Genomic DNA, 72,089 nt, shown 5'->3' with positions numbered 1-72,089 from the left:
TGCGCTTGCTCCAATGTGAAGAATGGCGACAGCCCCTCCGGTGCAACCACTGTCCTCAGCCAGTTATCAAGATAGGCCACCATATCTCTCTCCCCTCAGTCTCCGGCACGCCTACTATCCGTCGGCTCCTATTTTCCGCATCTTCTGCCCGCCTCTCCAGGGCTTGAATGCCATCTAGGCATCCGCGAGTTTGCTCTCCAACCCTTTCTGAGCGGGCTCCAGGGCCCTTAGCGTGGTCTCATTGTCTCTGACCCTGTCCTTTAGCTTGTCGTGATCCGCCCGGAGCAGGCCCAGCCCCGACGCTACCTGGGCAATGTCGTTGTGCAGCGTCTCTCGCGTGGTCGTTATGGCTTCTAGGATGCGATCCTGTAGCCGCTGCAGGTCCGTGGGCTCAACAGGGTCACCCTCCGCTGTATCCGAGGTCGTCGCTCCCTCCACCTTGACTCTTGGCTTCCCCATTGCGTCCAGAGCGTCTGGGCAGTGCCCGGTGCCCCTCTTGGGCGTTCGCTGTCCCACGGGCTCTTAATCGGTGGTGCGGTCCTGTTGCTCGGCTGCCGCCGCCCCTCCCGCGATCGTTGCTGTGGGCTCTGGGGGGGGATATCAGGAGTCACAATTGGCCCCCTCCGTCCTGGGCCTTCAGGGACTGCCCTCGGCGGAGCGCGCCTCTATGCCCCTAGGAGCCGCCACCAGGTAGTTCGGGGCCCGTCCGGTGCTCCACGGTAGGTCACAGCCGCCACTCGCGGCCTCCTTGTGCCTTGATCGCCTGGCCCCCTAAGCGGCTCCTATCTTCGTCGGTCGCCCGCTGCCCGCGGGGGGGGGGTAGGGGCGTCGGCCCCTCCTGGTTAATGTCCTCTGCCCCCGGCCTGCTGCGCGGTTCCCTCCGCTCACCTCTTGTCTCGCCAGGGAGGGGGGGTCTCAGGGCAGAGTCCGGTGCTCTTGGGTCAAACCGCTTCCCCTTCTTCCTGCCGGCAAAGACGCCTCTGGGCGGCCGCCTCTCCCTGCGTCACGTTGCCTCGCGGCTGGCGGCCGCACTCGATCATAATCATAGAGCCGCGGTGCGGCGGGCGGCCAGGCCAGTGTCAACGCCCTCGGCTTCTCAGAGCGGTCGCCATCTTGGGCGCCTCCGTCCTCCGGCTCCGGCCGCTCCGGTGTTCGGCGGCCGCACTCGGCGAAACAGCCCCCGCAGCGGCTCCAATTACGCTCCGCAAGTCACCGCGATGCGCCCCTCCGGCACCGGGGCTCGCGCTGGCCCTCCGCCGTTTTAAGCACGATGATCGAGGGGAAGAGGCACGGAGCTCTGGGCTCACGCCGCCATCATCCTCGGCGTCCAAGCCACGCCCCCGGCCAAAGACTGTCATGCGCAGAAAAGCATTTCAATATGGATTCTCGAGTGTCCCGTCAGACCCTCAATAACGCGGTACATGAAAAGTAAGCGAAAACAAATTAAAAGACAGAAATAAATGAATACACTGTATACCATGAATAGCTACTCTATACCCCTTACTTTATAATATCTATAGCCTTAGGATTTTAGTGCAGACAGACAATTAACCCGAGAGCATCAGCGCAAGCTTCACTATGTGAGGACACAAACAGCCATTTTAAAAGCTAATGCGCAAGCGCAAAGATTCCCACCAGAACTGCAAGTACGTCACGTCTCGTGAGTGTGACTAACGCATGCGCAGAAAGAAACCCGCCAAGCAGCGGCCATTTTTAGTCACAAACGTTATTGAGTTAGTAAACACATATGCAAGCGTCACCAGGACACCCCAAATGTCAGAATAAAGGGAAATTAGTAAGACAGACAGGTTGAATTACATTGTTACAGGTTATTCGAGGTTCATGAATCCGAGCAAGTCGCGAAATATGCGAATCCTTGCTCCATCAGTAGTGCTGCTGCGGCAACCCCATGCATATTACGAGTTTCAGGTCTGACAGTGGTGTCATTGAGGTCTTTACTCCATGAAAAGGCTGGCTTTCCTGAAATAAAGGGGGCCGTTCAGGGCCCCCTGTTGCCCATGTGCATGGGGATGCATGCAGGGAGGCACAACGTGTTCCCCCCTGTGTGCATGCTCCTGCAGGGCATGGATTTTGCAGTCCATGCCCCAGGAACTGTTTTTGGTGTTTCAATTGCAGTGCCGATTTTCTGAGGCACCGCTGTGAGACTTCGCAAAAAAGCCTGCCAAATGTAAATATATTGCGATTTATATAAGCGCACGTATCACCCGAAGGCATCAAGGCGCTTGCCTTGGGAACCCGTCCTGGTATTCCCCTGTGAGAAACCCCGGCAGGGTGTCCACAAGGTGAAAGCCAGGCATCCCGCCGCGAGGGGCAGTAGTGGAGATTAAGCAAGCTATTGCCCAGAGTCGCAGAGTGTGAACCCGTGAGTCGAGTAGGCACCGGAACGAGAATTATCGAGTCCGTGGAATTTTTGAGCCCAAGACCCGCAGAGGTGGGGAATTGAACCCTGGTCCAGGACCGATCTCAGCTTCAGGGTCTGCCGCCTCTAACCCCTGAGCCACACTTCCCAGACACGAGGAAACTCGTAATTTGGCAGGCGGTGCGCACACAGGTTTGGCGGTGCAGTTGCGGGCTGCTGCTTGGTAGTCTGATCCCACACCACTAAACTCGTAATCAGGCCCTTTGTGTGGAATCGTTTAATGGTGCAACAACTGTACACTTTAAAAGGCCACACCACAGAGAAGACTATTATTGTTTAAAAACACACACACACTAGCTAGTCACCTGGCCCAATGGTCGTGTGATGTCACATCTTCTGATATCACCGTGATCACTTTCGGTACCCCTATGATTTTGGTTAAACGATGTCTCTTCAAGTGCTTCATTTGCATCTCCTCCTTATAAACACATTTCTAAACCAGGCACATTTGCTAGAAATCCGAAATGAAACATGGTTAAGATTACCAGAATCACAAATACTGCTACAGGGAGGCCACGTATGTATAAATGATTGAGGCAGGTGTCTGTCAAGGTATCAAGTGAGTCCTCAAGTCACCAATCTATAACACCATCTAATCTGTCACCTTCTGCTCCTAACAAAGGTAGAGAAGGAACGGCTGTAATTGCTGCTTTATGCGATTTACAGGCATAAAAGAACTCCTACAGAACTTGTGAAAAGCTGCATGACGGGGATTAGAACACCCCGAGGCCCAGTATGATACCAATTTTGTAGTCTCTTTGTTCTGATAACATTTCTCCTAGCATTGAACTCCTACTGTTAACGAAAACTATAGCATTTTATTAGTTTGCCAAAGGAGAAAATGTTACCAGATGTCACACCCAAGACACCATTTAGCAACTAAGAGTTCAAACGCTGTCTTCCACAGTTAGCTTGTGTTTTGTGAAGGGATTCTGTTAAGAAATGCACGTTCAATGTATTGTTTTTGAAAAAGATATTATATGAATACTTTACGACACACATTCAGAGAACTGATTTCAATTAAGGATTTTGAACTGCCAGCTCTCTTTACTATTAAAAATGCAGTACCTATTTTTTTCAAAGTCGAATGCCCAGCCTCGGTGGAATGACAGTGTTTTCAAGAAAACTAAAACCAGACACTTTTAATACCTTTAAGTAGCAAAAACACGCACTTTACCTTGTTAAAGCTGGGTATGATACACTACTATCAGCCTTCTTATAATCACAAATTCAATTTTTATGAATATAATATATTTTTTTATATTACTGTTATTATTGTTATCAATATTATTACTCTTGTGATTACTACTACAGCAATGTAATCATGTCATGTATTTTTGATGCATGAGAAATAATGCACTTTTCTAAAATTTATTTTATCCTATTCATTGATAAAAACTCAACAATGTTTATGTTGCGAATTTCTGTCCTTGTGCCATTGCAATACATTCAAAGTCTGAGCACACCATAAAGTTGATGCTTTCCGATTTCACAGAGTTTTCAGAAGAAGAATCACTTCTACTTCTGAAATAAATACATAAAAATGGTTATTCTGTACAGACTCGTTCTCACAACTAACTTGTATTTCCATGCATCCTGTCAGACCCCAAGGGCATACTCCACTCGTAGGGTCAGGACCTGATGAAGAAAAGTAATTCTCATCAGTAGATGGAGGCAAAAGAGCAGGCAACATCCACATTAGGCTCTCTTTGCACTGGGAAGCCTACGAACATGGTTGAGTCCTGCTTTGGTGGTATTACATTGATGTCCAATTCTTGGGGCAGCAGTACACATGACTCTATGCATGGGAGTTTGTGCTGACAGCTTTTTTTTCAGGCGATCCATGGATGCACACGGGATGCCAGCTCCCTGCCTTTGAGTGGATCATCCAATAACAGATCTTGTATTTCATCCAACTCTTGTGGTTTTACAATTTGTCTGAAAATGTACTCTTCCTACATTGTTTCATATATGGCGTCCTGCTTCTACAAAAATAATTTGTTAGACCCCGCTTAGTTATAAAAACTCATTTATTGATAACAGTACGCTGTACAACTAGGACTGCATGCAAACAAGTTTCCTGGTAACTGTCCGCAGCAGGATTCTAGAATACCCACTGGACAGAACAACCTTCACAAGATAACCATCTCACATACAAAGGCCATGTATAGATGAACAATCTTAAACCTATGTAACCTGTATATATACCATCTATAAACACCATGCATGTATAACATCCCCCCCCCCTTAACAATAAATGCAACTAAAAGAAGCAATAAATGATTGATTGAACCTTGCTGGTGAACAAATGGTCCTGCCATTTATTTTTACTCTAGAAGCTTCAGACTCATCCCCCAAAGAATGTTCCATCGCAGTGACATCAAATGACCATTCCAGAGCTTTCCTGAACTTGACCATCCTTCTCACATTCCATACTTTACCATCCACTGTGACCAGCCTGTTCTTGTTTACTTTCACCACTTTAAGAGCACAATCAAATACCCCTTTCCCACAAATCCAGGTTTGAATATCCTCACCTGATCAACCACTACAAAAGCAGGCTCTCTTGCATTCCATTTCTAATCATATCTCATTGTCATCTTCCCTTGTTCTCCTTCACCCCTTCTGCCACCCTACCGAGATCCACTTTGTTCACTTTGGTCTTGTTCTTCTTTATCCACTATGGACACAACTTCAAAATGGGATCTCTTCCTTTTAACAATCAGAAGGTACTCACTTCAGTAACAGAATGAGACATAATACAATACATCCAAAGTCTCTCTCTCAGCACACTCTTCCAACCTCTACCTAAACTGCATGCTACCACAATACCATTTTTAAAAACAAGGTGGAAGCGCTCAACTTGACCATTCTCCTGTGGTTCATATAATGCTGTGGTGACATTTTTGATGCCATATTTAGTGAAAAATCCCTCAATTTTATGTGATTTGAGTTGCACTTCATTATCAGTCACCAAAATGTCTGGGTAGCCTTAACGGGGAAAAACTTTTCTAAAGAATTTAATTACAGCCTAGAAGTGGATTGTGCAACAAACTTGACTTCTTGCCATTTAAAGTAATAATCAATTATTACCATGGCAAATTTGGCTTCCTGGGGCAAACTGTTAAATGAGCCAGATATATCAAACCCACTTCCTCCAAAGGTGAATTAAGCCATGAGACAGGTTTGAGAGGAGCAGGGAACACTTTGAGCATTTTGTTACAGTTCATACACACAATACACTCTCTCAGCAACCGGTCGACCATTATATCAATGCCAGGCCATCAAAAATGAGTTCCAGTGAATCTTTTCATGGAAGACATCCCATGGTGCCCTTCATGCACCAAGTCCTAAATTCTCCTTTGCATTGTACCTGGAGGAACACACTTCTGCCTTTAAAAATTAGATCCCCTTCTATTAGGACCAGGACTAGGTCTGCGAATCTGGAACCCACTTTTCTCACCTTCGGGTTGGGGTGCAGTCCCAAGAGACAGACTTCCACAGAGCAAGGAAATGTGCGAGCTAGCGTTGTGTTAACATGGTCCAACACTGCCCCCCAGAATCCCCATAGGCATACACACTCCCATGTCATGTGAGCGAACCCTACACCTTGTACTCCACATCTAGGGCAGCCATGAACCTCTCCTCCATACATAATGTTCAGTTTGTGAGGTGTCAAATAAACCTAAAACTGAATAGGCTTTAACGTAGTGTTACTAGTCACCCGTTTTGGACTCCCCAAGACCCGAGTCCATTGTTTATCTAGTAGGCCTCTCCCTATTATCACACTCCACCTCGCATGTGTTCGGTCTAGGGGTGTCCTCACCATCTCTAGTAATGCCCTGTAGCACCATTTCACTAAATGTTTAGCTCACCCTAATGTTTCTAACGCCTGCAGAACCCCATGAATTAGTGGTTCTTGCCGGCCACTCCGCCATAGATCCACAACCATTTGCACCACACAGTGGTGAGTCAGGAATTTTCCATGAGATAGGTTGTTTGAGATAAAAAGTCATCCAAGGGGATTGGTATCTGCTGTTGGAAGCAGCCTCCCACCGTGATGATCCAGCAGACGTCCACTCTGACAACTGAACCCTTGAGAATGGGGCGACCGGGACTTTGTGCAGAAGTCCAACCAGGGTTAAGTCTGATGCATAAAGAGGAACTCCGGCGGTGTGCGAAAAACACCTCCTCCAACTACGGAAAGCCATCTGTAACAGCAGCCCTGGTTATGGGGTAATCACTGATGAGTGCAGGAGCTTGGCCAGCAGCAATCCTTGGTTATCTACTAGGCTCATTGTGCCCAGCAACTCAAGGTTCCTTCTGTCCAGCCATTGGGCTAGCCATTGAAGCAGGGTGGCCAGGTAATACAATTCAACTCCAGGGTGTCTAACCCTCCCTCCTCTGGTGCCCTCTGCAGCACTGCCAATGAGACCCTGTTCCATCCTCCATCCCAGAACAATTCCCAGAGCAGCTTATTTAGGTCCACAAACCTTGAGGGTGAGACCACCTCGGGCAGGTTCACAAAATATTATGAGAGTCTGGGAAGCTTAATCATTTTAGACAATGCTATGCTGGCTATGAAAGGCAACTTCATTGAATGCCAAAATTGGACACATGTCCTGAGTGACCTCATAACCGGGTTCAGGTTGCCATCTCAAGCGTCTTCCAAGGTATTGAACACCTGTATTTTTAAATATTTAAAGGAACAGAGGGAACAGGTACAGTCCCCAAGTAGGCCCCCAGGGCATTGATATTTTCTCTTTAGTGGGAAGATATGGGTTTTCACTTTGTTGAGCTTAAGACCCGCCAAGGCAGAGTACTCATCCAGTTGGGCTACTGTCTGCTCCACCCCTTGACTTCCATCCCCCAAATACAGCAGTAAGTCATCGGCAGAAAGGGAAATGACATGGTCTCTCCCCCAAGGCACATGCTGTTCTGGCATTCCTGCTGTCTACAGAGTTCTGCTAGTGGCTGAATGGCCAGAGCAAATAGAAGCGAGGACAGCGGGCATCCGTGTCTAGTACCCCTATGAATCTCATACAAGTGTGTTGTCACCCCACCCATTCTGATTCGTGCCGTTGGATGTGAATATAGTAACTTCACCCATGTGATCCATCCGCCACCCAAACCCATTCTTTTCATTGTGGCATATAGAAGTCCCACCTCATCGAGTTGAATGCTTTTTCCACGTCAACCGACATTATAAGGGCCTCCGGGTAGAGCCCCCGTTCACGATAATACATGACATGGAAGAGCTTACGAATATTGCCAGAAGGGCACCTGGTTGGTATAAAACCATTTTGGTCCCTGTGTATAAGGCATGCCATATGAGGTAAGAGCAGCATAGCCAAGACTTTGTTCAAAACTTTAAAATCCATGTTCAACATTGAGAGGGGGCGAAACTCTGACAAGCACGCCTCAGGTGATATTGTCTTCATGAGGGGAACAACTAGTGTGTCCCTGGTGGAAGCTTGTAGCACAGCTGTGTCTAACACCTGCGCATAAAGCGCTTCCAGCTTAGGAGCAGAGGTCTGCAAGTGGAATAGAACTCTACCCGCAAGCCGTCTGGCCATGGGGTTTTCCCATTGGCCATCTCTTTAAGGAGCTCACGCACTTCCTGTGCTGTCACCAGTTCCCCACTCAGATCGGGGTCGAGTGTTTTCAGTGGCAGGGGCAATAGGAACTCAACCATGTTATCCCATGATTGTGAGTGCGGAGCTCCATATAGGTTCTCCTACTATGTGCTAAATGCCCCATGTATGCCCTTAGGGAAGTACAGCACTGTTCCCTCTGCAAACGTGATATGGGTAATGGGTGATCCCCTAGATTCTGGGCACACTAACCATGCAAGTAACCTACCCGCTCTGCCCCCTCCTTATGCACTTGCGTCTAGTATTCGCGTAGGTCTTAGCATCTCAGCTGCTCCAGGGCTCTGTTGTACTCCTCCCTCGTATCTTCCAACTGTTTATGTGTCACAGCGTCTTTCGACAGTCTGGTGTCCTGATCCTGCAGGCTGGGCTCTAATGTGGAGAGCTCAGCCATCAGTTCTTTTCTCAACCCCACCGTCTGCCCCAAGCAGTGCCCCATCACTACGTCCTTGAATGCCTCCCACTCTACCATCCTAGAGTCTGTCGGACCCTGATTAAACTGAAAGTAATCAGAGATCGCCGTCCATAAAGAATCCCTGAAGCACACATCTTCAAGAAAGGTAGGATTAAGCCGCCATATGGGAGTCACGGTGGGTTCTGCCAGAAGGCGAAGGCACAGTGGTAGTGGGCTGGGATCAGATAAAGTGCATCCCAGATATTCAGTGTGCATTACAGCAGGGCCAGGCGGGCAGAACAGACAAACATATCTAATCTGGTGTGAAGGCTGTAAAGGTGAGTGTAGTAAGAATAGTCCCATAGTAGTCCATGCTGTACTCTTCAAGTGCCTATGAGTTCCCATTGCTCCATCCACTCCCTGAACCCCTTTGTTATCTTGGAAACCAGCGTGCCCTGACCTGTCCAGGTCAGTGTCTGCAATGCAGTTAATGTCTCCCCCTATAGCGAGGTTGGTTAAACCCAGGGATGAGAGGGGCGTTGACAGTTGCTTTGTCTTGGTTCGGAGCATCAACACTCTTTTACTGTGAGTACTCTACCAAGGAATCTGCCCTGCCCTAGTACATATCTGCCTTCAGGGTCGATAAGAGAGTGTTCCACTTCAAATGGCATGCCGGATCTGATCCATAACAGTGCCCCCCTCAAAAATGCAGAGTAGGAGGTGGCATATAATTGACCTCACTATCTAGGTGACAGCCTGGCCCCCTACTCTTATATGAGGTGGGTCTCTTGCCACATAACTACTTGTGCCCCGTACGGGTAATGTAGCTATATATTTTATGACACTTGGCTGCCGACCCCATCCCTCTCACATTACAGGATAGTAGTTTCACCTCATGATGCAGATGTTTTACATTCGACATAACCGTGTGCTAAGACCCCCCAACCCCCATCTCCCCCTATATTCAACGAGCAACAGGGACCCTTGGATGATCACTAAACACCCTAGAGAAGTCAATCCCCATCCCCAGGGTAGCTATGCAACAGCTGGCTGCCCAAACCTGTGAAATAAAATCAGTAAGAATAGATATCCCCCAGTTTCCTAGAAGGGGCAATCTAGCTGGGAGTTGGCTACGCAGGAAAGTACTTGTATCTCCCTTTTCGGCCTATTACTCAGAAGCAGCAGCGGCCAAGTTCTGGCCTGTGGCCCAGTTCAGGATAATGTCACACCTCCATATTCTGAGGCCAGTGATTGCCGTCCCAACAATAAAGCTGCCCCACCCCCATAGAGGCAGAAGGAAAAAGTCCTGTGTTCCCCACCTTACCAACAGGCAGACCCAAGCCACCCGCACAGATGCTAAATGAGTTCATCCACAGACCTCTGTGTCACCATGGGGAGCACCACCACCCTCTGGACTGAGCCCCTGTGTCCAGTTATGTGGTCTGAGGTCCTTTCAGTGCCCCCCTCCACTCTCTGGGTCGACCTAACCGCACAAATATTATTGTGACGGTTCCAGCCTTCTGCATCTTCAGCATGTCGTTCGAGTATCGACACTCTGGCATTTAAGTCATCAAGCTTGCGGGACAAGGCTGTTAGTTATGGCTGCAGTACTTCTACTCTGAGTCCTACTTCCTTCATTCTATCCACTAGTTTATAGTGTTCTACCTGCAGGAGACCCAGCCCAACAGACACTGCCCCTATGTCCTGTTGCAGAGTGGCTTTTGTATCCTCGATAGCAGCCAGTACTTTATCTAGATGCATGTGTATTGATTTATCAGCCACATCTCACTCATCCGCCCTAGTCCCTGCGGTGGACTGAGAGGGCTCTACCCCCTCCGGTAGTGTGCTTCCTTGTTTCGGTCGCAACTTGCCCATTACGATTTCTACTCCTCTCTTGTCCACAGTGTGGAGGAGGCCTGGCCAATTCTGTCTTCTCAGTGTATTATTCAGGCAACCTTGCAAAGCTGCTCCCTTCTAGCAGTAGTGTACAACGTGTGTGATGTCCCCTTCGTCACATCATCACGGTGTTAATCACAGCACTCGTGGCAGCCTTAACCACTGTGGTGCCTACATATATGTTCCGATGTTGTCGTTCCTGGTTTGTCCCGTAGTAATTGCATCCCGGCAGTCCTCTGATATAGGGCCTGCGGTTCCACTTCTGCAGCACTTTCATTCACCGCCACCTAGTCTGGGACCCCCTTCGCATCTACATGGGCATATGCATGTTATCTCTCCAGCTCCTAAGTGGGACTCTCCCCTGGCTTCTATGGCAGCCCCAGGCTCTGTCTACATCTCAGCCCCCACTACTCAGCAACTGGGATCGCCTCTAGTCCAGGTGGGGTCCAGATAGGCTTCTGGCCTATTAGCGTTGTTTTCCTTTCTCTACCCTGATCTTCGGCTCCCACTTTATGACTAGGCGCCTCTGATGTCCCCGCCCTCCACTGTCTCCTCTGTCAGGCTCTCACGGTGGTGTCGTGTTTTCCTACCTTCACCCCCTGGTCCCACCGGGGTGTATAGGGTCCTCTCTGATCTACCCCCGTCAGGGGTGGGTGTCGGCCCTAGGGTCTTGTCTTTTGGCAGCCATCTCCGATCTCAGCGAGGCCTCCAATGCTACTCAGAGGACGTCAACTGTCTACAGTGCCTCACAGGGTCTCACCTCACTTGGGCTGTTAAGCCAGGTCACCTTGCCCTCTCAATCGCTTCTCAAAGGGAGGTGCCACTCCAGTTCTCCCCCCGATGGTCACATTCTAGAGATTCATGTTAGCAGCAACCCATCTCTCAGGGGCCACTGGTTCCATGTCGCGACCGTGTTCACTGTGTAGGCCATGGCCGTGACAGCCTCTGTGTTTCTTAGCGGGGATCCATCTGATCGCCGCTAGGCTTCTGGGTGTCCCTTCTGTGAGGGTGTCTGCCCCCAGGACAGAGAGTCAGGTGAATGGAGGGAGCACCCTCCGGATCTCCACCTCCCAATCGGGTCTCGCCACTGGATCACCCACCAAGAGGAGGCCCATGCTGGTTTCCAGCACGCCGTTTCATTTTACCTTTGCTCTGGCAATCCGCTTCGTCTTCCACTGGAGCTTTTGCTAGTCCTCCGTCGCAGCATTGAGGCCCCTGGCTGGCGAGTTGACGGGCCACTGGCACCACTCCTGCAGGTGAATACAACAGGATTAGTGGTGGGCCAGAGCAGAACGCTTCTGCATGCACCATCTTCCATGTCTTGACCACGCCCCATTTGTGTCTTCCTTTATGCCAAGTGACAATCATCATATATAAACTGACTAATGGACTGAGTGGTCTGACACAATGAGGTGACCAAGAAGGTGTCACCTCGGAACTAGAGGACTATCTTATACATTAATCTCATGAACATAATGGAGATATGATGGTCGGATGGACTGACATGGTTGAGAGAGACTGTTTTTGGTTCTCCTACATCTTTTGCAGACTCTGCTCGCTCTCTTCCCTTGGAATGACGCATATGGCGTGTGCACCATACTTTAAGTGTCCTGGAAGCAAATACCACACACCACTCATCTTTTCCACTCTTTTGTCCCAACAATCCTCCAATACCATGCAAACTGGCATCTACAGTTACAATGCAAACTTTGATAAGACAAAAGTGTAGGTGCATTTGCAATCTCTTTTTTATTTGTTGGAAAGCAGCCTGTTGTTTCTCAGTCCACACAAATTCAGTTTTGTTCCTTGTTAGCTCCCAGTGAGTTCTAATTTGGTGGCGAACACTTGTATGAATTTTCTGTAATACTCACACAGCTCCGCAAATGACAACAGTGTTTCCTTATTATCAGGAGGAGGGAAATTAATAATCACATCCACCATGGATTTTTTAGGAACCACACCATTAACAGACAAAGGGGCCGATTACGATGTCAGACGAAAAGCCTCTGACCGACAGTCAGATTCTCCCAGACTGTGTGGGAACCCTTCCGACCGTCTTGGTCGGTTTACAATTCGAGCGAGTGATTACGTTGTTCGCAGTTGGAAAATATACCGTGTGGTCATTCCGAATCATTCCAAATGGCTCTCAGAGCATTCATGTTTTTCGGAACCGCATCATACAGCACTATGGACAGCGTTTCGCAATTACGATGTCGATTTCCAACAGCTTTTCCGAATCGGCCTGTCCGACATGAAAAGGTTGTTGGAAAGTGACTTTAGGGGCCCCTACCAGGGCCCCCTACATCCTGAGGCCTCTGGTTGGTGGGCGAGGGTGTACCTAAGGGACCCCTTGTAAAACCCTGCACTGTGTGGCAGGCACCATGGGGTGCCCGCACAGGGTACAGGATTTTCCCACACACCCCTTTTCCCCATAGGAGCCTGTGTTACAGCCGGTTGTAGAGCTGAAAACGGGCTCCCATAGGCAACAATGGGACTCCAACCAAACAGTGTTCGGTCGCATCATAACCGGTCAGGCGGTACCGCTGACCTTGAGTCAGTCGGTCCCGATTCTGATACAGTGTCGGGTGGAAAGTATCCGCACAACATCGTAATGAGTCCCAAAATGTGCCCTAGATAGTTGACTTGATCACAGAAGAACCTCCACTTTCCTCCTTTAAGTGTAAAACCATGATACTAAAAGCATTTGTACTCTTTCAATGTGTTCTTTCTCATTTTTTGAAAATATCTGAATTTCATCCTGAAAACATTTTATAAATGTGTCAAATCTTTAAACATATGAACCCTTTCTATCTAAAATACAGACGATGCAAGGCCAAATGGCATCCAAATGAACTGGAAAAAACCCTGTGGAGTATGGAATGTGGTGAAATGTCTTGATTACACATTGATTGATAGTTAGCTCAATCTGGTGGTATGCTGAATGGATGTCCAATGTGGAAAACACTTTGGCCCCTTCCAGCATACACACCTCTTCGTTGATATTTGATAGAAGATGACAATCCACCACCAAATTTGCTTTTAGAGCTCTAATGTCCACACATAGTTTCCGAGCAAACCACAGCACCGAGACCGCCCTCATCGCAGCCACGGACGACATCAGACAAAGCCAACCTCCAGGAAGGAATGAAAGACGTCGCAGAATGGATGAAGCTCAGCCGTCTGAAACTGAACTCAGACAAGACGGAAGTCCTCATCCTCGGACCATCTCCCTCCGCCTGGGACGACTCCTGGTGGCCCCCTGCCCTAGGCGCCGCACCGAAGCCAACAGACCACGCACGCAACCTGGGCTTCATCCTGGACTCCTCCCTCACGATGATCAAGCAAGTCAACGCCGTCTCATCATCCTGCTTCAACACCCTGTGCATGCTCCGAAAGATCTTCCGATGGATCCCCACCGAAACCAGGAAGACGGTCACCCAGGCCCTCGTCATCAGCCATCTGGACTACGGGAACACCCTCTACCCTTCTCTAACATTCACTGGCACACGTCGAAGCTTCTGTTTTACAGGAGCAGCATTCACCTTCACTTTTGATTCTGTGACTAAAACCTTCCAAATTTGCTAATGTCTCAATGAATACTCTAGTGAACGGTTGGACCACACCAACCTTATCTTTGCCATCTGAAATTATCAACAACAGATCTTTACTTCTTGGGTTGAGAACAATACCCAGTTTCCATTGGTCTTTCTAACCCAACAAATTGATACCTTTAGTGGCCACATATAACATTATTTGAGCCACCCTGCCTTTAAATTCAGTTTCCACTTCCTCATACCACACAATATATATTCTTGAACCATAAAACCTTTCAGCAATATTGTCCGACTCCTTAAGGGAGTCCAAACACACTCTGTCTCCCAAACATTGTGCAGAATACTCTTTTGTAATTATAGCACAAGGTGCACCAGAGTCCGCCATTAATTCCAGTTTCACATTCAACATGTGGACAAAACACTTGGGTGGTCTCATTGCTCCTTCCATTTCCAAACCACCACCCAGGCTCTTCATAGATAGCACCATGCTCTTTTTACCATCATCCTCTCCAATGTGGCCTCACGCATCACTAACATACAATATTTTTCCATTGGCATTAGGAGTATTGCATATTATTTTGAATTCCCTGCATGCTCTCCCAAAATTTCCCACATGTCCACACTTGCTACACTCCTTATGTAGAGCGTGGCACTGCGATGATAACAAAATATCATTCGTGTTTCCACACCTAAAACAATGGAAATTCTTGCCAAATCTCTTAGAGGTCTGGCTATCTCCACAGGAACAACCAGCTCTCACAGTCTGACTAACCTCATGTAAACATTTGGATGGAGAATCGAACTTCATATTGCAAGCCAATGTTCAAACAATAAAATTCCTAAGAGTTCTAGAAAATAAATATGTGGATTGGCTAAAATTCCAACCTAGTTCTAAAACTTTCCACAGACCGTAAATAAACTGTGCTAGCAACTAATCGTAGTAATTATAATGCTGGAAAACAATGACTTATAATATAATTAAGGCTTCCGGTTTTCCGTTTTTACTGATTTTTACAGATAAATACAATCAGAAAACAAAGTGTTTCCTGTCTGTATTTATTTTTAAAAGTGGAAAAATACTGAAAATGTTGCCTCTTGTGAGAAACTCTTCATGCTGCCTTTTATGAATTCTAGGCAACAGCTGAGCAGGCAGACAGCATGGCGGGTTAAAATACAGGATGAGATTTCCTTAAATACAGGCATATGTTAACATATATTTGTAGTATGATGCTAATATGTACCTGTGAGTGTAGTCTTTTGTTATACATGGCTGCTTAGTTTGTTAAAACGTGACAGGCATCCATGTTTGAGTGCATGTCGAAGAGTTATTTGAACGTAGAAATATACCATTTTACTGCTACATTTATTCTCGAAACACAAAATAAATATGGATAAATTCCAATAAGATGGCCCAAAAATAAAAATCCATAAATACAGACGTAAATGTTAAAAAACATAAATACCATAAAACAGGGAGCCCTAAATATAATTCTGAAAAACGCTGTCTTTAAGCATTTGAAAGTATAGATAAACACTTTTTTCACAGAGTTCCAGCTCCATAAATCCATCTGATACAGCACCCGACGCAGAGTTTAATATTTCAAACCAGAATCGACTGCACCCTCCAAACTGCGTTTACATCAGGGCCACAAAGGGTTACATTTCTCACCTATGTAAATAATTATGGACCACCTCCCTGCTGCTTACCATGCTCAAAGAAGACAGTGCAGGATAGTGAATAGTCCTCCCTTCATTAACCCCTTGCCTGCTGGGCTAATTCCCCCGTTGTGCTGGGGGGAGGGGGGCGTGCGCAGCGCCCCGGTGCTCGTGACACGCTCAGCACGTCATGAGCCAAGGTGGCCGTGTGCTCATGACGAGCTGAGCTCGTCATGACCACGCCCGTTCCAATGGAACGCCCAGCACAGCAGGGGAATTATCCCGTTGTGGGTGCAGCGCAACGGTCATGACGAGCTCAGCTCGTCATGAGCACACGGCCACCGTGGCTTATGACGAGCTGAGCTCGTCATGAGCATGGGAGGGGTTAAGGCTGTTCCTGCAGTAAGGCTTGTACAATAAGCTGCAGTTGGGAGGAGATGAGTTGGATAAGACGTGCTGTAAAAGACGCGTTCAGCTTCAGATGTCTATCAATATGGTGGCATTATGGTGGCAGCTATGGCAACACACAAGGATGTAAAGACGCTGAGGGACACAATGTTAAAGCAGGTGTAAATGCTTCCATTGTCACTCAGTTGGTATGGCAACCATCTCCAAGGCAAAAGAGTTCCAATCAGTGCTTCCACGCTGAAAATGTTGAACATTTTTCAAATTCAAGAAAACCCAAATCCAAAGTCGGAAATCCATGGGAAAACCTCTCCATGAATTTCCTGAAATAAAATCCTTAGTAATTGCATGCACTCGATACGGTCGAAAATCTTTCTTGGCTTCACTGAAGGTAGCATCATTCCTGCGCTACCTGCGTAGCAGATACACCTTCATAACTTATCGCCATTTGTTAGATCCACGCTTCGTTAAGATAAAAACTTATTTATTGATAACACCACAGTACAACCACGATTTAATGCAAACAAGCCCCCTGGTAACTGTGCCCAGCAGGACTCTAGAATACCCACTGGACAGCAGAACCTTCACAGCACTTGAAGATACATATCTCACATGCAAAGGCCATGTATAGGTGAAGCATCTTAAATTTATATATATGTCCATAAACACCATGTATATATAACACATTTTATTCCTGATCATAACCCAGTAACCAAATAGGTTATAAATGCCATTGACGCACACAGCAATTGAAACTTTTCTGGATTGTTCCACTCACTGTCCTATTAATTATGTAATATTACACAGTGTCAATCACTGATTAATCACAATTGTTTCATTGCCATTATTTAATATACACACTGTAATATATTTTGTATCCGTTCACTGTGTGACTGCATGAGCACTGAGTACCTTTTGAAGCAGTAAATGTTGTATACCTGCGAAGATTGTTCGATTTGTTCTTCTTTAATTCATAATCAATCAGTTATTGTAGTTAACAATGATATCTCCACACATAAACCCTCTGCTCTATATGTGTCTTCAATTGATAGCAACATCAGGTCTCTGTATGTAGTTTTGGATGTGATTTATGCAGAAAGAGCATAGGCATTGAAAGCTCTTTCTATAATCCATGGGAACTTTACATGATCAATTTAGTTGTGAATGCTGGTGTATAGCACTGTAAAATGACTGGAACATGGAAATAGTAGGATGAATTATTATTTAAATGAGTTTTGGTGATGATCTGTGTGATAGGCACATACATCAACATTAAGAAATGTCAGTGTATTAGTTGCTTGGCTTTGGAGTCCAGTGGAGATTTTTTGCTAACCCGTATACTTTTGTAGAATCTAGATCAGAGGTAGGCAAAGAGGCAATACTTTGCTTCTACGAACTTAAGGTTTATTTTGTAAACCTTTCAAACATCTTGATCTTCATTAAGTTTGTGAAATTAAAAAAACAAAAAGGTGAAAAATCTGCAAATATTGGGAAAAAATTCTGCTTTTAGCAGGATTGTGGGAAAATGTTCCCTATGTTTTGTACTCGAACTGCACAAAGTGCAAACGTTCTGAAATTGGAAGCAAAGGTGGAAAGCACTAATGTTTTCCGTGAGGGAAGATTCTGTTGCATTGACCATGGTGCAGCGGAATCATTAACTTTTCTTTAACTGTTTTTTTAAATTATTTTATTTATTGCATGTCATTATTTATAGTTTTATAGAATCATTCTCCATCCAACCACAGCACCTCCTCAAGAGGATTATTTTTGTCCCTTTTATTTCGTGATTTTGATGATGAATGTCTGACTCTATACCTGCAAACTCTAAAAGGTAAACACCCAGAACTGAAAAGCCGTTCATCTCCTTTTCTGATTTTTATCCCTATAGATTATATTTGGATGATAATTTATAGCATAATTTAGGCTATACGTCTGCTTTGTTGAATGCCCTTCAATTAATACAACTCATCAGAGATTCCAGTTTTTCACTGCATATATTTTGTTGGAAGTTACTTGCTTTGTCCCAAACAAAGCTCACAAATCAATAACCGGTACAGTTTAACTTTGAAGCCATGGTGGTGTATTGCTCAGAGGTACTGAAATTAACTTGAATAGGACCCTCATTGTAACCTTGCACTGCAGTTTAAGCAAGTTGTTAATCTATTCAGCCATTTGGGAAACAGCTACACCATGAGCAACACTTTGTCAGTGCAGTACATTTGCAGAATGCATGCTTATGAACTTTTTAGATTTTTAATTTTTCCAAAGGGCTAATGAAATACACGGAAATAGCAATATAGTGCTTTAAAGGTACCTCAAGGTAAACAAAAAATCTTGCAAATAAATATACCAAGAGATTATTTGGCTAAAAGGTACCCTGAAACAGCAAACACAAATACCTTCAAATGTCAGAACATCTCTTCTCTCTACAGTTAAATAGATCGAATACTTCTCTCCCGTATGGTCAGTCTAGAAGTTACAAACATTTGTGAGGAGTGCTCCTGTGTCACCATTTGCAATATCTCTATAGATAATCTCTCTCTCTCTTTCTCTGTCTCTATATCTCTTTATCTTCCCCCTTCCTCGTACGTCTTTGTTTCTTTGCCTTTAATCCTCCCCCTCTCTTGCTCTCAAAAGCAGAGCAACAAGGCATGAGAGTTAACAGAGGTTTGCATTTGATGGTGGTGAAACATTTTGTGTGCAGAAAACAACAAAGATATTGAAATGAAAGAAGAAAAAAACAGATATTGAAATCAAAAGGGAAAAAAGTGATAAAACAGTAAGCAGTGGCAATGTGTTTCCCCAAAACAAGAAAAGACACATAGGTGATCACCATACACAAAAACAGTGGCAACGTTGTTTTTGGCAATAAACTGCCCTGTTATGTTGGGAAGCTTTCCAATGTTTTCAATTGATAACGTGATGGACTGGCACTGAACTAAACTAGTCAGTACAATCATGTGCAGCTATTTATTGAGGAAGAACTAGGTCCTCATGGTTTTGGTTTCTGAGACCACAACTTTATTGACTTGGCTCTCCCAGGACGTGAGATGATTGACATTACTCTGCATGGAAGGGAGCAGCAAGATGATACAAGTTTCAGCTGCAAGAATTGACACTGCAGCCCCATCAAGCTGTCCTTTTTGAAAGGTTTTTTTTTTAAAGAAGACCACTTGTAAAGAATCTCAGTGGTGTGACCAAAACATTGTCTAGGAATTTAGTGGAGGTGATCAATAGTCTTTTAAGGATGGATTACCGGTGGACACTGAATGGGAATATCTTTAAATTCTTCTTGTTTTGCCAAGGACCAGAAGCAACTGTAGTGGCAATAAACCTGGAGTGCTAGGCTCCTTTTTTGCTAAGTTTTAGAAGTCGTTAGGCAGCTACATTCAGTGCTATATGCATGTGATGCAAAAACTGGCTGTAAAAAGATATAGGCTTTTACCATGACCAAGTCTTGGGAATATTTTTGTTGTATTGCATTCTACATGCTTTGTGCTTTTGCTGGAATATCACAGTATCACATTCAGAATAAAGCTATTGATAAGGGGATAACTAAAATCAGTGCCATCTTATCTATGTTTTGCCCCGGGTATGGTATCATTTGGGGCCCCCTGTTGGAACTACTTTGAATTGTTTACTCATTTTCAGTTAATCCAATACCATTTGACAGACAATATTAAATTATAAATTAAACATTCAGAAGCAGGGCAAGCAAAAACTGCCCAAACATCAAGCTGCCCATTGACCACCAGAAAAAGGGTACCAAACGAAATCTAGATCAATGATTGATAAAGTCATTTTAAATCTGGATGTAGATTTTTATGTCTTGCAATAGCAGTTTTTTATATAGAATGTAGTGTCTAACCAGTTTGATCCTCCTACTGTAAGAAAGACACAGCCACAATGACTTGGTGGATGTTTAATGCATTAGTGACAAAGAAAACATATGTAGACAGTGCCTGAAATTTTAGATGTAATTGTTGGATATTTCTAATCACAAATCAACCATCCTTGACATCTGGCATTCTGTCTACAGTAGTGAAAATCATAGCAAAGCTTCCAGGTGTTTCACCTTTCCTTCTATGTAACATTAAAAGGATCAGTTCTGCTTAACACTGTAATAAAGAAAAAAAGGCAGCAGAGTAATGGGGTCCGTTTTAGTCATCAGGGATTGAAAGTCAGATACATGGGTAAAGATAAAGAAAAGGCAATGAGAATAAAGTAAGATAGCCAGAAAGATACAAAGTGGTAGAAAGAGGAAACAGTAAATAGAGATAGAAGTATTGATCAGCAGGTAAGGTTGTAGAGTGGAGTAGAGTAGTGTAGAGTAGTAGACAAAGATTAGAGACTGCGAGAAAGAAATGTAGAGAGGGAGATGGATGGAGTAAACTGGTGGGTGTGGTATAGGTAAAGTAAACTCTAAAGTGAGTTAGAGAAAAGTGGAAGGAGGGGGAGGTACACAGATAGAGAACTCAGGTAGTGAGAGAAGCATATGGAAATGCAAGCTAAACCTACTGGAGGAAGGAAGCAGGGCAAAATGGAAAAAGGTGTAAAATTACAGATGAGACATAGAGAAAGGGAAGGCAGAAAATAGATGAGGTGTAAAGAGAAAAATGGTGGGGGTACAGAAAGTTTAGTAAGTTTGATGTAGAGGTGCAGAGAGAGGGTGAGGTAGTTTGGAGGCTGTGAGGCAAAGTGAAGAGTAGAGACTGAGAGGTGACGTAGAGCCATGTTTAAAAAGAGAGCGAGAGAGGCGAGGGTGAGGTTGAGTGGCAATTGAGAAGAAATGCAGAGAGAATAAGACATAGAAGCTTATGATAAATCAATAGACAATGTATCAAAAGAGAGGTAGTGAGGAAGGAGTAATAGTGAGAGATGAGATAAAGGGGACAGAGATAGAAAGATAGAGAGAGAGGAGCTGAACAGATGAGGGCTTAGGTAGTGAAAGAAATGTTAGCTAGAGAGAGAAATATGGTAGATGTGAGAAAGAGAGAGATGAGGTAGTGAAAAGGCTGAGATAGGTAGAGAGAATTGAGGTATTGAGAGAGAGGAAGGGTGCAATAGATGTGGTAAAGAGAGGTCAGTTTTAGAGAGGTGAAGTAGATAGAGAAGAGGTACAGGAAGGTGAGATGAAAACAGAGGAAAGAATCACAGAGAGATGTGAGCTGTGGCAGAAAGTTGGCAAGAGGTACAAATGTGGACGTAGGCACAGAGAATGAGAGAGATGAGATGTCACCCGAGTGAGAGGTAGGTCTTTCTTTTTATTTTTTGTAGGATGTGGGTATTTTAATTTTAATGTTCAACTTAAGTTTTAGGGACATGTTGTAAGAGTTGTACAGGTGCTTTGGGTTGTTAGTGCATGCATTTTGAGGTACTTCTTAAATTGTATTTAGGGCTCAGGCACCGATTTATTTTGTGGAGAGTGGGTTTTTATTTTTTCAATAGAAATATTTGTCTTTGGGTTTGGAATTGTATATTTATATTTGGTGGTGTAAGTATGGGTTAAAATTGTATATATTTTTTAAACAATACTTACAGTTGATATAATTAAATAAAATGTAAAAAGTAAAAATATTTTAATTTGTTAATAATTAATTTAACAAATATTTAGATTAATTGTAAAAGTATTTAAAATAGTATATACATGTTTGACATTTTAAAATATTTGTAAAATATGTATTTTATTTAATTGTAACTTTCAGTTTTTTTCTAAGATTTCCTAAATATATTACTCATTTTCTCACCGTTTAACATTGAATTCAGTGAGACTTTTTTCTTGCAATTTCCTTATTTGTCTTTGACTTGTCTGCCTTTTCCTTTTAATCATCTGTTTTAAATTTGAAGTGAAAGGTATTTGTCCAGCAACATGCATAATAACGTTTTAGGCTACCTCGCCTAGCACTGAATGAGATGGCTTATTGGAAGCTCTGAGTATTACCTTCATTTGTTCATCTGTTTTTCGGACTGCATTCTTAGTTGCATAGGCACAGTGGTTATGCTCTGAAATCCTTTTCTACAAGGTCCCCCAAAGAAACCACTCTCCCTTTGCAGAGGCCAGAGAAATAGTTGACACACTTCCAATGAGGTTTTTGTTCAATGCAACTTTCTTTACAATAAAGGTACCCCATATGCTCCAGAAATCTATTTCCCCTATTGAACAAAATGTATGTTGTTAAGGTCATGGATTCCATTTCTGGTTCTTTATGTGGAATACAAAGAAAACAAAATGTGTTGCTTAATATTTCTATTCATGTTATTATTTTGGGGATTTTTTTTACCATGCACTGTTTACAATAATTATAAATAAAAAATAATGCTCCTCATATTAAGGTGCATTAGGGTTTATTACCATTTCAGTTTATTGGGAATAAGTTATTAATGTTTTTCAAAATGTATACAAAATTAAAAAACAAAATCGTATTAGACCGTTATATGTTCAATGTATAATGTATGGAAAGTGCTGTTGCTTCATATTGAGGTATATTACAATTGTACACAATGTAAAGCACCATGAAGTAACTGACATTCCTACCTCAGAGTAGGAGGGTTAAAGTTGTGCAGGTTAGGCATGCTGAGCTGTCAAAATGAAACATAATCCGTCTCGATGCACATTGTTTCCAGTTGACTCTGGGCCCTCTGGAAGGTAAGGACCCTCTCCTCTAAAATGTAGTAAAATTTGGAAGAGAATAACAATATTAGTAGCCCAGGTTAATGTGATCTGGAAAGCATTGTGTCATGATTAGTCCTTTCACACGGTCAAATCCAGGTTGATGTCGAAGATGATCTGTATAAAAATATTTTCTCATGTGGGTCCATGAGAGATGTTCTCATATTTTTTATAACTCTCCTGAATGTAGCAAGCAAGTAGGACTAGAAAGAACAATGAAGGATTAGAAATTAACAAAATGAGGGCATTTTGTCCACTTGGCAGACATAACATAAACACGCCCAGGAACGAAGGTCACATAATCAAGATGCCAGTTAAAAAATCTGAAAGAGAAAATTATGAACAGCAATTCTAAAATAACCCGAGGTAGTCCCATTGAAAAGTGAATTTAGAAAGTTGGACATGTACTTTTAAGTCTTACATGTTCTGGTAGTGAAAAACACTGAAATTAGTTTTTCACTACTGCCAGACCTACCTCTCCCAAAGGATAACATTCGGTTACCTTATTGCATTTAAGAAGTGACATTTTCAACTGGGACCAAGTACGAATGTCGAGTTTGATGAACAAAGAATTGTAATTTAAAACCATCTTTAATGGTACTTTCTAATTTCAAGTCTCAAAATTTAAAGCAGAGTGGGCTTAAGAACGGTGATGGAATAAACCCAGATCTGTTGACTGGGTGTGAGTGTTTGATTGGTTCAGATGCTCCGTCCATCACCACCCCCTTTTGTACCGCTTTGTTCGCCATAAGTTGGCAGGGTATGCTCAGACGTGAGTCCCTTGCTCACTTTGCCACTGGCTTCAAGCAAGCCTGGCTGAAGACGGCTGGAATGCCAGAAACCGGACCTAGGAAGCTTGTTTCCGGTCCAGGGAAGGCATGGCTTGGCAGATCGGGCTGGACTGTTCCCATGAGGCACAGTGTCAGACTGATTTGCATATGGCCATGTCTGAACTGGGGTGGCAGAGTGGGCTAAAGAACGGTGATGGATTAAACCCAGATCTGTTGACTGGGTGTTAGTGTTTGATTGGTTCAGATGCTCCGTCCATCACCACCCCCTTTTGTACCGCTTTGTTCGCCATAAGTTGGCAGGGTATGCTCAGACGTGAGTCCCTTGCTCACTTTGCCACTGGCTTCAAGCAAGCCGGGCTGAAGACGGCTGTAATGCCAGAAACCAGTCCTAGGAAGCTTGTTTCCGGTTCAGGGAAGGCATGGCTTGGCAGATCGGGCTGGACTGTTCCCATGAGGCACAGTGTCAGACTGATTTGCATATGGCCATGTCTGAACTGGGGTGGCAGAGTGGGCTAAAGAACGGTGATGGATTAAACCCAGATCTGTTGACTGGGTGTGAGTGTTTGATTGGTTCAGATGCTCCGTCCATCACCACCCCCTTTTGTACCGCTTTGTTCGCCATAAGTTGGCAGGGTATGCTTAGACGTGAGTCCCTTGCTCATTTTGCCACTGGATTCAAGCAAGCCTGGCTGAAGACGGCTGGAATGCCAGAAACCGGTCCTAGGAATCTTGTTTCAGGTCCAGGGAAGGCATGGCTTGGCAGTTCGGGCTGGATTGTTCCCATGAGGCCCTGGGTCAGACTGATTAGCATATGGCCATGTCTGAACTGGGGTGGCAGAGTGGGCTAAAGAACGGTGAAGATTAAACCCAGATCTGTTGACTGGGTGTGAGTGTTTGATTGGTTCAGATGCTCCGTTCATCACCACCCCCTTTTCTACCTCCTTTATTTTATTTATTTATTTATTTATTTTTTACATTTTTTAAGCGCACTGTTACCCGGAGGTGTCCTGGCGCTGGGTGATCACTCATGTGCATGTGCTGCGGAGTTAGTGAGTAAAGAGCCACGTCTTGAGGGCTCTCCTGAATGCCAGCAGGTCGGAAAACTGTCTGAGGCTCTGCGGCAGTGCGTTCCAGGCCTTAGCCGCACCCAAGGAAAAATATAAAGATATTATAAAGATGGCATTTTCTTGTCCTAACCATTTGGTGCCTGCAGCCTGTGTCCTGGTTCACATGACTAGGGGTACCTGGCAGATGGTCTTTGTGTATTGTTCCCAGATAGTTACATGAAGGGGTAGTAGGTATTTGCAGGGTGAGCCATCTCTGACTTGATAGGAGCGAGGAGCTCTCCTGTGCCGCATGCTTCCAATGTGGCAGCAGCCCGGGGGAATACATATATGAAAAACACAAAGGAAAACATAAAAAAAACATAAAATAGCTGACACTGCGTCCGCCGCCTTGCGCACCTCCCAATCCTCGACTGGTGCACATTGCGCAGGTTCCTAGATGCCAATCTCGGTGCTACTCACATGTTGGGAACACTTTTACACAGCGTGAGTGAAGTGCTGGGATTGGTCTGAGCAGCCTGTTGTGGTGATCAGATAGGACCTGGGAGCCCGAGTCTGTTCTCCATATGGCTGTGCACTGGCATTTCTATGGTACATGGACCTGTGGAAACTACAGAAGGACTGCTGTGCTGCGCTGCTGCAAGAAGGACTGGTACTCTGCTGCTGTGCAACTGTGCTACCCTGCTACTCTGGTGACCGGCGACCTGCTGCCCTGCAACCTGCTACCCTGTGCATTGTGGTTGTCTAATTTTGCATCCTGTGAAACCTCAGCTTCTTTGGGAGCCAGGTGTTGATGATGGTGTAGCAGTCAAGGTATGCCATATCCTTGGCTCTCCTCAACTCCATTCAGAGTAATTTTCTGAGTCAAAAAATAGCAGGTTAATATCTTCAATCAATGCATTGATTTAGGAAGCTATTGAAAGCATAGTCTCAAATATGGCACCCATGTTCCTTACTTTCAGCAAAGCAAAATGATTAAGGTTATACATAGACTTGGAGGCTAGACGACAGGTAATGAGTTGGATTCTACAGCACCTATCACCATGATATCAGTCTTGGTTCTGTTCTAATAAGCACAGCTCTCTTTTCTTTTATGAAACATTGAGACCTTGCATTTAAAAAAATTCAGCCGAACACTTGGTCTTTTTTCGAGGTGACAGAGTGTTGGTAGTGTTCATTTCATTCAGTCTTAGTGTTGCAGGCATATGTAGATACTGAACAGAAGGCAAAAACTTGTGACCAAGGGGGAATGCCACACATTTCTAACTGTGAGTAAGATGGTCTAACTGATCGGACCCAAACTGGGTGACTCCCATTCAAGAGGATGGATTGAATCCACTACAGGGTGCACTCAGACACACCAGTGCATTTTTGCTAAGTATGGGCGTATTTTGCATATTCGCAATTCGCAAATTTGTGTATTTGCGAATTCGCAATCTGCCAAATTCGTGAACTTTCGCGAATTTGCAGAATTTTTTTTGTGTTCGCAAGGGTTTCTGACAGTTTGCGAGGGTTTTTTACCAGTTTGCAAACGTGAACTTATTTGTCGGGTCGCAACGGTCGCGACCATGTTGTTTCTACGTCTGGTTCATCACAGCACCCTCTGTTTCACCACTGCCACCCTCTGTTTCACCACTGGCACCCTCTGGTTCACCCATGCCACCTCTGGTTCATCAACGCCACCCTCTGGTTCATCACTGTAGATTATGGGGGGAAAAGCACACCTGCCCTGCCTCAACTGACATGAATTAATTTGGGGCTGATTAATGTGTCACTGAATTTGAGCTGGCACCTGCTTCCTTAGCTGTAAGTGCTTCTTGATTAATGATGAGCTTGAACTTTTGCACCAGCTAAGTGCTTTCAGTTTTGCAAAATTCGTTAGCACACCTGCCCTGCCTCAACTGACATGAATGAATTAGGGGCTGATTAATGTGTCACTGAATTTGAACTTCCAGTCTGGCACCTTCTTCCTTATCTGTAATTGCTTTCTGTTGCAGTGTAATTTTTTTAACAGGACCTTTGTGGCATACTTGTAGCTATTCTCTGAGCCTGCTGTGAGGGTCAGAGCAGGGTCATAGAATAGTTGCAAGTAGGCAACTGAACTCTGGAGGGGCCCCTCAGGAAGCACTACAGGGAATGGTTACTAATGATGAGCTTGAACATTTGCACCTGCTGAGTGCTTTCAGTTTTGCAAAAATCATTTTTCTGCAATTTCGCGCCATTCGCGGGCCGCAAATTTGCACGAGATCGAATTCGGAAGACGTGAATTAGTGCGAATATGCGATTTGTTTTTTGCGGCGTGTTAGTTCCCGTGGTTTTTTGCGTTTTCGCGAGCCGCTTGTAGCGCAACGAAGCGAAGTTACCCTAGCGGTCGTACATGGGCGCGGCCATCTTGTTTGCATGACGTATTTCCGTTTCCGGGCGCTATGTGTAATCTCTCAAAGTGTGCGGCTCGCTAGTACAAGTTCGCGTGTGATCGTGGGGGAAATCTCGCGCGACCTTACCCACGCGGTCGTGAACGGGCGCGGCCATCTTGTTTTTCATTCATTGCAATGGTTCTGGGCATCCTTTCTGTATCCTCTCTCAATATCTGCCATCCTTTGCTTGTTTGAAGTTTTTTTCTATCTATTTTACTTATTATCTATCCCTCTATTTTTCTAGCTCTATATTTTTGTGTTTTCTGCTACTTTTGGTTAATTTTAAACTACTTTTTTAAACTCTTTTCTTTTCTTCTTCCCTATTCTATTTCTTATTTATTATTTACCTTCCTTTCTGCCCAGACCATGGTAAAGGGAGCCGGGAAGCAGCCCGAGAAGGGGAAGGGTCCCGCACCCCGTGCCCGGCTCCCGTGCGGGCGTTTGAGGGGGAAGCTACTGATGCCACGGGAGATCTTTAGCGCGGAGGTGGCCGCACTGGTGTACTATGTACAGCGCCGCCTCCCCAGGACCATTGCGGCAGGCGGCAGGGTCACAAGCGGCTACGGGCTCCGGGAGCGCCGGAAGCGGTGGGAGAAGGTGTGCCGGGCCATGTATGAACACTCTCGGGTCCGGCGCACCTACAACCAGGCCACCCACCGTTGGACGGATCTCCTGGACCGGGAACGCGACCTGCTCGACCTGCTCGGCGTCGAGATCCCCGGGCTTGGTGAGTAGTAGTAGCTATTTCATCACTACTCTGTTTTCTCCTGCTCTTTGTGTTATTATATTGCACATTTTTGTTTTTTTACCAAGAGCAATAATGCTGCCGATTACATTGTAGGTAAATTATATTTCAAAATCTTCTGTGCATTTCAGGTGCACTGCTCTCCTTCTCAGTAGCGTTGCTACTATGCCTATTTGTTTTCGATTTTGTGTTCATTTCATTTGCCTGAGAAATTATGTACGAGTGTAGTTTACAGAACTGCATAATGCTAGACACTAAGGGGCAGATTTGCAATTACCGGCTCATCCCTGCAAAGTAGCAGGGATGCGCCAGTAATTGTGCGCCACGCCACCACCACCCATGGTGCGCCGTATTTACAATGCGGCGCACAATGGGCCCAAAACGTCACCGAAGCGTTACGCATCTGTGCCGTAAAGGCAGCGCATTGCTGGAGTTGCGTCGCAACGATGGCGCAGCTCCAGCAATGCTCTGGGGTGCCCTATCTCCCCAATGCTGCGTCAAGCCGTACGTCTGCTTCAAGCAGGCGCAGGGTTTGAGTGACGCATCATTGTCCTAAAAGTGACTGATTGAAATCTTGTAGATTTCCCTCAGCCACTTTTAGGATGCGTTCCTGCGCCGGAACGCCCCCTGATGGCGCAGGGCTTTACACCGTGATGCTTCTCCCATATGAGTCACGTTGTTAATATACGCCGCACCATGGCGCCTCTTTTGTTCTGCCGCTGCGTCACAAAAGGCACGCAACAACGGAGCAAAAGAGCCGCAAGGGGCTTGTAAATCAGCCCCTACAGACTCAAGTCCAGTCCTTCCTTTGTACATCTGGCAATAAGAAGAAATAGTGGTGGTGGATTGATAGTTTGAGTATTTTAATGACTGGTTAATGTAGTAGGAAACTTTTTAGTGTGGTCACTGATCTGCAATCACGATGGAGTTTGTCTGTCACTTCGCGTGCTGCGGACTGCTGCCTGCCAGTCCTAGGCGAACCTTTTTAGTAGTTTGTTTAGTGAGTTACATAACTTTCCAAGTCAACGGTCCTCAAATCAAGCAATACTAATATCGTAGTAGACCACATGAGATAGGTCAATATATCCCGTGGAATAGTTGTCTATTTGCTATTTCGCCAAAATATTTTGGTATTGTTCTTTTGAAATGTTTGATTTGGTTGACAACAATCATCCATGTTTTCGGGTCTTTCTTTCTTTCATGTTGTACATCAGCTCCCCCCAGGGGCAAGAGGACAGAGGAGGTGGTATCGGCTGCTGCTGCTGTAAAAGGCCAGGATCGGTCAGGCAAGGGCTCCTTTGCTGGCCCCGGTAAGTTTTCATTTTAATATAGAGTACCTATTTTTTCCTAGCATTCCTCATTCGATTTTTTCTAAATCGTCTTTGATCTTCTTGTAGACTGTATCTAAATTCTTATCCTGCCTCTACTATGACTCCCTGTGGTATTACTAGATTATTCTTATTAGTCTGTCTGTGTAGCTAACTAAGATGCTCAGTTGGCAAAAGGTGTTAAACGACACTCCCATTCTAGTCAGCAATAGCTCTATGCACTGAGTGCAGTCCTCTGGGATTGTCCATAATGTCTTTTCAAGTCTTCTAAATGTTTATGCTTTGACAATTCCCAACAAGAAAATGTGAATGACCCCCAAGAAAGAATAAGATACTACTTTACTTTTGGTCTGGATAGGAGGACAATCCATACTACTACTGTTGCAGGGACAAATCTTCACAGACAGAACTATGGACACTAAATAGTGCATTGTTTATCAATTATAATAGGCGCAGGTAGACTTTCCACATACCTCAGTGATAACAGACTTTGAAGAACCCCCAATCTCCTTACTGACTAGATAGTGTGGCAGAGTCATTTAGCTCCCGAATTCATTGATGATTGATCCCCAATGATGATTATCCAACGCAGGGCAAGAGCACGGAGTCAGAGTCCCGAAGTGTCAGAGGCACGGACTCATGCTCACAAATTATAAGATTGGTTTCTGTATTCATATTTCTTCATTCCTAGACAAAATACTAGTGAGTGGTGTATGTCTATGACATCTAACATTCTTAAATGTACTTTGTAGGTGGAACATCTGGTGCCGGGGCCAGCGCAGAGGTGGAGGACGACACTTCTGGTGAGGAGGCGGTGCAAGTGCCGGAGGAAACTGCTGTGAGGGTTGCCACGGTAGTGGTGGGCAGTGGTAAGCTCTTATATTCCTTACTTATTGAGATTGCAGACTGCAGAGTGTGCTCTCTGCACGGGTGTAGTATATATGTTGTACAGTTAAGTTACTATACTGTTAAGAAGACTTTCAAATTTAGAACAAAGTTTTATCAACCAGGTAGTAGCCTCCTCTAAATTTACTTCAACTCTGCGGTGAATTTTTTTTCGAGAATCCAAATCAGAGATGAACTTGATGGATGGGATAAACGAAAAGCGAAAGAAGGGTGTAAGTAAGTGTGGAAGGACGAGCAAGTTAAAAGTAATGATGACTGACAAAGAAGAATGATACGTGTTTGATTGGTGCCCGAGGTGGCTGGGAAGGAATATGATGCATGGATGGGTGAAGGATGAAGCAAGGATGGGTGGAAGGAGAACAGCCTTGGTGGGTGAAACAGAAACTGTATGTGTGCGCAATATATCCTTTGGTTGAAATTCAAATGCAAGTCAAGCACGGATGTATGGCTTGCGGTTTCCCAAATAAAATGAAAAGGTTGTTTTCCCGTGAGAAAACGTAAGGTTTGTCCAGATGAGAGACATGAAGAAGAATGATTGACATATAGTTTGAATGGATGGATGCCTGGATCATGGTAGTATCTGACTCTTAGATAGCATATGTGTATCTAGAGAGAGTAGACGGTCACTGGATGAACTTAGTGTTACTTTGAAGAGCATGTAACACCGCACCCGCACGTCCGTTCCAGTGTAAGAAAGGCAAGGAAAAGAAGTTTTAATTTTGTCCGAATACTACCATGAATAGTAGCAGTAGTTTGTATTGCAAGCACAGCATATATCCGGCTTTACGATGGCCACTCACTACCTCTGTTAATAAGTTTAGTAGAACTTGGTCATTCATGTGTGGATGTTTCACTGTTCACTCAATAAAAAGCAAAGCACCTAAAGTCATCCCATATGTAAGCAAATACATACCATGTGCAGTGATAGATAATCAGACTATTTCTCTTCTTCATTTTCCCTTTCTAGTATTCATTGGCACTGCAGGGTGAAAGTTAAATTAATTAAGCAGTAGCCCTTGTAACAGAGTATTCTCAGTGCCACCCGTAATAGAAAAGTAAGAGCATCACCACCTGCATGTACTGGACCGGTACAGTAACGCAAGTCTGTCTCACTCATCATGGCGGGCGCCTGTTTTTCTCGGGTGCAAGTTGACTGCGCTGGCATTATGCCGGCTTGCAGAAGTTAACATACCAATTTTGCTAAACAAGAGAGAAGAAGAAGAATAAGACTGGTGTACTGTCATAGTCGACTCTAATGGAGTGAGTCCATAGTGCTCGTAGAATTGATTCCTTAAACTCCCACTAATGTTAGAGCAAGGATGAAGAAGTGGGAGGTTAGATAGGTACTGGCCACAATAGTTATGTACTGCGCTTGCAAGTTGCTAGTTCTACTGTGACACAACTTTCTGCTGAATCATTTTGTGTTAATCTTAAAGAGCATTGGTTACAGACTATGTCTTTCTTTCTTCATATAGATGCTCCTTCCAAACCAACACGTAAGGAGCTGGCTAAAAGGGCCCGGCAACGGAGGCTGGAGCCGACTGTCGCTGAATATCGGTGGCTGGTGGCCCAGGAGGAGGGGGGATACGCAGTCGACCACAACATTGACCGGGACAGCTGCATCCTCCTCTGCGCTCCCTGGGTCAGCCAGTCAGCGCAACAGGTCTCCCGCGGTACGGAGCCGGGGTACCGCAGCCACCCGCCACCGCCGAGCAGCAAAAAAATCAGCTGCTCCCCACAGCAGTACCAAAAAAAGGTTGCACCGCCTTTCACTCAGGGTGTCCTACCTCTAGCAGAAGCTGTTGAACACCAAAACCCTGCTCGAGACCCTCCGCAAGGAGCATGCCGACCTGGCCCGAAAAGTGAACAGCAGCCAGCAGTAGGAGGAGACAGTCCCTTGCCCTTTTTTTAAAGACTTCTGGGGGGTGGGAATTGGGAGTTGGGTTTTTGGGACTTTTCACGGACATTCGTTGGGGTTCGGGAGGGGGGGTGGGTTGGGTCTTGCGGGAGAATATTTATGTTAGGGATATAAATATACTTTAAACTTTATCTTAGCATACGTGTTTTTTACTGCTTTTGAGGCTGGTGGGTGGAGGTTTAACAGTAAGTTTGTTTTCCTGAAACTTAAGTGGCATCTTGATTCAAGTTGTGTAAGTAATTGCCCAAATGTTTTCAAAACTAAGTGCCTCTCACAGATTAAGTGAATTCAATAGTCCTAGGACTTTACTAGTACTACCGTCAGTCTCTCGTCTCTCCTAATACTCCATTATACTACCTCCCCCCAAACGCTTATCTTACCTGTAATTTGTGTTTGGAAATAGGGCTAGGCACAGGGCTGGCTGCACGGGAAATGGCGATTAAGGTTGGCAATCCTGGGCGGATGAAATGTCATCATTGCGGTGGTACTAGTGGTGTTACACAGTGGCAGTTGCAGCATCTGAAAAAAAAGAAAATGAAACCTTGTTTGTCCTTACCGTAGCATTAGAACGGTACGATAGAGAATATAGCAGGTGACAGTACACTAGAACAGTGCCACAATGTAGCCTAACAAATGGTAAAGTATTGAAAGTATAACTACTACTTGCGTTGAATTTCTTTGACATTGGCTACTACTACAAGAAATAGTACTGAAGGTGAAGGACACAGCAGCGTAATCATTTGCCACGTCTAGAAGGAGGATGTTCTTGATGATCAATCAAGTTGATGGCGCACATGAAAATCTGCTTTCATTTGCCAATAGTCATGGGTCTGTGTCAAGATGAGTAAGAATATATCCTCGGATTCCTTCACCAGCCTGTTGCTATGACCTTATCCTCCCCAGCAAGTGTGTGGGATTATTGCTGTCATTTAGTCACACATCAATCAAAACCACACAGCCCGGGGGAAGAGGGTTAGGGTTTGGAAAATGGATGGGAATGGGGTTTTTGGGAAAGTTTTGTTGAGAGAAGAAAAAAAAAGCACAGCATGGACAAACAATAATTGAAGATAAACAAATCTTTGGGTACAAAGCTATCCATAAATCTTTTAAGTGACATAAAGGAAGTGCATGCACTACTGCATGCATGGTTACTGAAAAGTAAGTAGTACTTTCGACAACCGTGAATGAAAGAATGCGACAGTACAGGGCTGCAGTAATTATGCGTTTTCACTTGCCTATCTCTGCACTCAGAGAAACACTTCGTACATTAAATTAGGTTGGAAAAATAGCAGAAGTAAAATCTATACAATGGCTGTAGGGATGAATTTAGAAGCAGAGATCAAAAAAATGCAGAGTCACACTCATAGAAGTTCACAGCAATAACATTACTTAAAAGATAATTAGAAAAGAACGGATACTGTATCTGTATGTTGTTGTAGTTGTCCTGTTGAATTTGGGAAGTTGCATGCATCCAACTATTCCTTTTTTATTAGCGGGACTCCTCCATTCCATCTGACGCTCCGTCCATCAATGTTGGTGACCAGAAGACACCCTGTCCACTGCCTGCCTGGCGGATGCTGAATTGCGGCTCGCTAATGTGAAGCCTGACTTCATCCTTTTTTTCCCATTGCACAGGCTGAAACCCGGCCTGTAATTATTGATGGAAAAACAGGAAGTGATATTAGAACACCACTGACAAATAAATATAAGGTATGTACGCTGTGTAGTGCAAAAAGTCACACTTTAAGTTTCCTAATAGACAGTACAATATTTTTGAAAGTGCGCACTCTGTCTGAGTCTCCTTTTGAAGGATAAATAAGTATGGGCGAATTAATTTAGCGGATTTTTCCCCTCAAGCTAGGTGTACTGTAAACTGTGTTTTAGAACAAAATTAGACCTTCCCAGCAGTGCTCCCAGACCCTTACTAAACCCAATCGCAAAAATGTAGAAGACCCCCAATCAGATCACAAAAAACGTGCGATACTGCTACCTGTCAGAGGCCTAGTAGAAAATGGTGACAAAACGTACTTTGAAAGTAAAGTAGGCCCAAATCCCCCCTTACCCACCATGGACTGTATTCAAACCACTTGCAAGCAAGCAAAAGTATCCATACCCAACATTGCTCCAAGACTCGCAAACCCCCCCACAAACACCAGGAACCCCCACAAACAGCCCCCCGAAAACGGTAGAGTGAGCGAAATCTCAGAAAATGCAAAAACTTTTTCCCCAGGGATTGTCTCCAAAACACTTTCTTTCGGGTATTAGACCTTCCCAGCAATGGCCCCAGAACTGTCAACCCGGGCGAAAACAAGTTTAACACCCCCAACAAGCCAAAAGGCAAAACCTGGGAAAAGCCATACTTAGAAAACTTAGGGCCTACCTGGAATTCAGTCCAAATGCGCTCTGCAGCTAGGCCCCAACTCCCCTTTTCCACCATGGATTTCCTGTAAAACAAATGCAATCAATATTAGAATGTGCCAGCAGTGCTCACAGACCCCAAAACCCACCCCCAACAACCTAAAAGCCCCACAAACAGCACCCCAAAGACAGGCAAGTGATCAAAAGCGCAAAAAGTTTTTCTGCTCCGATTTTCTCCAAACCACTTTTAGCCGGTATTACACCTTTCAAGCAAGGCCCCCAGACCCGTGAACCCGGGCAAAAACAAGTTTCACCCCCCGAAAAAGCCGAAAAGCAAAACCGGGAAAAGCCACACTTCGGAAACTTTGGGCCTACCTGGAATGCAGTCCAAATGAGCTCTGCAGCTAGGCCCTAACTCCCCTTTTCCACCACGGATTTTCTGAAAAACGAATGAAATCAACATTAGACTGTGGCAGCAGTGCTCCCAGACCCCAAACCCACCCCCAAAAACCTGGAAGCCCCCCAAACAGCACCCCAAAGACAGGCAAGTGATCAAAAGCGCAAAAAGTTTTTCTGCTCCAATTTTCTCCAAACCACTTTTATCCGGTATTAGACCTTCACAGCAATGCCCCAGACCCGTCAACTCACCCGCAAAGAAGTAGAACACCCCCACAAGTGCAGAGTCTTTCTTCATTGAGCGTAATCCAGCCATCTGCTTTGAGGGAAATAGGAGTCTGGAGGAGGAGGATAGAGGAGCATGTTCTTGTGAACTTGTGAACCTGAGGAATGCAGACTGCGGCACCTTCAAATCAATAAGCAAATAAGTGAAGACAGTTCTGCTGATGGGCTTGTTTTTGTGATTAGGTGATTAAAGTTTTTTTTTATATAGATTTTGCAAAACAAAGAAAGACAGACACACAGGAATAAAAGTGAATAAGGACGAAAAAGAAAATTAGTGATTCATTGACTCATTTTCAGGGCTCGATGTCAGGGAAGAAGAGCTCATCCTCAAACTCTGCTAATTCAGACAGGAGTAGGTCAGTTAACAGAGAAGAACTTCCCTCATCTAAGTTGGTGTCCTCCTCGTCTTCTTCTTGCATGCATTCTCGTATTTTGTAATCTGGTGGTATGAAGTGCTGATTCATCTTGATCATTGTTTACCTCTCCACATTTTTGGGCGAGAGGTGGGTCCTTTTGGAAGTTACAATGCCACCAGCAGCACTGAAAACACGTTCAGAAGACACGCTTGCGAGTGGGCAAGACAAGTAATTTATAGCCAGGTTGGTGATCTCTGGCCACACATTTCTTTTCCCATGCCAATACGCCAATGGGTCATGATGAACATAGACCTCTGTTGAGTCATTCAGATAGGCCTGCACCATCGACTCAAGGTTCTCCAGGGTTCCTCCACTTTGCTTACTTTTTTCTGGGACCTTTTGAGAAGCAAACCCAAGCTGAGTTAGCCAATCCTCTTCTTCACACAATATTACTGTTGTGTCTGGTGCAGATGATACGGTTGCCGGTGTCGTTAACGGCTGAGAGGGAAAATCACTCACTTCTGCCACAGATGCAGAAGTGGATTTTTTTGACTCCGGATGGCCTGCTGATGCTGATGTACTGCCTTTTCCTTCAATTTCCTGACGTTCTTTTTCAAACCGAGTGGCTGACACAGCTAGCCAATGTTTGTACTTTGTAACATCTGCGTCATCAAAAGGAAAGAATACTCTGCCTGCCACTGCCTTTTTGTACCGTGGATCCAGAATAGTAGCAGAAATGTAATGCTGTTCTGTGTGGATCTTTTCAAGACGTTCATCGCGAAGTAGGTGCTGTAATAACTTCTCCGCCAACTCAAATGCTTCTTGCTTTCCATCTTTTTGAAACGTAGAAGACACCGCCTTCAGTTGGTGCTCTAGCATGCGCAACAATGGGATAGCTTTTCCCAAATTACAGTCCTCCCTGCTGACTGCACGCGTGAAGACCTCAAAAGGACGAAGTATGTCTGTCAGGCTTTTAACTAGCTCCCATTGCTCCACCTGTATCCTCATGTCTATCATAGGTGTACCCAGTTTAAAGAAATACTGATCAACTACCGCATACTGCTCATACAGACGCTCAAGCATGTAGAAGGTTGAGTTCCAACGTGTTACCACCTCCTGGATGAGTGCTTTCACTGGCACTTTACGTTCATGTTGCAGGCACCTCAGCTGCTTCCGGGCCTTAAAAGAATGGTTGAAATGTGTGCACATTCTTCGGCAGGTGGTCAGTAACTCGGAGACTGGACTTTCTTCACTCAAGAATTTTTTAACAACCAGGTTTATACAGTGCGCCAAACACGGCACTCTGAAATAGTTACCCTTATCCATGGCCTTAACTACATTGGCGCCATTATCCGTAGAAACATAACCAATCATGCGTTTTCTTGGGGATAGCCATTGAAAGACCTTTGTGTTAAACTCATGCAAAATGTTGTCTCCTGTATGATTTTTCTCCATGGCAAACATGGCTAGTGTTGCATGTTTCCGAGCAGCTTTATAAACTTTGTCTGTGTCAACACCTGCGTTTAGCTTTGCTTTAACCCCTGAAAAAGAGACCCAGTGTGCAGTGATGCACATGTAATCAAGGGCTTGGCAACTGGTCCACATGTCTGTTGTCAGATGTATAGTGTGAACAGCACTCTTCTGCAAAGCTGCCCCAATCACCTCCAGCACATCTTCATGTAGTGCTGGAACCACAACTCTGGCAAAATAGAACCGGCTAGGAACCTTCCATTTAGGGCAGAGCGTTGCCACCATTTCAAGAAAACCCACCCCTTCCACAAAAGAAAAAGGGAGAAGGTCCAGCGCTAGCATTTTAGCCAGCTTAGTGTTATACAGACGCGCCGTTGGGTGGTTGCGTTCAAATGGCGCATCTGAAAACAAGATGCTTCTAATGGTGGGCTGGACCATTTTATGGGATGATGATGACTTCTTCGACCCAGTTACACTCAGTGATGATGAACTTTTTCGCATTGGTGTCTCACTCTCTCCCACACTCTTAGTGTGGCTCGTATATCTTGCAGGGGTTGTGCTGCTGACAGGGGTACTGGGTGTAACTGAAGGAATGTTTGACGCTTCTTCCTCCTCGTCATCATCAGATGAAACATCAATGGATACACTTTGTTGACTTGCAATTCGGGCTGCCTTGATCTCCCTTAGGTGCGCATGCCATTTGACAGTGTGCTGTCTCTCAAGATGACCTCTCTGGCCTCCGGTACCATAGTTGGTACCAAGCTTACCACGACTAACTCGAACCTTACAAATGGTACAAATGGCCATGTTTTCCCTTGTTGGGCTAACACTAAAGAAGTCCCAAACTGCGGACTTCAAATGTCTGTGGGGGGCGGAGGAGACGATACTGGGAATGCTAATGCCAGATGAAGTGGAGGATGTGTGTTGCCGAAATTTACTACGTTGTGCACTTACAGCAGTACTAATTGAGGAAATGGAGGTCGAGGTGGATGGAGGTCTCTTCTGGCGAGAAAATATGGAAGCTGTAGGTGGTGGTGTACTAGTTAACTGCATTGGTGGTGGTCCCATTGACACATCGCCAACATCACGCTCAGCAGCATTTCGGGATAGGGTTAAAATGTCTGTTTGCTGCATGCCCGATGAGGCTGGAGTGACGTCTATGATGACTGCGCCATCGTTGTGAGAGTCTTCATCAGCAGGATTATACGCTACTTCTTGTTCAGTGTCATCATCACACTCCATAACTATGAGACTTTCGGGGACCTTCCTTTTACGCTTAGCTACCTTTGTCAGATCATGGTGTGCCTCACTCTCAGACAGCACTGGTGGTTCCCAATTTTCATCCATATCATCAGAAGGAAGGGGGCTTGAAGAAGATGTAGACACCATCCTTGATCTTTTCCTTGCTGGGGATCTGGAAGACAATGAATCATCAGGAGGAGTGGCTTCCTCAGATGATACCTCGGCTCGAATGTCGATTTCCTGATGTGCCCCTACTTCGGGAGGAACAACTATTGTGGGCACTTGTGCCGCTCCATGCACCTATGCTTGCGCCTCTCCTTGCGCCGCCTCTCCTTCCACATGTACTTGGGCTTGTACTTGCACATGTGGTTGTTGTTGCGGCTGTGGTTGTTGAACACTCTTCAGATGAGTTGCAATAACCTGTGTTGATTGAGGGATGCTGCTACTTTCTTGCGATGAGCCAACATCACTGGTCGATGGTGATTGAACAACTATACTGGCTGCCTCTGCAGCACTCAAGGGCTTGGACCTAAGTTGGCGTGGTGGTGGTGGCACTGAGCCCAATGGAGCGGAGGTGCTGCTCCCAGCTTGGTCCCCAGCAGACCCCGCTGCTGCTGCAGGTGTACTTTTTTTTCCCAAAAAATGTGGCGGTCGTCACACCAGTCTCCTTGGTAAGTGGCGCCACTTGCTTCTTCTGCTCCTTACTGGCAACTTTCTTGCTAGAGGAGCTACGGGCAACTTTTTTTGGGGCCATCTTCTTCAGATGTCAGAACAGCAGGCCGCAGTTGCACAAGTTGCAGAGTTGTCTGTGGCCACACGTGACGTTGTGCTGCACACACCGCAGCAGGACTTCTTCCTGGCACTGATGAGGAACGATAAGGCTGATGATTCGTCTTTCTGCACCTAAAAGCAAACGAAGCCAGAGGAACATCAGTTAAATAAATGTTGCATATGTAGCGCTTCAATTAATAGTTTGCAAGTAAGCATTTTTATTATACCCACCCCCCAAAATGGAAAGACCAATAAAATGCACCACTGACAGAGTACCACTGGGCATAATGGATGAAAGCATGGCAGACTGGGTGCAGGCCTATGGCACAACAAAGCACACTGCCTGGCTTCAAAATGGCCCCTAGACCCCCACCCACATGGCCAAGCCCTGCCTGGACCAGGCCTCAAAATGGCCCCCACCGACATGGACAGGCCCCCACCCCACCCCAAAAAGTCGAAAAACACAAAAAACACCACAATCCAATGCCATCCATGCCCTCCAAGATGTTTACATTAAAGAGACCCCACAGAAAGACTCAGTCCATGCACCACTGAGTACCCCTGGGCAAAAGGCCCCAACAACAGCCAAAAAATCAAAAAACACACAAAAATCACCACAATCCAATGCTATCCATGCCCTCCATGATGTTTACATTAAAGAGACCCCACAGAAAGACTCAGTCCATGCACCACTGAGTACCCCTGGGCAAAAGGCCCCAACAACAGCCAAAAAATCGAAAAACACACAAAAATCACCACAATCCAATGCCATTCATGCCCTCAATCATGTTGAAATTCAAGACACCCCACAGAAAGACTCGGTCCATGCACCACTGAGTACCCCTGGGCATAAGGGATGAAAGCATGGCAGACTGGGTGCAGGCCTATGGTACAACAAAGCACACTGCCTGGCTTCAAAATGGCCCCTAGACCCCCACCCACATGGGCAGGCCATGCCTGGACCAGGCCTCAAAATGGCCCCCACCCACATGGACAGGCCCCCACCCCACCCCAAAAAGTCAAAAAACACACAAAAATCACCACAATCCAATGCCATCCATGCCCTCCATGATGTTGATGTTTTCATTAAAGAGACCCTACAGAAAGACTCAGTCCATGCACCACTGAGTACCCCTGGGCAAAAGGCCCCAACAACAGCCAAAAAATCGAAAAACACACAAAAATCACCACAATCCAATGCCATCCATGCCCTCCATGATGTTTACATTAAAGAGACCCCACAGAAAGACTCAGTCCATGCACCACTGAGTACCCCTGGGCAAAAGGCCCCAACAACAGCCAACAAATCGAAAAACACACAAAAATCACCACATTCCAATGCCATCCATGCCATTTACATTAAAGAGACCCCACAGAAAGACTCAGTCCATGCACCACTGAGTACCCCTGGGCAAAAGGCCACAACAACAGCCAAAAAATCGAAAAACACACAAAAATAACCACAATCCAATGCCATCCATGCCCTCAATCATGTTGAAATTCAAGACACCCCACAGAAAGACTCGGTCCATGCACCACTGAGTACCCCTGGGCATAAAGGATGAAAGCATGGCAGACTGGGTGCAGGCCTATGGCACAACAAAGCACACTGCCTGGCTTCAAAATGGCCCCTAGACCCCCACCCACATGGCCAGGCCATGCCTGGACCAGGCCTCAAAATGGCCCCCACCCACATGGACAGGCCCCCACCCCACCCCAAAAAGTCAAAAAACACACAAAAATCACCACAATCCAATGACATCCATGCCCTCCATGATGTTTACATTCAAGAGACCCCACAGAAAGACCCGGTCCATGCACCACTGAGTACCCCTGGGCAAAAGGCCCCAACAACAGCCAAAAAATCGAAAAACACACAAAAATCACCACAATCCAATGCCCTCCATGTCCTCCATGATGTTTACATTAAAGAGGCCCCACAGAAAGACTCAGTCCATGCACCACTGAGTACCCCTGGGCAAAAGGCCCCAACAACAGCCAAAAAATCGAAAAACACACAACAATCACCACAATCCAATGCCATCCATGCCCTCAATCATGTTGAAATTCAAGACACCCCACAGAAAGACTCGGTCCATGCACCACTGAGTACCCCTGGGCATAATGGATGAAAGCATGGCAGACTGGGTGCAGGCCTATGGCACAACAAAGCACACTGCCTGGCTTCAAAATGGCCCCTAGACCCCCACCCACATGGCCAGGCCCTGCCTGGACCAGGCCTCAAAATGGCCCCCACCCACATGGACAGGCCCCCACACCACCCCAAAAAGTCGAAAAACACACAAAAATCACCACAATCCAAAGCCATCCATGCTCTCCATGATGTTTACATTAAAGAGACCCCGCAGAAAGACTCAGTCCATGCACCACTGAGTACCCCTGGGCAAAAGGCCCCAACAACAGCCAAAAAATCGAAAAACACACAAAAATCACCACATTCCAATGCCATCCATGCCCTCCATGATGTTTACATTAAAGAGACCCAACAGAAAGACTCAGTCCATGCACCACTGAGTACCCCTGGGCAAAAGGCCCCAACAACAGCCGACAAATCAAAAAACACACACAAATCACCACAATCCAATGCCATCCATGCCCTCCATGATGTTTACATTAAAGAGACCCCACAGAAAGACTCAGTCCATGCACCACTGAGTACCCCTGGGCAAAAGGCCCCAACAACAGCCAAAAAATCGAAAAACACACAAAAATCACCACAATCCAATGCCATCCATGCCCTAAATTATGTTGAAATTCAACAAAACAGTTGTATCATGCACCCATAACTAACCCTGGTCCTACTGGATACTGTGGCTACCCACAATATATTTTATTTAATGTTCTGAAAAAGTTCCAAAATTGTAGTTGCAGCAACTTTAATGCCCCAAACAAACTTACTTGTGAAATTTCTAATCCAAAAACGCTCCAAAGAAAGTCAAAAAGGCCTCAAATCCAAATATGCAGCAGCATCCACAAAAAGTAATCCTTCCAGGTCAAGATCCAAATCAAAGTGACCAGGACATGAACAAAGCACTGGGAGGAGCCTGCTGGACAGGAACAGGAAGTTGGAGACTGTGGGGCACTTCCTTCCTCCCACCCCCTCAAAATGGACTCCTTGCAAAAAAAAGTGCAGGCAAATGTCAACCTGAGGAGTTATTCTGATAAAAATCATCATTTTCAGAAGGTTTATGCTGCCTGCTGGTGGATTTCCTGTGCAGAATTGCAAATTTTGCAATTTCGCGAGCGCGAGATTGTTGCTGCCCGCTGCATCTACGTGTTCGCAGTTGTTTACTCCAGCGATGCGTGATCACGGGCCTTTATGACGTACTCGCGTTGACAAACTCTCGCTGTGCAAGGTGGCGGGCCGCGATGACGTAATCGCGGTCGACAAACTCCCGCGGGATCACGCAGCAAGATCCTAAATGGCGCAGCACATGCAAACATGGAGAAAAACAACTCTTCAAACGCTGAATGACGGTAAGTGAACGCCGTGCGCCGCAATATTGTATTTGTCAAGCGCGACCAAGCAAAAAAATCCGCTCTGTGTGAATTTGCGAATTTTCGGCAAATTCGCGAGAGTTCGCGGATTGCGAATTTGCCGAAAATCCCCGAATTCCGCAAGCGGAACGGATTTTACGCCCATGCTTAATTTTTTCAAACTTCCCAGTAGTATGCCGTGGTCCACTACGATATACATATCTGAATATTGATGAGAACTGTGCTGTTGTGGGCAATAATGGGCACTCCTGACACTTTGGTAGTTCTGGCAGTATAATGGTAACTCTTACCATATTGTGGGCATCATGATGGTGGTAAATGAACACATTCAAGCTCAGAGGATTTAGTGATGGTAAATGTATGCAATATGTATGCTATTGTTCATAAATTTAGCCAAATCTCTTTCAAATGTAAGGACAGATATGTCTTTGACAATGCAGGTTTTGAAAAGCGTGTTGGACAAAGCAAACCCTACTTCATTTGCAAATGCCTGTGTATATATTGGAAATATGACTTCCTTAATCCATGATGGAGGAATTAAGGCAGACTGCTAGATATATTTAAACATGCTGGTCGAAATGGGAACCCAGAGGTCAGAAGGATAGAAGAGGATTTCCATTTGGACGAGACCTGGTTTGGGTGCCTTCCTCTACGTCTGCTTCCTAAGGCATTTCTAGACTTTATTTGTGCGCAAAGCATCACTGGGCTAAAGCAAAGTACAGGCTGCTCTGTCTAGCAACAGACAGTCTACTCTTGATATGACCCCAGTATATAAATTATGAAAATGTGAATATCAAGCTTCAGGAGAGAAACTGTGGCAGCATGGGGGAGGGCGAGGGGGTGAAGGATGCAAACCTCTGATGCCCCTGCCAATCAAGCGCTAGAACGCTGGCATGTTCTTCTTGGATAGGATAATGGACTTTATGTAAATCCATTTATTCTTAATCGAACTTCTTTTGACATGCTTAGTTTATTTTTTCTTCATCATAATCTAGACCTAGTTTTACAATAGCTGGTTGTTCATATGATGGCATTCACCATTATACAGCCCTCTTTATTTGGAAGGACCACTATGAAAGCTAGGTCTAGGAAGAAAGAAATGGCTAAGGTATACAACATAAGCACCATCATAAATAACACAAAATGCTTTGAGGTTGAAGAATATTCGTCATTAATTCTTGTGTATAGAGTAATTCCTAAGTAAGGACCCATTTCATACTTGGTATGTTATTAGTTGCCATCAAATTACTACAGTGATAAAAGTCCGACCCAGAGTAAGAATTATTAGACCATTCCACAGCAACATGGAAAACATTGCCTATTAATGGGTAATGATAGCTTTCAACCCTTTATAACACTGTAAAATCAAGAAGACATTCCCAATCGCCTATTCTAGCAAGCATAATTATCTGGTGAAAGTGGACACGTCCTCATATGCTTTACTCAAAACATCTAGAACTGACAAATGACCCAATTGATTTTTGGAATTATGGTTGAGCCTATGTCCAAGATCTTGAGGAACACACTGGTGTATTGCAGGTGTGAAATATTTTGTATTTCTGACCTTGGATCAATGACAAAGCAATTACTTGAACGTCTAAAATATTTCTTTCCACATTTATGAATGACCTAAAACACTTTTAGTTACCAATCACACATACCACTTGAGGCTGTTCCCTTAGTCCCCTTTAGGTTCTCGGTAAAGGCCATTAAATTACCCTGTTTATGGTCAGGCTAGATGCTCCAGGCTTCCTGGAAACATAATAAATCGTGGCCAGCAATAAATGATTCCAGTCCGAAACTCCCACTTCAGCCTCCATGTCAGCAATGATCCAACTCAATTTTTTATGGACTTTAGATATTTGTGGAGCATTACAATCATTGTGAGATAATAATGTTTTCACTCTATGGACCAGACTTATCAAGGACGACACAAAACTTAAGTGAGATTTTTCAGGTCACACAAGGCCACCTTTCATGGCCCTGCATGGCTTGAAAAATCTGAAGTAACACAAGGCAGCGCAACACGCTGCCTTGCGTTAATCTGCTCCAGGAAGGCGTTCCAGGGGTGGAGCATGGGAGTTACCACGTATCCACCCATGGATTTTGGCGCATTTCCAGATTTACCATTAGTGGTAGACCTGGGAATGCGTCAAAATGCTACGCCTCCTCAAGTGAGGAGTAACATAGACAAATATCTTTATTTCTCCTCAGCTTTCCCTCTCTTCGTGTGCTGCATTCTGTAGTACACATAGACAGAGGATAGTGTCTCTCAGGTTTGTTTTTGTACTGGAAAATGTCCCTTGCTGCACAAAAACAATCATGCATAGAATGCAGGTACAATTGTACCATGACACAAGGGTGCCTGCGTTAATGCTAGGCAGCTAAGAGTGCGCCAGCACTAGGAACGGACAGGAATACGCCGTATAATGTTAAATACAGCACATTCCTGCACTATGCCTTTCAGCAAGCGCAGCACAGCAAAGTGGCTTGCTGCATTGTGCTGCGTGGATAATTATAAATATGGGCCATTGACTCCAGTCCACAATCTTGGGACTTGACTGCCTCAACAGCAGAAGGATTACAACCTGTTTCATGTGAAGTAATAAGAGCGGAATACATTGACCCCACGTGCAGTTGATGTCAAGCATAAAACAAGCATTAGAAATGCAATCGGGCTCGGATTTATTTGAGTTTGAGCTAATGGCATTGTAAATGGCAATGTCTTTTCGCCATGTGTTATGGAGTGTGTGCATATGGTGTGTAGTGGAATTATGTGGGTTGGATTGTAATTTTACCAATGGTGGCATGCTGTGCTTTAGATGAATATGTTTAAAAGTAAAGTGTACCATACTGCGATTGCTACAATAGTTAATTGTGGATGCGTTAACAATTGATGCGTGCACTGATGGCTGGTGGTGTGTGACTCAGTGTCACTCACTGTCACTCACTGTCACTCTACACTCACTGTCACTCTGCACTCACTGTCACTCTGCACTCACTGTCACTCAGCACTCACTGTCACTCTGCACTCACTGTCACTCTGCACTCACTGCATTAGGGCTCGGGTTTGTTTGAGTTTCATATAATGGTATTGTAAATGGTAATGTGTTTTAGCCATGTTTTTTGGAGTGTACTGACAGCTGTTGATGATTGTGCCAATTGAAAGAGTGGCTGGTGCACTGTCAGCTGTTGTTGTGTGTGTGTGTTTAGTGAAAGTTGCACTGACATTGTTTGTTGTGTGCGTGGGTGTTTAGCGGCACTGATGCATGGTCGTGTTTGTTTTGGGTGAAAGCGTACATTGATGGTTGTTGGTGTTTGTGCCTGGTGAAAGCATTCATTGACGGCTGGGGGTGTGTTGTTGTGTGTGTTGTTTTCTGTGTAGTTTTCTGCACTCTTAATCTGCACTCTCAAACTGCACTCTCAAACTGCACTCTCAATCTGCACTCTCAATCTGCACTCTCAATCTGCACTCTCAATCTGCAATCTCAATCTGCACTCTCAATCTGCACTCTCAATCTGCACTCTCAATCTGCACTCTCAATCTGCACTCTCAATCTGCACTCTGAAACTGCACTCTGAAACTGCACTCTGAAACTGCACTCTGAATCTGCACTCTGAATCTGCACTCTGATTCTGCACTCTGAATCTGCACTCTGAATTTGCACTCTGAATTTGCACTCTGAATCTGCACTCTGAATCTGCACTCTGAATCTGCACTCTGAATCTGCACTCTGCACTCTCAATCTGCACTCTCAATCTGCGCTCTCAAACTGCACTCTCAAACTGCACTCTCAATCTGCACTCTCAATCTGCACTCTGAATCTACACTCTGAATCTGCACTCTGAAACTGCACTCTGAATCTGCACTCTGAATCTGCACTCTGAATCTGCACTCTGAATCTTCACTCTGAATCTGCACTCTGAATCTGCACTCTGAATTTGCACTCTCAATCTGCACTCTCAATCTGCCCTCTCAATCTGCACTCTGCACTCTCAAACAGCACTCTGCACTCTCAATCTGCACTCTGCACTCTCAATCTGCACTCTCAATCTGCACTCTTAATCTGCACTCTCAATCTGCACTCTGCACTCTCAATCTGCACTCTGAATCAGCACTCTGCACTATCAATCTGCACTCTGATTCTGCACTCTGCATCTGCACTCTCAATCTGCACTCTGCACTCTCAATCTGCAATCTGCACTCTCAAACTGCACTCTGCACTCTGCACTCTCAATCTGCACTCTGCACTCTCAATATGCACTCTGCACTCTCAATCTGCACTCTGCACTCTCAATCTGCACTCTCAATCTGCTCTCTGCACTCTCAAACTGCACTCTCAATCTGCACTCTCAAACTGCACTCTCAAACTGCTCAATCTGCACTCTCAAACTGCACTCTCAATCTGCACTCTCAAAATGCACTCTCAAACTGCACTCTCAAAGTGCACTCTCAAACTGCACTCTCAATCTGCACTCTCAATCTGCACTCTGCACTCTCAATCTGCACTCTCAATCTGCACTCTGCACTCTCAATCTGCACTCTGCACTCTCAATCTGCACTCTGCACTCTGCACTCTCAATCTGCACTCTGCACTCTCAATCTGCACTCTGCACTCTCAATCTGCACTCTCAATCTGCACTCTCAAACTGCACTCTCAATCTGCACTCTCAAACTGCATTCTCAAACTGCACTCTCAAGCTGCTCAATCTGCACTCTCAAACTGCACTCTCAATCTGCACTCTGCACTCTCAAACTGCACTCTGCACTCTCATTCTGCACTCTCAAACTGCACTCTCAAACTGCACTCTCAATCTGCACTCTCAAACTGCACTCTCAAACTGCACTCTCAAACTGCACTCTCAATCTGCACTCTCAAACTGCTCAATCTGCACTCTCAAACTGCACTCTCAAACTGCACTATCAAACTGCACTATCAATCTGCACTCTGAATCTGCACTCTGAATCTTGAAAACGTGGTTACGCGAGGGTGGTGCTTCTTTTCTGTTTGTCCCGAGAGTCCCTGCCTATATCTGTGCCTCGGGGTCCCTTTTTCTCTGGCATTGTTTGTTGAATCTTGTTCAGTAATGTGGCACACGGACCCAAACTAGCATACCAGTGCAAACGGGGAACTAACCCCTCGCTGGTAATCTGGGGCCCAGTCCTGCACTTGTAGGCGTTTTATCTGTTACAAAATATGTATTTGCAATAGTGCTAACATTTAACGCAGTGCTGTTGGGTCGTCTTTAAGCTCTGGTGTCGCCAGAAATCACTCTAACATTCCCTGTCCCAAATCCTTGACGGTCTATTATAATAGCGCGGTTATTCACGTCTGTCAATCTATAACGCTAAACTCTGATCCCCACCGTAGCAAAGGCAGCAAAATCATACGTGTGCGCCCCCTGCCCCCACCCACCCCTGCATAAGCTGCACTCCGCTCCGAGACATAACAGCAAATAATTGTTGTGTTCTGCTTACATATTTGGAAAAGGCCTTTCTGACAATAAGGTTCTCCAGTTAAGAGGGGTGAAAAGTCACATCTGCTATCATTAAATGTTGTGCTTCAAAAAGCATGTACACAAATGCGGGCCTACCAAAGGAATGCCGACGCGGTAACCAACACTGCGCAGCTGTTAGAACGAGGGCTTCATTATTCCGCCTAATGAGTAACGCTATCCCCCTGAAAATGGCTCCCAAAAATCCGTTTGTTATGCCCCTCGTGAAGCGCATCGAAGCCCGCCGGCTCTTCCCAGGCTCCCTCCATGTGAGCCCAGCCCTCGCCTGCCTTCAGTGCGCGATTCTTTACTGCAAACAGTATTTACCTGCTGTGCCACTTAACTTTCAAGGAGCGGTTACAAGGAAAATACTCATCAATTCCCTCTTCGTGGGGCTGTAATTTCAGCATTGCCCCTTCCCTCGGCTCCAGTGCAAATATATTAGTCACACCAGCCCGCTCGACGGTGGGCGCACAGGGACATTCCATGCCTGCGGGTGCTAAAACATTCAGCACTTCAAAGTCTAAAGTTGGGGGCGATTTATTGGAACAGTGATGGTAACACATTTACCTGCTTACACTCCCTGGACAGTAAGATTTATTCTGCTTTAATTATATGGGAAACATTAAGACCAACGCTCGTGGCGGTGTGTTCTATGGACTACAGCGCCTCGTTTTTTGCCTCTTAAGCCTGACGTGAACGTAGTCACTGCCCAGCAAAACTAGAAACAGGGGGGAACAAGGCTTTATTAAAGTCTCAGGGTACTTTGCCAGGAGGCGGAGGGCTGCAAACAGCCTTATGCAGTGACTGGCCTTGAAGCTACAGGAAACTTCTCGCTTTTTCACTTTTTTTTTTAAAGGTTTTACACTTTGCTTTGATGCGGACGCTTTCTTACACTGTGGCATGGAGTCATCCTGCTCAGCTCTCGGCCTCGCGCGCGCGCCACTGCAGGCATATGTTTTCAATTATCTCCGCCGTGATGGCGAGATAATTGAAGATATATATGGCCTTCTGCTCTTAAGACCATGCCTTTCACGTCTGCCCTACACGGAAAGAAAACACAGGAAAAGCACGAACGCTGCCATTCACAGCAGACTGGTGAACGCGCCCACAACATCTGCATTACATTATCGCGGCACCCTGACAGCTCCCAATTGAAATTAATGGACTGCCATGCGCGTAACCGCACAGAAAATGCCAACAATGGCGGCCGAAAATTACATATAGCCTATCGCGTCAAGGCTACTAAAAAGACAGCACAGCGAAGACGAATCACTATGCAGATGCCATAAAAAAAACTCGCGCACTAAGGAATGTTTCTGGCCCGAGCCCTAAAGAAACTTTTTTTTTTCTTTAACAATAGGAGCTCGGAGCTCCGCCCCACTTCGTGGTGACTTAGGCCGAGCCCTAAAAAGGAGATGCTGTGAGATATAGAGCACACATGATTTTGAAGAATTCGAGGTTCCATGGGTTGGATTGAGCCAAGAAGGGCTAACTGGAAACAATACCTTAGGGGAGGCAATGGTGTGTGTTGCCCGGAAGCCAGGTTCTTATGCGTACACCTGTTTACGTTGCTCGGTGGGATAATATTGGAATGATCTATTGTCTTATCTTTGTCCAATAATAAAACTAATTGTACTGTCTGCTGTCTTCTAATCTCTTTTGTGGTCATTGTGGGTGCAAACATCTGCAGCTCTATTGCAACATTAATTATTTTCAAATTAACCAGGTTGCTTTTGCAGTTAGAAGAAAAGTCATTCCAGTTGCTTATCCTGGTCAGAATTTGAGATTTCAGATTCGAAAGGAACCCCCTGATTGATTTAAGCCAGTGTAGAAATGTATTACAGGGCATATTGAATTTCCACATGCAAATTAATATGAATTACTAGAGACCGGCACTGGAGTACTTAAAGCACAACCAAATTGTTCAATAATCAACTGCTACTTGAATCGTAAATGTATTCAGTGCAGTTGAGTGGATTCCGCCTAGATAGATCAAATTACTGTTACAAGGATCCTGTGGTGTATGTTCAGTGGCACCCCAACACAAAAAGCAGCATTATTAATTCAGATTGCCCACAGATTGACGTTATTTGCAGTCCATTCACAGAAAAATAAGGTTGCTGAGTAGTGTTTCATTCTCACGTAAACCGGACTTTTCCACGGATGTTGTGAATAAGAAAGTAGGATGAAACGAAGCAAAACTAAGTACCAATATGGTAATTGAAATTAAATAAACACGAATTTTGAACTTAGTACAGATTGCATATCACTGTGGAAAGCAAGCAAAGTAGCGTCAGCAGATTAGCAAACCTAACGTCATGGGGTTACACAGGAAACGTTGAGCCAAGGAGGAACCAGAAACAGGTTGAACAAGCATTGGCAAAGCTAATAGGTCTGGTGTTGACTGACAGCCTTTTTGGCAATGTCCATACCTGCTTATGTTTAGTTGTGACTTTTTGTAAAACTTTGTTGTCGGGGACCTGCTGGACCCTCAATAATATAAAGACTATATTGGCAAACATTTTTAGTAGGGACTGGCATTGAAAGGAAACACTTTGGGGCCCATTAGGATGTCGGGCGGATCGCCACCGCCATGCGGGCCCTCCATGATGTTTACATTCAAGAGACCCCACAGAAAGACCCGGTCCATGCACCACTGAGTACCCCTGGGCAAAAGGCCCCAACAACAGCCAAAAAATCGAAAAACACACACAAATCACCACAATCCAATGCCCTCCATGCCCTCCATGATGTTTACATTAAAGAGGCCCCACAGAAAGACTCAGTCCATGCACCACTGAGTACCCCTGGGCAAAAGGCCCCAACAACAGCCAAAAAATCGAAAAACACACAACAATCACCACAATCCAATGCCATCCATGCCCTCAATCATGTTGAAATTCAAGACACCCCACAGAAAGGCTCGGTCCATGCACCACTGAGTACCCCTGGGCATAATGGATGAAAGCATGGCAGACTGGGTGCAGGCCTATGGCACAACAAAGCACACTGCCTGGCTTCAAAAGGGCCCCTAGACCCCCACCCACATGGCCAGGCCCTGCCTGGACCAGGCCTCAAAATGGCCCCCACCCACATGGACAGGCCCCCACACCACCCCAAAAAGTCGAAAAACACACAAAAATCACCACAATCCAAAGCCATCCATGCTCTCCATGATGTTTACATTAAAGAGACCCCGCAGAAAGACTCAGTCCATGCACCACTGAGTACCCCTGGCAAAAGGCCCCAACAACAGCCAAAAAATCGAAAAACACACAAAAATCACCACATTCCAATGCCATCCATGCCCTCCATGATGTTTACATTAAAGAGACCCAACAGAAAGACTCAGTCCATGCACCACTGAGTACCCCTGGGCAAAAGGCCCCAACAACAGCCAACAAATCAAAAAACACACACAAATCACCACAATCCAATGCCATCCATGCCCTCCATGATGTTTACATTAAAGAGACCCCACAGAAAGACTCAGTCCATGCACCACTGAGTACCCCTGGGCAAAAGGCCCCAACAACAGCCCAAAAATCGAAAAACACACAAAAATCACCACAATCCAATGCCATCCATGCCCTAAATTATGTTGAAATTCAACAAAACAGTTGTATCATGCACCCATAACTAACCCTGGTCCTACTGGATACTGTGGCTACCCACAATATATTTTATTTAATGTTCTGAAAAAGTTCCAAAATTGTAGTTGCAGCAACTTTAATGCCCCAAACAAACTTACTTGTGAAATTTCTAATCCAAAAGCGCTCCAAAGAAAGTCAAAAAGGCCTCAAATCCAAATATGCAGCAGCATCCACAAAAAGTAATCCTTCCAGGTCAAGATCCAAATCAAAGTGACCAGGACATGAACAAAGCACTGGGAGGAGCCTGCTGGACAGGAACAGGAAGTTGGAGACTGTGGGGCACTTCCTTCCTCCCACCCCCTCAAAATGGACTCCTTGCAAAAAAAAGTGCAGGCAAATGTCAACCTGAGGATTTATTCTGATAAAAATCATCATTTTCAGAAGGTTTATGCTGCCTGCTGGTGGATTTCTTGTGCAGAATTGCAAATTTTGCAATTTCGCGAGCGCGAGATTGTTGCTGCCCGCCGCATCTACGTGTTCGCAGTTGTTTACTCCAGCGATGCGTGATCACGGGCCTTTATGACGTACTCGCGTTGACAAACTCTCGCTGTGCAAGGTGGCGGGCCGCGATGACGTAATCGCGGTCGACAAACTCCCGCGGGATCACGCAGCAAGATCCTAAATGGCGCAGCACATGCAAACATGGAGAAAAACAACTCTTCAAACGCTGAATGACGGTAAGTGAACGCCGTGCGCCGCAATATTGTATTTGTCAAGCGCGACCAAGCAAAAAAATCCGCTCTGTGTGAATTTGCGAATTTTCGGCAAATTCGCGAGAGTTCGCGGATTGCGAATTTGCCGAAAATCCGCGAATTCCGCAAGCGGAACGGATTTTACGCCCATGCTTAATTTTTTCAAACTTCCCAGTAGTATGCCGTGGTCCACTACGATATACATATCTGAATATTGATGAGAACTGTGCTGTTGTGGGCAATAATGGGCACTCCTGACACTTTGGTAGTTCTGGCAGTATCATGGTAACTCTTACCATATTGTGGGCATCATGATGGTGGTAAATGAACACATTCAAGCTCAGAGGATTTAGTGATGGTAAATGTATGCAATATGTATGCTATTGTTCGTAAATTTAGCCAAATCTCTTTCAAATGTAAGGACAGATATGTCTTTGACAATGCAGGTTTTGAAAAGCGTGTTGGACAAAGCAAACCCTACTTCATTTGCAAATGCCTGTGTATATATTGGAAATATGACTTCCTTAATCCATGATGGAGGAATTAAGGCAGACTGCTAGATATATTTAAACATGCTGGTCGAAATGGGAACCCAGAGGTCAGAAGGATAGAAGAGGATTTCCATTTGGACGAGACCTGGTTTGGGTGCCTTCCTCTACGTCTGCTTCCTAAGGCATTTCTAGACTTTATTTGTGCGCAAAGCATCACTGGGCTAAAGCAAAGTACAGGCTGCTCTGTCTAGCAACAGACAGTCTACTCTTGATATGACCTCAGTATATAAATTATGAAAATGTTAATATCAAGCTTCAGGAGAGAAACTGTGGCAGCATGGGGGAGGGCGAGGGGGTGAAGGATGCAAACCTCTGATGCCCCTGCCAATCAAGCGCTAGAACGCTGGCATGTTCTTCTTGGATAGGATAATGGACTTTATGTAAATCCATTTATTCTTAATCGAACTTCTTTTGACATGCTTAGTTTATTTTTTCTTCATCATAATCTAGACCTAGTTTTACAATAGCTGGTTGTTCATATGATGGCATTCACCATTATACAGCCCTCTTTATTTGGAAGGACCACTATGAAAGCTAGGTCCAGGAAGAAAGAAATGGCTAAGATATACAACATAAGCACCATCATAAATAACACAAAAATGCTTTGAGGTTGAAGAATATTCGTCATTAATTCTTGTGTATAGAGTAATTCCTAAGTAAGGACCCATTTCATACTTGGTATGTTATTAGTTGCCATCAAATTACTACAGTGATAAAAGTCCGACCCAGAGAAAGAATTATTAGACCATTCCACAGCAACATGGAAAACATTGCCTATTAATGGGTAATGATAGCTTTCAACCCTTTATAACACTGTAAAATCAAGAAGACATTCCCAATCGCCTATTCTAGCAAGCATAATTATCTGGTGAAAGTGGACACGTCCTCATATGCTTTACTCAAAACATCTAGAACTGACAAATGACCCAATTGATTTTTGGAATTATGGTTGAGCCTATTGTCCAAGATCTTGAGGAACACACTGGTGTATTGCAGGTGTGAAATATTTTGTATTTCTGACCTTGGATCAATGACAAAGCAATTACTTGAACGTCTAAAATATTTCTTTCCACATTTATGAATGACCTAAAACACTTTTAGTTATCCAATCACACATACCACTTGAGGCTGTTCCCTTAGTCCCCTTTAGGTTCTCGGTAAAGGCCATTAAATTACCCTGTTTGTGCTCAGGCTAGATGCTCCAGGCTTCCTGGAAACATAATAAATCGTGGCCAGCAATAAATGATTCCAGTCCGAAACTCCCACTTCAGCCTCCATGTCAGCAATGATCCAACTCAATTTTTTATGGACTTTAGATATTTGTGGAGCATTACAATCATTGTGAGATAATAATGTTTTCACTCTATGGACCAGACTTATCAAGGACGACACAAAACTTAAGTGAGATTTTTCAGGTCACACAAGGCCACCTTTCATGGCCCTGCTTGGCTTGAAAAATCTGAAGTAACACAAGGCAGCGCAACACGCTGCCTTGCGTTAATCTGCTCCAGGAAGGCGTTCCAGGGGTGGAGCATGGGAGTTACCACGTATCCACCCATGGATTTTGGCGCATTTCCAGATTTACCATTAGTGGTAGACCTGGGAATGCGTCAAAATGCTACGCCTCCTCAAGTGAGGAGTAACATAGACAAATATCTTTATTTCTCCTCAGCTTTCCCTCTCTTCGTGTGCTGCATTCTGTAGTACACATAGAAAGAGGATAGTGTCTCTCAGGTTTGTTTTTGTACTGGAAAATGTCCCTTGCTGCACAAAAACAATCATGCATAGAATACAGGTACAATTGTACCATGACACAAGGGTGCCTGCGTTAATGCTAGGCAGCTAAGAGTGCGCCAGCACTAGGAACGGACAGGAATACGCCGTATAATGTTAAATACAGCACATTCCTGCACTATGCCTTTCAGCAAGCGCAGCGCAGCAAGGTGGCTTGCTGCATTGTGCTGCGTGGATAATTATAAATATGGGCCATTGACTCCAGTCCACAATCTTGGGACTTGACTGCCTCAACAGCAGAAGGATTACAACCTGTTTCATGTGAAGTAATAAGAGCGGAATACATTGACCCCACGTGCAGTTGATGTCAAGCATAAAACAAGCATTAGAAATGCAATCGGGCTCGGATTTATTTGAGTTTGAGCTAATGGCATTGTAAATGGCAATGTCTTTTCGCCATGTGTTATGGAGTGTGTGCATATGGTGTGTAGTGGAATTATGTGGGTTGGATTGTAATTTTACCAATGGTGGCATGCTGTGCTTTAGATGAATATGTTTAAAAGTAAAGTGTACCATACTGCGATTGCTACAATAGTTAATTGTGGATGCGTTAACAATTGATGCGTGCACTGATGGCTGGTGGTGTGTGACTCAGTGTCACTCACTGTCACTCACTGTCACTCTGCACTCACTGTCACTCTGCACTCACTGTCACTCTGCACTCACTGTCACTCAGGACTCACTGTCACTCTGCACTCACTGTCACTCTGCACTCACTGCATTAGGGCTCGGGTTTGTTTGAGTTTCATATAATGGTATTGTAAATGGTAATGTGTTTTAGCCATGTTTTTTGGAGTGTACTGACAGCTGTTGATGATTGTGCCAATTGAAAGAGTGGCTGGTGCACTGTCAGCTGTTGTTGTGTGTTTAGTGAAAGTTGCACTGACATTGTTTGTTGTGTGCGTGGGTGTTTAGCGGCACTGATGCATGGTCGTGTTTGTTTTGGGTGAAAGCGTACATTGATGGTTGTTGGTGTTTGTGCCTGGTGAAAGCATTCCTTGACGGCTGGGGGTGTGTTGTTGTGTGTGTTGTTTTCTGTGTAGTTTTCTGCACTCTTAATCTGCACTCTCAAACTGCACTCTCAAACTGCACTCTCAATCTGCACTCTCAATCTGCACTCTCAATCTGCACTCTCAATCTGCACTCTCAATCTGCAATCTCAATCTGCACTCTCAATCTGCACTCTCAATCTGCACTCTCAATCTGCACTCTGAAACTGCACTCTGAAACTGCACTCTGAAACTGCACTCTGAATCTGCACTCTGAATCTGCACTCTGAATCTGCACTCTGATTCTGCACTCTGAATCTGCACTCTGAATTTGCACTCTGAATCTGCACTCTGAATCTGCACTCTGAATCTGCACTCTGCACTCTCAATCTGCACTCTCAATCTGCACTCTCAATCTGCACTCTCAATCTGCACTCTCAAACTGCACTCTCAAACTGCACTCTCAATCTGCACTCTCAATCTGCACTCTGAATCTACACTCTGAATCTGCACTCTGAAACTGCACTCTGAATCTGCACTCTGAATCTGCACTCTGAATCTGCACTCTGAATCTGCACTCTGAATCTGCACTCTGAATCTGCACTCTGAATTTGCACTCTCAATCTGGACTCTCAATCTGCACTCTCAATCTGCACTCTGCACTCTCAAACTGCACTCTGCACTCTCAATCTGCACTCTGCACTCTCAATCTGCACTCTCAATCTGCACTCTTAATCTGCACTCTCAATCTGCACTCTGCACTCTCAATCTGCACTCTGAATCAGCACTCTGCACTCTCAATCTGCACTCTGATTCTGCACTCTGCATCTGCACTCTCAATCTGCACTCTGCACTCTCAATCTGCAATCTGCACTCTCAAACTGCACTCTGCACTCTCAATCTGCACTCTGCACTCTCAATATGCACTCTGCACTCTCAATCTGCACTCTGCACTCTCAATCTGCACTCTCAATCTGCACTCTGCACTCTCAAACTGCACTCTCAATCTGCACTCTCAAACTGCACTCTCAAACTGCTCAATCTGCACTCTCAAACTGCACTCTCAAACTGCACTCTCAATCTGCACTCTCAAAATGCACTCTCAAACTGCACTCTCAAACTGCACTCTCAAACTGCACTCTCAATCTGCACTCTCAATCTGCACTCTGCACTCTCAATCTGCACTCTGCACTCTCAATCTGCACTCTGCACTCTGCACTCTCAATCTGCACTCTGCACTCTGCACTCTCAATCTGCACTCTGCACTCTCAATCTGCACTCTGCACTCTCAATCTGCACTCTCAATCTGCACTCTCAAACTGCACTCTCAATCTGCACTCTCAAACTGCACTCTCAAACTGCACTCTCAAACTGCTCAATCTGCACTCTCAAACTGCACTCTCAAACTGCACTCTCAATCTGCACTCTGCACTCTCAATCTGCACTCTGCACTCTCAATCTGCACTCTGCACTCTCAATCTGCACTCTGCACTCTCAAACTGCACTCTGCACTCTCATTCTGCACTCTCAAACTGCACTCTCAAACTGCACTCTCAATCTGCACTCTCAAACTGCACTCTCAAACTGCACTCTCAAACTGCACTCTCAATCTGCACTCTCAATCTGCACTCTCAAACTGCTCAATCTGCACTCTCAAACTGCACTCTCAAACTGCACTCTCAAACTGCACTATCAAACTGCCCTATCAAACTGCACTCTGAATCTGCACTCTGAATCTTGAAAACGTGGTTACGCGAGGGTGGTGCTTCTTTTCTGTTTGTCCCGAGAGTCCCTGCCTATATCTGTGCCTCGGGGTCCCTTTTTCTCTGGCATTGTTTGTTGAATCTTGTTCAGTAATGTGGCACACGGACCCAAACTAGCATACCAGTGCAAACGGGGAACTAACCCCTCGCTGGTAATCTGGGGCCCATTCCTGCACTTGTAGGCGTTTTATCTGTTACAAAATATGTATTTGCAATAGTGCTAACATTTAACGCAGTGCTGTTGGGTCGTCTTTAAGCTCTGGTGTCGCCAGAAATCACTCTAACATTCCCTGTCCCAAATCCTTGACGGTCTATTATAATAGCGCGGTTATTCACGTCTGTCAATCTATAACGCTAAACTCTGATCCCCACCGTAGCAAAGGCAGCAAAATCATACGTGTGCGCCCCCTGCCCCCACCCACCCCTGCATAAGCTGCACTCCGCTCCGAGACATAACAGCAAATAATTGTTGTGTTCTGCTTACATATTTGGAAAAGGCGTTTCTGACAATAAGGTTCTCCAGTTAAGAGGGGTGAAAAGTCACATCTGCTATCATTAAATGTTGTGCTTCAAAAAGCATGTACACTAATGCGGGCCTACCAAAGGAATGCCGACGCGGTAACCAACACTGCGCAGCTGTTAGAACGAGGGCTTCATTATTCCGCCTAATGAGTAACGCTATCCCCCTGAAAATGGCTCCCAAAAATCCGTTTGTTATGCCCCTCGTGAAGCGCATCGAAGCCCGCCGGCTCTTCCCAGGCTCCCTCCATGTGAGCCCAGCCCTCGCCTGCCTTCAGTGCGCGATTCTTTACTGCAAACAGTATTTACCTGCTGTGCCACTTAACTTTCAAGGAGCGGTTACAAGGAAAATACTCATCAATTCCCTCTTCGTGGGGCTGTAATTTCAGCATTGCCCCTTCCCTCGGCTCCAGTGCAAATATATTAGTCACACCAGCCCGCTCGACGGTGGGCGCACAGGGACATTCCATGCCTGCGGGTGCTAAAACATTCAGCACTTCAAAGTCTAAAGTTGGGGGCGATTTATTGGAACAGTGATGGTAACACATTTACCTGCTTACACTCCCTGGACAGTAAGATTTATTCTGCTTTAATTATATGGGAAACATTAAGACCAACGCTCGTGGCGGTGTGTTCTATGGACTACAGCGCCTCGTTTTTTGCCTCTTAAGCCTGACGTGAACGTAGTCACTGCCCAGCAAAACTAGAAACAGGGGGGAACAAGGCTTTATTGAAGTCTCAGGGTACTTTGCCAGGAGGCGGAGGGCTGCAAACAGCCTTATGCAGTGACTGGCCTTGAAGCTACAGGAAACTTCTCGCTTTTTCACTTTTTTTATTAAAGGTTTTACACTTTGCTTTGATGCGGACGCTTTCTTACACTGTGGCATGGAGTCATCCTGCTCAGCTCTCGGCCTCGCGCGCGCGCCACTGCAGGCATATGTTTTCAATTATCTCCGCCGTGATGGCGAGATAATTGAAGATATATGGCCTTCTGCTCTTAAGACCATGCCTTTCACGTCTGCCCTACACGGAAAGAAAACACAGGAAAAGCACGAACGCTGCCATTCACAGCAGACTGGTGAACGCGCCCACAACATCTGCATTACATTATCGCGGCACCCTGACAGCTCCCAATTGAAATTAATGGACTGCCGTGCGCGTAACCGCACAGAAAATGCCAACAATGGCGGCCGAAAATGACATATAGCCTATCGCGTCAAGGCTACTAAAAAGACAGCACAGCGAAGACGAATCACTATGCAGATGCCATAAAAAAAACTCGCGCACTAAGGAATGTTTCTGGCCCGAGCCCTAAAGAAACTTTTTTTTTCTTTAACAATAGGAGCTCGGAGCTCCGCCCCACTTCGTGGTGACTTAGGCCGAGCCCTAAAAAGGAGATGCTGTGAGATATAGAGCACACATGATTTTGAAGAATTCGAGGTTCCATGGGTTGGATTGAGCCAAGAAGGGCTAACTGGAAACAATACCTTAGGGGAGGCAATGGTGTGTGTTGCCCGGAAGCCAGGTTCTTATGCGTACACCTGTTTACGTTGCTCGGTGGGATAATATTGGAATGATCTATTGTCTTATCTTTGTCCAATAATAAAACTAATTGTACTGTATGCTGTCTTCTAATCTCTTTTGTGGTCATTGTGGGTGCAAACATCTGCAGCTCTATTGCAACATTAATTATTTTCAAATTAACCAGGTTGCTTTTGCAGTTAGAAGAAAAGTCATTCCAGTTGCTTATCCTGGTCAGAATTTGAGATTTCAGATTCGAAAGGAACCCCCTGATTGATTTAAGCCAGTGTAGAAATGTATTACAGGGCATATTGAATTTCCACATGCAAATTAATATGAATTACTAGAGACCGGCACTGGAGTACTTAAAGCACAACCAAATTGTTCAATAATCAACTGCTACTTGAATCGTAAATGTATTCAGTGCAGTTGAGTGGATTCCGCCTAGATAGATCAAATTACTGTTACAAGGATCCTGTGGTGTATGTTCAGTGGCACCCCAACACAAAAAGCAGCATTATTAATTCAGATTGCCCACAGATTCACGTTATTTGCAGTCCATTCACAGAAAAATAAGGTTGCTGAGTAGTGTTTCATTCTCACATAAACCAGACTTTTCCACGGATGTTGTGAATAAGAAAGTAGGATGAAACGAAGCAAAACTAAGTACCAATATGGTAATTGAAATTAAATAAACACGAATTTTGAACTTAGTACAGATTGCATACCACTGTGGAAAGCAAGCAAAGTAGCGTCAGCAGATTAGCAAACCTAACGTCATGGGGTTACACAGGAAACGTTGAGCCAAGGAGGAACCAGAAACAGGTTGAACAAGCATTGGCAAAGCTAATAGGTCTGGTGTTGACTGACAGCCTTTTTGGCAATGTCCATACCTGCTTATGTTTAGTTGTGACTTTTTGTAAAACTTTGTTGTCGGGGACCTGCTGGACCCTCAATAATATAAAGACTATATTGGCAAACATTTTTTAGTAGGGACTGGCATTGAAAGGAAACACTTTGGGGCCCATTAGGATGTCGGGCGGATCGCCACCGCCATGCGGGCCCTCCATGATGTTTACATTCAAGAGACCCCACAGAAAGACCCGGTCCATGCACCACTGAGTACCCCTGGGCAAAAGGCCCCAACAACAGCCAAAAAATCGAAAAACACACAAAAATCACCACAATCCAATGCCCTCCATGCCCTCCATGATGTTTACATTAAAGAGGCCCCACAGAAAGACTCAGTCCATGCACCACTGAGTACCCCTGGGCAAAAGGCCCCAACAACAGCCAAAAAATCGAAAAACACACAACAATCACCACAATCCAATGCCATCCATGCCCTCAATCATGTTGAAATTCAAGACACCCCACAGAAAGACTCGGTCCATGCACCACTGAGTACCCCTGGGCATAATGGATGAAAGCATGGCAGACTGGGTGCAGGCCTATGGCACAACAAAGCACACTGCCTGGCTTCAAAATGGCCCCTAGACCCCCACCCACATGGCCAGGCCCTGCCTGGACCAGGCCTCAAAATGGCCCCCACCCACATGGACAGGCCCCCACACCACCCCAAAAAGTCGAAAAACACACAAAAATCACCACAATCCAAAGCCATCCATGCTCTCCATGATGTTTACATTAAAGAGACCCCGCAGAAAGACTCAGTCCATGCACCACTGAGTACCCCTGGGCAAAAGGCCCCAACAACAGCCAAAAAATCGAAAAACACACAAAAATCACCACATTCCAATGCCATCCATGCCCTCCATGATGTTTACATTAAAGAGACCCAACAGAAAGACTCAGTCCATGCACCACTGAGTACCCCTGGGCAAAAGGCCCCAACAACAGCCAACAAATCAAAAAACACACACAAATCACCACAATCCAATGCCATCCATGCCCTCCATGATGTTTACATTAAAGAGACCCCACAGAAAGACTCAGTCCATGCACCACTGAGTACCCCTGGGCAAAAGGCCCCAACAACAGCCAGAAAATCGAAAAACACACAAAAATCACCACAATCCAATGCCATCCATGCCCTAAATTATGTTGAAATTCAACAAAACAGTTGTATCATGCACCCATAACTAACCCTGGTCCTACTGGATACTGTGGCTACCCACAATATATTTTATTTAATGTTCTGAAAAAGTTCCAAAATTGTAGTTGCAGCAACTTTAATGCCCCAAACAAACTTACTTGTGAAATTTCTAATCCAAAAGCGCTCCAAAGAAAGTCAAAAAGGCCTCAAATCCAAATATGCAGCAGCATCCACAAAAAGTAATCCTTCCAGGTCAAGATCCAAATCAAAGTGACCAGGACATGAACAAAGCACTGGGAGGAGCCTGCTGGACAGGAACAGGAAGTTGGAGACTGTGGGGCACTTCCTTCCTCCCACCCCCTCAAAATGGACTCCTTGCAAAAAAAAGTGCAGGCAAATGTCAACCTGAGGATTTATTCTGATAAAAATCATCATTTTCAGAAGGTTTATGCTGCCTGCTGGTGGATTTCTTGTGCAGAATTGCAAATTTTGCAATTTCGCGAGGGCGAGATTGTTGCTGCCCGCCGCATCTACGTGTTCGCAGTTGTTTACTCCAGCGATGCGTGATCACGGGCCTTTATGACGTACTCGCGTTGACAAACTCTCGCTGTGCAAGGTGGCGGGCCGCGATGACGTAATCGCGGTCGACAAACTCCCGCGGGATCACGCAGCAAGATCCTAAATAATTTACAACAAGGGGTGGTGATGGACAGAGTCTCTGAATTAAGCAGAGTACTCTCACCCAGTCAAGAGATCAGGGCTAGATCCAACACCGTTTTTTAGCTCATTGCACCATCCCAGTTTCAGAACCTGGCTGTATGCAAATTGGTATGCTCAGACATGAGTCCCTTGCTCATTGCACCATCAGGATTCAAGCAAGCCGGGCCGAAGACGGCTGTAATGCCAGAAACCGGTCCCCGGAAGCTTGTTTCCTTTCCAGTGAAGAATTGGCTTGGTAGTTTGGTCTGCCCTGTTCCCATGATGCACTGGGCCAGGGACAGACTAATTTGCATATAGCCAGGTTCTGAACTGGGATGGTGCAGTGAGCTAAAAAACGGTGATGGATCAAGCCCTGATCTGTTGACTGGGTAGGAGTGTTCTGATTAACTCAGATACTCTGTCCATCACCACCCCCTTTTTGTAATTAGTTGCAAGATCCTAAATGGCGCAGCACATGCAAACATGGAGAAAAACAACTCTTCAAACGCTGAATGACGGTAAGTGAACGCCGTGCGCCGCAATATTGTATTTGTCAAGCGCGACCAAGCAAAAAAATCCGCTCTGTGTGAATTTGCGAATTTTCGGCAAATTCGCGAGAGTTCGCGGATTGCAAATTTGCTGAAAATCCGCGAATTCCGCAAGCGGAATGGATTTTACGCCCATGCTTAATTTTTTCAAACTTCCCAGTAGTATGCCGTGGTCCACTACGATATACATATCTGAATATTGATGAGAACTGTGCTGTTGTGGGCAATAATGGGCACTCCTGACACTTTGGTAGTTCTGGCAGTATCATGGTAACTCTTACCATATTGTGGGCATCATGATGGTGGTAAATGAACACATTCAAGCTCAGAGGATTTAGTGATGGTAAATGTATGCAATATGTATGCTATTGTTCATAAATTTAGCCAAATCTCTTTCAAATGTAAGGACAGATATGTCTTTGACAATGCAGGTTTTGAAAAGCGTGTTGGACAAAGCAAACCCTACTTCATTTGCAAATGCCTGTGTATATATTGGAAATATGACTTCCTTAATCCATGATGGAGGAATTAAGGCAGACTGCTAGATATATTTAAACATGCTGGTCGAAATGGGAACCCAGAGGTCAGAAGGATAGAAGAGGATTTCCATTTGGACGAGACCTGGTTTGGGTGCCTTCCTCTACGTCTGCTTCCTAAGGCATTTCTAGACTTTATTTGTGCGCAAAGCATCACTGGGCTAAAGCAAAGTACAGGCTGCTCTGTCTAGCAACAGACAGTCTACTCTTGATATGACCTCAGTATATAAATTATGAAAATGTGAATATCAAGCTTCAGGAGAGAAACTGTGGCAGCATGGGGGAGGGCGAGGGGGTGAAGGATGCAAACCTCTGATGCCCCTGCCAATCAAGCGCTAGAACGCTGGCATGTTCTTCTTGGATAGGATAATGGACTTTATGTAAATCCATTTATTCTTAATCGAACTTCTTTTGACATGCTTAGTTTATTTTTTCTTCATCATAATCTAGACCTAGTTTTACAATAGCTGGTTGTTCATATGATGGCATTCACCATTATACAGCCCTCTTTATTTGGAAGGACCACTATGAAAGCTAGGTCTAGGAAGAAAGAAATGGCTAAGATATACAACATAAGCACCATCATAAATAACACAAAAATGCTTTGAGGTTGAAGAATATTCGTCATTAATTCTTGTGTATAGAGTAATTCCTAAGTAAGGACCCATTTCATACTTGGTATGTTATTAGTTGCCATCAAATTACTACGGTGATAAAAGTCCGACCCAGAGAAAGAATTATTAGACCATTCCACAGCAACATGGAAAACATTGCCTATTAATGGGTAATGATAGCTTTCAACCCTTTATAACACTGTAAAATCAAGAAGACATTCCCAATCGCCTATTCTAGCAAGCATAATTATCTGGTGAAAGTGGACACGTCCTCATATGCTTTACTCAAAACATCTAGAACTGACAAATGACCCAATTGATTTTTGGAATTATGGTTGAGCCTATTGTCCAAGATCTTGAGGAACACACTGGTGTATTGCAGGTGTGAAATATTTTGTATTTCTGACCTTGGATCAATGACAAAGCAATTACTTGAACGTCTAAAATATTTCTTTCCACATTTATGAATGACCTAAAACACTTTTAGTTATCCAATCACACATACCACTTGAGGCTGTTCCCTTAGTCCCCTTTAGGTTCTCGGTAAAGGCCATTAAATTACCCTGTTTGTGCTCAGGCTAGATGCTCCAGGCTTCCTGGAAACATAATAAATCGTGGCCAGCAATAAATGATTCCAGTCCGAAACTCCCACTTCAGCCTCCATGTCAGCAATGATCCAACTCAATTTTTTATGGACTTTAGATATTTGTGGAGCATTACAATCATTGTGAGATAATAATGTTTTCACTCTATGGACCAGACTTATCAAGGACGACACAAAACTTAAGTGAGATTTTTCAGGTCACACAAGGCCACCTTTCATGGCCCTGCTTGGCTTGAAAAATCTGAAGTAACACAAGGCAGCGCAACACGCTGCCTTGCGTTAATCTGCTCCAGGAAGGCGTTCCAGGGGTGGAGCATGGGAGTTACCACGTATCCACCCATGGATTTTGGCGCATTTCCAGATTTACCATTAGTGGTAGACCTGGGAATGCGTCAAAATGCTACGCCTCCTCAAGTGAGGAGTAACATAGACAAATATCTTTATTTCTCCTCAGCTTTCCCTCTCTTCGTGTGCTGCATTCTGTAGTACACATAGAAAGAGGATAGTGTCTCTCAGGTTTGTTTTTGTACTGGAAAATGTCCCTTGCTGCACAAAAACAATCATGCATAGAATGCAGGTACAATTGTACCATGACACAAGGGTGCCTGCGTTAATGCTAGGCAGCTAAGAGTGCGCCAGCACTAGGAACGGACAGGAATACGCCGTATAATGTTAAATACAGCACATTCCTGCACTATGCCTTTCAGCAAGCGCAGCGCAGCAAGGTGGCTTGCTGCATTGTGCTGCGTGGATAATTATAAATATGGGCCATTGACTCCAGTCCACAATCTTGGGACTTGACTGCCTCAACAGCAGAAGGATTACAACCTGTTTCATGTGAAGTAATAAGAGCGGAATACATTGACCCCACGTGCAGTTGATGTCAAGCATAAAACAAGCAACAAGCATTAGAAATGCAATCGGGCTCGGATTTATTTGAGTTTGAGCTAATGGCATTGTAAATGGCAATGTCTTTTCGCCATGTGTTATGGAGTGTGTGCATATGGTGTGTAGTGGAATTATGTGGGTTGGATTGTAATTTTACCAATGGTGGCATGCTGTGCTTTAGATGAATATGTTTAAAAGTAAAGTGTACCATACTGCGATTGCTACAATAGTTAATTGTGGATGCGTTAACAATTGATGCGTGCACTGATGGCTGGTGGTGTGTGACTCAGTGTCACTCACTGTCACTCACTGTCACTCTACACTCACTGTCACTCTGCACTCACTGTCACTCTGCACTCACTGTCACTCTGCACTCACTGTCACTCAGCACTCACTGTCACTCTGCACTCACTGTCACTCTGCACTCACTGCATTAGGGCTCGGGTTTGTTTGAGTTTCATATAATGGTATTGTAAATGGTAATGTGTTTTAGCCATGTTTTTTGGAGTGTACTGACAGCTGTTGATGATTGTGCCAATTGAAAGAGTGGCTGGTGCACTGTCAGCTGTTGTTGTGTGTGTGTGTTTAGTGAAAGTTGCACTGACATTGTTTGTTGTGTGCGTGGGTGTTTAGCGGCACAGATGCATGGTCGTGTTTGTTTTGGGTGAAAGCGTACATTGATGGTTGTTGGTGTTTGTGCCTGGTGAAAGCATTAATTGACGGCTGGGGTTGTGTTGTTGTGTGTGTTGTTTTCTGTGTAGTTTTCTGCACTCTTAATCTGCACTCTCAAACTGCACTCTCAATCTGCACTCTCAATCTGCACTCTCAATCTGCACTCTCAATCTGCAATCTCAATCTGCACTCTCAATCTGCACTCTCAATCTGCACTCTCAATCTGCACTCTGAAACTGCACTCTGAAACTGCACTCTGAAACTGCACTCTGAATCTGCACTCTGAATCTGCACTCTGATTCTGCACTCTGAATCTGCACTCTGAATTTGCACTCTGAATCTGCACTCTGAATCTGCACTCTGAATCTGCACTCTGCACTCTCAATCTGCACTCTCAATCTGCACTCTCAATCTGCACTCTCAAACTGCACTCTCAAACTGCACTCTCAATCTGCACTCTCAATCTGCACTCTGAATCTGCACTCTGAATCTGCACTCTGAATTTGCACTCTCAATCTGCACTCTCAATCTGCACTCTCAATCTGCACTCTGCACTCTCAAACTGCACTCTGCACTCTCAATCTGCACTCTGCACTCTGCACTCTCAATCTGCACTCTCAATCTGCACTCTTAATCTGCACTCTCAATCTGCACTCTGCACTCTCAATCTGCACTCTGAATCAGCACTCTGTACTCTCAATCTGCACTCTGATTCTGCACTCTACATCTGCACTCTGCACTCTCAATCTGCAATCTGCACTCTCAAACTGCACTCTGCACTCTCAATCTGCACTCTGCACTCTCAATCTGCACTCTGCACTCTCAATCTGCACTCTGCACTCTCAATCTGCACTCTCAATCTGCACTCTGCACTCTCAAACTGCACTCTCAATCTGCACTCTCAAACTGCACTCTCAAACTGCTCAATCTGCACTCTCAATCTGCACTCTCAAAATGCACTCTCAAACTGCACTCTCAAACTGCACTCTCAAACTGCACTCTCAAACTGCACTCTCAATCTGCACTCTCAATCTGCACTCTGCACTCTGCACTCTCAATCTGCACTCTCAATCTGCACTCTCAATCTGCACTCTGCACTCTCAATCTGCACTCTGCACTCTGCACTCTCAATCTGCACTCTGCACTCTCAATCTGCACTCTGCACTCTCAATCTGCACTCTCAATCTGCACTCTCAAACTGCACTCTCAATCTGCACTCTCAAACTGCACTCTCAAACTGCACTCTCAAACTGCTCAATCTGCACTCTCAAACTGCACTCTCAAACTGCACTCTCAATCTGCACTCTGCACTCTCAATCTGCACTCTGCACTCTCAATCTGCACTCTGCACTCTCAATCTGCACTCTGCACTCTCAAACTGCACTCTGCACTCTGCACCCTCATTCTGCACTCTCAAACTGCACTCTCAAACTGCACTCTCAATCTGCACTCTCAAACTGCACTCTCAAACTGCACTCTCAAACTGCACTCTCAAACTGCACTCTCAAACTGCACTCTCAATCTGCACTCTCAAACTGCTTAATCTGCACTCTCAAACTGCACTCTCAAACTGCACTCTCAAACTGCACTATCAAACTGCACTATCAAACTGCACTCTGAATCTGCACTCTGAATCTTGAAAACGTGGTTACGCGAGGGTGGTGCTTCTTTTCTGTTTGTCCCGAGAGTCCCTGCCTATATCTGTGCCTCGGGGTCCCTTTTTCTCTGGCATTGTTTGTTGAATCTTGTTCAGTAATGTGGCACACGGACCCAAACTAGCATACCAGTGCAAACGGGAAACTAACCCCTCGCTGGTAATCTGGGGCCCAGTCCTGCACTTGTAGGCGTTTTATCTGTTACAAAAGATGTATTTGCAATAGTGCTAACATTTAACGCAGTGCTGTTGGGTCGTCTTTAAGCTCTGGTGTCGCCAGAAATCACTCTAACATTCCCTGTCCCAAATCCTTGACGGTCTATTATAATAGCGCGGTTATTCACGTCTGTCAATCTATAACGCTAAACTCTGATCCCCACTGTAGCAAAGGCAGCAAAATCATACGTGTGCGCCCCCTGCCCCCACCCACCCCTGCATAAGCTGCACTCCGCTCCGAGACATAACAGCAAATAATTGTTGTGTTCTGCTTACATATTTGGAAAAGGCCGTTCGTTATGCCCCTCGTGAAGTGCATCGAAGCCCGCCGGCTCTTCCCAGGCTCCCTCCATGTGAGCCCAGCCCTCGCCTGCCTTCAGTGCGCGATTCTTTACTGCAAACAGTATTTACCTGCTGTGCCACTTAACTTTCAAGGAGCGGTTACAAGGAAAATACTCATCAATTCCCTCTTCGTGGGGCTGTAATTTCAGCATTGCCCCTTCCCTCGGCTCCAGTGCAAATATATTAGTCACACCAGCCCGCTCGACGGTGGGCGCACAGGGACATTCCATGCCTGCGGGTGCTAAAACATTCAGCACTTCAAAGTCTAAAGTTGGGGGCGATTTATTGGAACAGTGATGGTAAAACATTTACCTGCTTACACCCCCTGGACAGTAAGATTTATTCTGCTTTAATTATATGGGAAACATTAAGACCAACGCTCGTGGCGGTGTGTTCTATGGACTACAGCGCCTCGTTTTTTGCCTCTTAAGCCTGACGTGAACGTAGTCACTGCCCAGCAAAACTAGAAACAGGGGGGAACAAGGCTTTATTGAAGTCTCAGGGTACTTTGCCAGGAGGCGGAGGGCTGCAAACAGCCTTATGCAGTGACTGGCCTTGAAGCTACAGGAAACTTCTCGCTTTTTCACTTTTTTTTTTAAAGGTTTTACACTTTGCTTTGATTCGGACGCTTTCTTACACTGTGGCATGGAGTCATCCTGCTCAGCTCTCGGCCTCGCGCGCGCGCCACTGCAGGCATATGTTTTCAATTATCTCCGCCGTGATGGCGAGATAATTGAAGATATATGGCCTTCTGCTCTTAAGACCATGCCTTTCACGTCTGCCCTACACGGAAAGAAAACACAGGAAAAGCACGAACGCTGCCATTCACAGCAGACTGGTGAACGCGCCCACAACATCTGCATTACATTATCGCGGCACCCTGACAGCTCCCAATTGAAATTAATGGACTGCCGTGCGTGTAACCGCACAGAAAATGCCAACAATGGCGGCTGAAAATTACATATAGCCTATCGCGTCAAGGCTACTAAAAAGACAGCACAGCGAAGACGAATCACTATGCAGATGCCATAAAAAAAACTCGCGCACTAAGGAATGTTTCTGGCCCGAGCCCTAAAGAAACTTTTTTTTTTCTTTAACAATAGGAGCTCGAAGCTCTGCCCCACTTCGTGGTGACTTAGGCCGAGCCCTAAAAAGGAGATGCTGTGAGATATAGAGCACACATGATTTTGAAGAATTCGAGGTTCCATGGGTTGGATTGAGCCAAGAAGGGCTAACTGGAAACAATACCTTAGGGGAGGCAATGGTGTGTGTTGCCCGGAAGCCAGGTTCTTATGCGTACACCTGTTTACGTTGCTCGGTGGGATAATATTGGAATGATCTATTGTCTTATCTTTGTCCAATAATAAAACTAATTGTACTGTATGCTGTCTTCTAATCTCTTTTGTGGTCATTGTGGGTGCAAACATCTGCAGCTCTATTGCAACATTAATTATTTTCAAATTAACCAGGTTGCTTTTGCAGTTAGAAGAAAAGTCATTCCAGTTGCTTATCCTGGTCAGAATTTGAGATTTCAGATTCGAAAGGAACCCCCTGATTGATTTAAGCCAGTGTAGAAATGTATTACAGGGCATATTGAATTTCCACATGCAAATTAATATGAATTACTAGAGACCGGCACTGGAGTACTTAAAGCACAACCAAATTGTTCAATAATCAACTGCTACTTGAATCGTAAATGTATTCAGTGCAGTTGAGTGGATTCCGCCTAGATAGATCAAATTACTGTTACAAGGATCCTGTGGTGTATGTTCAGTGGCACCCCAACACAAAAAGCAGCATTATTAATTCAGATTGCCCACAGATTCACGTTATTTGCAGTCCATTCACAGAAAAATAAGGTTGCTGAGTAGTGTTTCATTCTCACGTAAACCGGACTTTTCCACGGATGTTGTGAATAAGAAAGTAGGATGAAACGAAGCAAAACTAAGTACCAATATGGTAATTGAAATTAAATAAACACGAATTTTGAACTTAGTACAGATTGCATATCACTGTGGAAAGCAAGCAAAGTAGCGTCAGCAGATTAGCAAACCTAACGTCATGGGGTTACACAGGAAACGTTGAGCCAAGGAGGAACCAGAAACAGGTTGAACGAGCATTGGCAAAGCTAATAGGTCTGGTGTTGACTGACAGCCTTTTTGGCAATGTCCATACCTGCTTATGTTTAGTTGTGACTTTTTGTAAAACTTTGTTGTCGGGGACCTGCTGGACCCTCAATAATATAAAGACTATATTGGCAAACATTTTTTAGTAGGGACTGGCATTGAAAGGAAACACTTTGGGGCCCATTAGGATGTCGGGCGGATCGCCACCGCCATGCGGGCGGTGGCGATCCGCACGACATCCTTGTCCGCCCGCCAACCGCCCCACACCCATTTCCCCCGCCATAATACTATGGCGGGGGGGACCGCGGCAGATGGAAAGACCGTCAGGCGCTTTTCCGCCTCGGTCGCCTTGCGACCGGGGCAGAAAAGGTTTAATATGGTGGCGGTGTCTATCAGACACTGCCAGCCATATTAGTATGGGATTTGGGGAATGCCTTTCCGTGGTGGCAATGCCGCCACGGAAAGGCAGGCGGTGTTCACTTTGGGGGCCCCCTGCAGGCCCCCATGGTGAAGGCAAGGTGGGGGGTGCACATGGGGGGGTACTTGTGGTACCCCCCTGCATTTGCATACACAATGCGGCAGGCACCGCGCGGTGCCTGCCGCTTTGTGTATGCAAATGCATCAGATGCATTTTTAGGATTGTGGCGGGCGGTGCTGAGAGCACCGCCCGCCACAATGTTAAAAATGCAGTGGCGGGCGCATCCTAATACCCCCCACGGGACCCCCGCCCTTATGGCGGGCGGTCCCATAATCCGATAGGATGGCGGGCGGACTAAGTCCGCCCGCCATCCTAATGACCCCCTTTGTGTGTGGATGTGCTCTGTGTGAAGGAAACACCAACAGTTCAATGAGTGAAGAGTGCTGCTGTAAGCTCCTTCAACTAAGTATATTAAATGTATAATTTTGGTAAATTCTGAAAACAGGTGCAAAGCTCAAAGAAGGGTAGAAAGCTTCCCAATATGCATTAAAAAATGTAGATTTTAAAGTAAATAATGTGGGCAAGTTAGTCATCATCCCGTGCAAGCCTGCTCATTTAAAATAAAATGAAAAGGATGTTATAGCACAAAATGTTTTTTTTTGGGTGAGGAGAAAATATTTGTGCATAATTTAGAGAATTTCAGGAATTGAGTGAAACACTCCTTAGAATAGTCCCCATCACCCTATCATCCTCTTTCCATCCATCTATCCTTTCCCCTTTCCATCTAGTCATCCATCCATCTATTGATCCGTCTATCATTCCTATCCTTCACCTTATCATTTACCCAACTATCAAACCATACTTTCATTCATTAGCCATCCATTTACTCACACTTCCTTCCTTGCCTTCCTACCTTCCCTTTCTCCGTCCCTCCTTCCTTCCTTCCTTCCTCCAAGCCTATTCTATGAATACATACATAGTTTCACCCATCTATCCTTTCATTCTTCCACATCCGTCATTCATCCTCCTTCCATATATTAATTATTTCACCTATGAAACCTCTTACTCTTCATTTCACATTTTATTACTCCCATCTATTCTTACCTTCACCCTTTCATGCTTTCTCCCTTTCATTCTTTCATATTTTTGCCATTCATTGTTTCACCCTTCCATCCTGACTTACACTTTTTTCTTCTTTCCTTTTGAGAAAGATGAATATTTAAATGAAATAACGATGCTGATAATATGCCTAAGGTATTAACATGAAAACACACTGTAAAATTACATATTATAAAAATGTGCAATTTGCATTAGGCAGTCATATTTACTGGTAGGCCATTGTTATATTTCTCTTTAACAAATAAACGTTTTAGAAATTGCTGAACTATGCACAAATGTATTTGATAGCTTGACCTTAATGTGACCTGCTTAGAATCTTCGTCATAACTGCAGAATGTTCCAGTATTATCAAATGTATTATCTTCTGTAAGCTAAATGTTTTTT

Source organism: Lissotriton helveticus, chromosome 1_1 (genome assembly GCF_964261635.1).
Source record: "Lissotriton helveticus chromosome 1_1, aLisHel1.1, whole genome shotgun sequence".
Taxonomy (NCBI): Eukaryota; Metazoa; Chordata; class Amphibia; order Caudata; family Salamandridae; genus Lissotriton; species Lissotriton helveticus.
The sequence above is the reverse complement of the archived record's forward strand: the minus strand, read 5'-3'. Positions refer to the sequence as shown.